Source organism: Lactuca virosa, chromosome 8, assembly GCF_052849685.1.
Source record: "Lactuca virosa cultivar CGN04683 chromosome 8, Lactuca_virosa_CGN04683_v6, whole genome shotgun sequence".
Lineage (NCBI taxonomy): Eukaryota > Viridiplantae > Streptophyta > Magnoliopsida > Asterales > Asteraceae > Lactuca > Lactuca virosa.
This window is the reverse complement of record NC_136433.1, coordinates 173192996-173265084: the sequence shown is the minus strand read 5'-3', so window position 1 is coordinate 173265084 and position 72089 is coordinate 173192996. Positions and strand designations below refer to the sequence as shown.

Sequence of the window (72089 nt, the reverse complement as noted above, 5' to 3'; positions counted from 1 at the left end):
CACGTGTTGGGAATCAAAGAACACGGATCTAGTATTTGGCATGCAATGACTATTAAAACATACAAGTATTCATAAACGAAGCAAGAAATCAAAACTCAAGCTGGCTACAATGCACTCATTATTGAACATACTGACATTCCAAACGCTGAGAAGGATAAGCTAATGTGTAACTTAAAGGCAATGAGAATCATTCCATTTGCTCTTCATCTTGACACATTTCGTCTTGTTAGTTCATTAGTTACTGCAAAAAGAATCTGGGATAAACTGAAGGAGTTATATTCCGGTGATGACGACTTGGAACATTCTCTACAAACAACACTTTTGTCAGAGTTTGGATCTTTTGCGCAAAAACCGGATGAGAATCTAGATCAGACTGTCAATCGCTTTAATCATTTGTTGAGCAGAATGCTTAAATACAACCTTAAGCGACAAGTAATTGAAGAAAATGTAACATCCATGAACGGTCTCAGATCTGAATGGAAATCAATTATTTCTACTGTTAAGGAAAATGAGCAATTCAAAAACTACTCACTAGCAAAACTTGTGGGAATTCTGAAATCTCATGAAGATGAAGTCACTAAGGAAGCGAAGCTAGTTACTGATGTTGGTGTCTAAAGGTAATAAGCAAAAGATATAGGTTGTTGAAGGTTCTGAATCTAACATTTCGGATGATGATCTCTCAAAAGAAGAAAAAGTGTTGATGGTGTCAAACCCCAAAAAATTCTTTAAAAATAATTTTTCTCGTTTCCGAAAGAAGTACAAGCAAGTTAATTCCAGTTCCGAAAAGCCAAAAGAGAAAAGCTACAAGAATTCTCAGAATGACAAAGAGAAGAAAGAGAAGAAATTGCTAGGTGACTTTGGATATGATTGTAACTATTATCATGGAAAGAATCACTTCGCAAAAGAGTTCATGCGACGTAAACAGAATGAGAGGAAGGAGCAGGAAAAAGACGAAGCTTACTATACTCAGAAAATAGACGAACTCCGAAAGAAAAATGTATCAAATGCGAAACCTGTTTTGATGGTGCAAGAGGAAAGTGATAATGGTCAAGTTGAAGTATGGTCCACTGACTCAGAAGATGATGAAGTAAGGAAAGCAACTCATGACGGGTGCTTTATGGTGAATTCCAAGGAGCAAGTTTATGCATGTAAGTGTTTGATGCTTGGTAGTTCGGAAAGGACATGATATGCAATTGATGGAGGAAAAGCTTCAGATAGTTGTTTTGCTGCAAACACAATCAAGGAACAAATTGATGGATTTTAGTATACTACAACATCCTATGGTGCACATACAACCCTAAATGCTTTGGATCTATGTTTTCTCTAATTGTACATGAAATATTGTTTCCAAAGAATTAAGCCTACAAATAGCACACAAATGACATAATCAACATAGAATTGAGTTATAGAATTACCTCCTTGTTGTAGCTCGTAGAACTTCTTGAGTTTGGCCTTTAAGAACTTAGTGCCCCAAGTGTTGCACCTCAAATGGAATCACAACATACCTAGAACAAATGAGACTTTTGAGAGAGTATATCTTGCACCAAAATCGGCTCATGGAACTCCAAGGATCTAGTGTGCCATTTTGGATGCTAAGGGACTTCTTATATAGTGTGGCATGATTAGGGTTACACCATATAAACCCTAATGGGCATGACTTTCCATATTCCTTAGGCTCCATGGGTTTAAACCTCCATGGATCATCCATGGATTGTCACATGGGTTTAGCCTAACCTAAGTAATCATGGATCATTGGCCCACACCATAAGAATGAATGATTTACCAAATCAACCCCTTATATTTAATTAGTCTCTTTTGATCACAAAATTAATTCCAAACTAATTCTTGATCAATACTAATTAAATAATATGATTTCATATTAATATATTGCAACCCAAATGGACCATGCTACTCTCGGGTCAAGTACATACCAATTATATTTATGACCTTAGACACCTAATCCAATAGTCTCCCACTTGGATAAGTCTGATAACTATTATTGCAAGTATGACTCCACAACCCGACTAGCAATCGTAGCTCTTAAAATCCGTTGTCGAATTCTGACCTAGTCAATGACACGTCCATTAGATAAGGGATCATATATTCCTCCATTCTAGATATCATATGGACTGAGACATGGATTTCAATCATTCTCTCTGTCCATCTGTTGTTTCCCGATTTCCGATTTATGACGACTGACTAATTGAACAAATCAAATCAATCCAGGCTTGGCCAAGCACTTAAGGTTGTCATCACTAAATCATCGAGTGGCCCACAGATATCACTTTTATCCACATGGGGTAAAAGGAATGGATAAACTTCGACCCAAATACTTGCTTGTACTTACTCATCAAATTACACACAACGATATGTTTTATAACACCAAGTTACTAGTGCGTTTACATATGTCAATGTGCAACCGACTTGTAACTACAACTCACATGTCTTCGTTTCAAGAATATAAGATATTATCGTCTCATGATCACTCGTGATAAAATACATGAAGTGATTCAAATGAGGGTGGGTTGAATCCAATACTCGAATCTTATTCCAGGAGTACTCATGAACACTGCAGCAAACTTGTGCTATGCCTAGACGCCTTTAGACAAATCTACAGACCCATTCATGACAGTCTTGCCTCAATACCTACTTCCAAAGTATGATCGACTGTGGATGGTTTTGAATAACCTAGTTATTCGGGAAGTCAAAACATGCAAAGTGAAACACAAGATTATTCGAATCCAATATGGTCTCAGAACTTAATATAAATAAAACACCTTTTATTTAATCACCATATTTATTACACATTATTCATTGTATAATGTTTCGATTTATCAACTCAATACTTGAATTAAAACAATAGTTGTCCCATGCTCCAAGCATGCACACTATGCTTTCTATGGTCTTTACTTTGTGAAATAGATCAATTGAAAACATTTCAATGATGCTCATTTCACAATCCAAATCTTTATTGCAAGTGTAAGAATTCCAAATTCTTGCCACTATTAGAATGTGTTAGTATCTAAACTATCATGCAATGATTCTTTTGTAATGTCTAGGTACCAAAAGTCACAGAGACTTGACCAAACATATTAAAAAATATTCCTTTGGAGATTGTTACAAGACAATTCCATGGAAATGAAGTCTCAGATTCAAAGTACATTCCTTTGAACATCCTTCTTGCATAAAAGTCTCTAACTTTCTCATCTATTCTTCAACTCCCAATATAGAAACATTCCATATTTTCCATACGACAACTCATTATTAAAAGACTACTGTCTATTCATAATAATGTCAATATGGTCCACCCATTACAATACTTCCAACTGTCCTTAAGTGACCAATCCTTGGTGAACCTTATATTGTCCTTAACAGTTGTTTAACCACTTTAGTCATATCCGGTTCTATTCCTTTTTCCCTCTTAATGCCCTAGGCATTTGGAAAATTAGAACACGAGAATATTATAGCATATGCAATTGATCCTATACCCGAAGCATATGGGATACGATTCATAATGTCTAACATAAAGACATGATACTTGATCAGCCTTTTGCTATAATATTTCTATTTGCCATGTTCTCATAATTTTTATTATGAATAGGGATGTCGTAATCATAATCAAATTTTGAGAACACAATTAACATTTCCATATATAGAATTTCCTTATGTTGAACCATTCCAACATAACATTCATATATATATATATATATATATATATATATATATATATATATATATATATATATATATATATGCCTAAATTTGATTAAAAACTCAATCTAAGCTTTTTAGATTTTGAAATGAAGTATAAATTCATCTCCCTTAATTATAGAAAAACAACTTTTCAAACCCACAACTTTACGAATTGATACTTTTGTTTTCTATAATTAACATTGCTAACTTGCAACACCTACCATAATAATTATGCTCCCACTAGCACAATATTTATTATCTTACTAACATAACACTTATGCTCCCACTAGCTTTAACATGTACCCAGAAATCAGTTGGACTTCTAGAAATCAATACTTATTGACTTTCATTACCAAAGTCAAGATTTTTGATATGAGATGCTTCGATAAGACTTTATCTAGGCTTCTCAAAATCATACACCTTTTCTTAGATAGCTCACATGTGTGTCTTGACAATTTTAGAACATAAAACAATAAGTCTCAAATGTTTAGACCCTTTGCCATTTCTCACAATTCAAATTATGAAGAGGGATGACGTAATCATAATTGAATTGGAGAATGAAAATATCATAATTCTATCTCCTTAAAATCTACTTAGTGCAAGCATTTCCTCACAATCATTTTCATGAATTGAAGAGAAACCTTATGACACTTAGATTTTATGGTGTATGTGTTCCTATCCATGTGAATTTTTCATAACCATAATCACAAGACAAGGTTAGTGAAAAATCCAAACTCATATGGACTGAACTTGTTCAATCTTAATTTCTTCCCACCTGGCAGCACAAGGGCCTGCCATCGCTTCCAAGTTGTTATGCAAACAACTGAGAACTCAAAGAACTCACATGCATATTCAACCAACTGGAATGGCACAGACACAAGAATATGTCAACACGATAGGTTACAAACCTCAAGTCATGCGTTAGTGTTTAACAATAGGTTTATTCTTGATCGGTTCTTGAAACTTGTCAAGATCTTTAAGACTCCCACTGACCTCTTGACATATAAGATTCTCTTGTCATGAACCATTCCTTGACAAACAAATATTCAAGAGTTAGTGTGGATTCTAATCAAGACTAACGCTTCACACCATTGGCCTTAGTCGGTCTTTGTTTTATCCAAAACATCACAACTTACCAATTTCAAATGTACAAGAGTAGAAAACATTTTACTCTACATTTGATAAGTGTTATAAACCTTTTTTAAGATTATGTCACTCAAGGCTCAATCTTGGAGTATGACTCTAAGACTCGATTTGGAACGAAGTATGATTCACCTTTTTTATTTAACTATTCCAACAATTCACGATTCCTCTTCTTAGCCATAGAAATGCACTAACTGACCTTACAGGATCAATTGTGATATGGTTTTCATAATCATTAAGATGATCATACAACATGATACTCAAGTACTCTCCCATCCTTTAAGATTGGAGAAACTTTTATCTTTCTGCCTAATTTGATTCTTCTTATTCGTCCTGCCATTCATTGAAACTTTTCCAATGTTCAGAATTATACTTAAACTTGTAAGCATAACCATATTTACTAAACGTTAGTAAGTCATGACGAATAGTCTTATCATTCTTTGTGGTGGACCTGACCAGCGCACACCCAGTATACCCGATCCCCTAGTCCTTCACTTGACTCACATATACATGTGAACAAGGAATTAGTCTTAATTTCCCAAAGATGATGGTTCTCATTCATCACACACCACAAGTTGCATGAATCCAAGTTTCTATCCAACTGAAACTTAGGTGATGAGAATCTTTCCTTATTTGGTAAATTATGACACTACCACAAACGAAAGAATCAAATCCATATCGAACATTGTTGGAATATACATAAACATCAATTTTCACAAAAGCCATTGTAAGGAGATATAAAATAAAACAAAATCAAAATTTTATTTATTTATAAAACGCGGAAAACATTTCCTTACAATGCAGTTACAAATGAAAACTATGTTTCTAAATATTTCTAAGCAATCTATCATAACTCTTAAGCAGCAGCTCAAGAATCTGATCATCGACCCATGCGATCAAAATCCATTTCTTCGCTATCAGACTCAGCTTACTCTTCTTTTAAGCTTCCTTTGATTCTACAAAACATCAAAATGTAATTGCATTACATCATGTATTAAGAATCTCCAAATAGGAACTTAATAGAGTTAGATAGTGGATTTTACCTGAAGTAGAGTCATACACTCTGACTTTACCATCCTCGTGGTCCTTCAGGTAGATACGGCAGCTTCGCAACCAATGCCCCTTCTCTTGGCAATAGAAACATATGGACTCTTTGGAATGGTACACGGGACTATCTCAGACTTAGCCTTTCTCTTTACCATTTGGTCAAATGACTTGACCATGGCCGATCCCTTTCCACTGGGAAGAGAAAGCTTTTCTAAACTTCCAATGTTACCATTGTCAATGTCCATGGAAGTTTGGGAAGTAGATCTTCCAATCAAATTTGCTTTTACCAGTGCGCCAAATCATTGTTGATTCAGCAGCAACAAGCAAATAGGTAAGATCAATAAGGGTCATCTCGTGGTCTGTCACATAGTAGTCCTTAATGAACTCACTATATGACTCGGGAAGTGATTGAAGAACCCAGTCAACAGCCAACTTCCTTGATACTTCGACACCCAACTCTCCCAGCTTGTCAATATGTAACTTCATCTCCAAGACGTGAGCACATACAGACTTTCCTTCCTGCCAATAGGGCTTTGAGTGAACTTGAACTTGTGGGTTAGAGTGAATAATTGGAGGAGGTATAGGAAGTGAAGTTCCACTACAGCACGAAGAAGGGATTAATCTTTCACCTTGATCGCCTTGTGGAAAATCATCTTTATAAAGAAAGTTTTTTTTTAAGATTCGGGAAGACCATAGTTGTCTAAACTAGACATCTATAATGGGAGAAATTCAAGTTTAGTTGATTTTAGTCCTTAATATAACACCCAACATGAAATATTAAGGCTAGGACCCAACACAATATTTTGCAATTCGGAAGAGGGATGCTGTAATCCAAATTGCAAAATATTTGAAGGTAGGTAAATGACGACTTACCAATTTCCACCATGAAAAACGAAATTGATTATTAAGTTTTAAATGGATTGAAATTCCTAGATCCTTTGAGATTCATTCAACTATTCAATGGCATGTTTAACTCTCAATTATGCCCTTCAAGTTTGTGACTGGGATGCCGAGGATCACAAACAAGGTGTGAATAACCATGCAAATTAGCTTGGTACACCCAATGTTACAACCACCTAATCAATGTGTCGGTTAACCACACACGTTCCATTGATCTATGATTAACATCAAACTACCCTTTGCCACGCACTATCAGTCCCAGGTTAGTGTGTCAGTTAACCACACATGCTCCACTAACGACTTAACAAGGTGCAAAGTGCAATTTCATGTAGTAGCACCATTTTCACATTTTTCTTAAAGTAACTAAGATTGGGAATTTAATAAAAGTTTAGTTACTTTATAATTATCATTACACTTACAATGAGAATTAATGTCCTATCCTACCCATTCGGCTAACGACCCTCCACCAGTCAAGGAAGCGGTGGGTGAGAGTGGACAATCATTAAACTGCCATTTTATAGGCAGTAACCTTATACCCCCTTATAGACCAGCTTCGTGAATGAGGCCTACTAACGGTAAGACTGACTTTACTCTTATACATACATATATATATATATATATATATATATATATATATATATATATATATATATATATATATATTAAACCTATAATATTATAATAGTATAAGAGTTGAATTTTAAACTTTTAAAATTCTAGGGTTTGGAACTAAATGTTTCAAAGTAAGACTTTGAATTTACAAATTCCAAAACTTGAGGGCAAGTTTTGAACTATCAAAAACTTTTGGAATCCATAACATATGTGTTTAATATAGGTTTTATGAAAAGAATCTTGACATTCCATAACTTGATGACAAGTTATGGAGTTCATAGAAACATTTATGTAAAAGACTCTTCAAGTTCCATAACTTGAGGACAAGTTATGGAAGACTTAAAACCATTTTATGATGACATTTAAAAATGAGACTTTTCACTGTCCATAACTTGAGGACAAGTTATGGATTTCATCAAAAACATTTAGATCAGAAATTGTAACTAAAAAATCAAAAAATTTGTCTATGATCTAATTAAACTCATAAATTAAGATAAGTCATATCAAACAAGTTTCAAGAAATTAGCCTAATCGTATAAACTAATACAAATCATGAAACTTTGAAAATTATCTTTTATTTAGATGAGGATAATCATTACCATAGCAATAAAATCAAAATTTATGAGCAAAAACATTTTGTGGTAATGATCCTAATCCAAAACAGGCCAAAAAAACAAAAAAAAATTCACTGAACAGTCACCACCTTGTGGTAATTTTTACCACCTCGTGGTGATCAGGCAGATTCCAAAAAACCGATTTTTCTTGCTTTAAAAAACAATAAGCATCAAGTATAATAGAAAACAACCATAGGCTCTGATACCACTGATGGGTTTTAGTATACTACAACATCCTATGGTGCACATACAACTCTAAATGCTTTGGATCTATGTTTTCTCTAATTATACATGCAATATTTTTTCCAAAGCATTAAGCCTACCACTAGCATGCAAATGACATAATCAACATAGAATTGAGTTATTGAATTACCTCTTTATTGTAGCTTGTAGAACTTCTTGAGTTTGGCCTTTAGGAACTTAGTTCCCCAAGTGTTGCACCTAAAATGGAATCACACCACACCTAGAACAAAGGAGACTTTTGAGAGAGTATTTCTTGCACCAAAATCGGCTCATGGAACTCCAAGGATCTAGTGTGCCATTTTGGATTCTAAGGGACTTCTTATATAGTGTGTCATGATTAGGGTTACACCATGTAAACCCTAATGGGCATGACTTTCCATATTCCTTAGGCTCCATGGGTTTAAACCTCCATGGATCATCCATGGATTGTCACATGGGTTTAGCCCAACCTAAGGAATCATGGATCATTGGCCTACACCATAAGAATGAATGATTTACCAAATCAACCCCTTATATTTAATATTCTCTTTTGATCACAAAATTAATTCCAAACTAATTCTTGATCATTACTAATTAAATAATATGATTTCATATTAATATATTAGAACTTATAATATATTAATAAATCATAAATAACCTCTTCTCAAAAGTCCATCCTATCAAATTGTCCTGGTGATATGCAACCCAAATGGACCATGCTACTCTCGGGTCAAGTACATACCAATTATAGTTATGGGCTTAGACACCTAATCCAACACAAATAAGCGAATGCGAGAAGGTTGTCGACAAGGTACACTCTATTCTTAAATCTCTTAATATTCCTACATCACGTTATGATTCTGAATTGAATGATTTACGTTATACGATTTCTGATTTTAGTGATAGCTTAAAAAGGACTCATATTAGTAATTCTAATCTGAATGATATTCTTAACAGGGTAACATTTAAGAATGAGGAGAGAAAAATAAGAATAGAAGCCTTGGAGGTTGAGCTTAATAGATCTAGAGATGATATTATTTTGCTTAAGAGAGATAGTAGAGTACTTTTGAAACAGCGAAATATTTTTTGTTTAATTTCTAAATGTTTATATTTCAATATTACTCAGCTTCATTTGGATTGTGAAATAGGTAAGGGTTTGCATAAGATGATTTTGCATTTTCTTGAATTGAAAGAAAATTAAATTGATGTTGAATGTTATAAATATGAATCGATTGTGAAAGATCTTGATGAACCAAAGAAAAATTTAGTTTCTGAAAATTCAGTTGAATTTGTTAATATTGTTGAAAACAAAGGTTCAAAAGTTTTGAAAGAATAAGCAACAGTTTTCCAAAAGTTCAAACAACACCAAATCAAGTTTTTTTTTTGTAAAGAAAGGACTGAACAAAAATGACACTTCTGAATTAACGTCCATGGCTTCTCTTGATAATGCAAAAGGGTATGATGATTTTTTCTGGTCAAAGCCAATTGACAATGTTGATGAAACGAAAGGTCTCTTAGAAATAACCTCCTGGAAATCAAAAGGAAAATATGTTTCAGAACCATTGAATCATATGAACTTTCATTATGATTGTGTTGGACCAAGTGATACAAAATATGTTTCAAGTGAAACCTCATTTAAAAGGAACAAAACACCGATTAGAAGAGAAAAACCGAAAGCAAACATTCGGAAATCAGCTGAGGAATTAATTGCTAAGAAAAGACAAATGAATGCAAGATACAAAAAGAATTTGATTAAAAGAAAACAATTTTGGAAGAAAGTTCGAATGAATTCAAATCAAAGTTCTGTCAATTCATCAAGTTCTTTTAATCAAAATACTGTTTCATCTCAAATTTCGAAAACGAAATCAAGTTATTCACCAAAGTCACGGTTTTCAAACCAATTGCTAAAATGAAAAATCTTAATGTTGAAAACAAGGTTATCTCAGATCCAGAAATTACTCTCAAATAATACGAAGCCAAGTTGAAAAATGAAGAAAAAGAGTTTTCAAAAAAGATGGCTCCAAAATTCAAAGAGTATATTCTTCGTAAATCTAATTTTGTTGAACTTAATCTTTGTGATAACAAAATTAAGGTTTTTAAAATAGAACAAGGGATGAACAGTACATTTGAAAAGAAAATCATTTTGGGTTGACAAAACTATGATTTTTCTTGTTCAAATGAAATTCTCACAAGGACCCAAATCAGCTTGGGTTCCTAAACTTGCTTAAATTTTGCAGGTTATGTGTGACGAACAATATGATTCAGAATGGTACATTGATAGCGGTTGTTCTCGTCACATGACAGGAAGGAAAGAGGAGTTAATAGAATTTCGGACTTTAAGAGATGGAGGAAAAGTGAAGTATGGAAACAATGCCACTGGAGAAATAAAGGGATATGGCATGATAACAAATGGAGAATTCATGATTCAGAAGGTAGCTTATGTTGAAGGCTTGCAACACAATCTAATTAGCCTTTCTCAATTGGTTGTAGGTATAGGTCTAAAAGTGTCTTTTGATTAAGAAGGCTCAAAAATCATAGAAAAGAAATCTAAAGTTTTTCTTCTGAAGTCAAGAAGAAAAGGAGAAATGTATCCTCTGAATTTAAATCCAATCCAAGGAAAACCATCTATATTCCTACTTACGAAAGCATCTTCAGATGATAGTTGGTTGTGGCACAGAAGGCTTTCTCACCTAAACTTCAAGGATATCAACAAGCTCGTGATTGGTGATCTTGTTTGCGAACTTTCTCTTCTAAAATTTCAAAAGAAACACTTATGTGCTGCTTGTGAGCTCGGAAAACAAAGTAGAAAGAGTCATTCATCGATCATAAATACCAAAATCATTGAGCCAATGGAATTATTGCATATTGATCTCTGTGGTCCTTCAGCTATCGAAAGCATTGGTGGTAACAAATATATTTTTGTTATTGTTGAAGAATTTTCTAGATTTACTTGAGTATTCTTTCTTAAGCAGAAATCTGAAGCAACTCAGAAGCTCATTGATTTCATCAAGCAAGTTGAGCTACAACTACGAAAGCCAGTTCGAAAAATACGAAGTGATAACGGTTAAAAATTCAAAAATCATGCTTCTGAAGAATTCTTGGCAAACAAAGGGATTGTTCACAATTTCTCTTCACCTTACACTCCACAACAAAATGGTGTCCTTGAAAGACACAATCGCTCTCTCTGTGAAGCTGCAAGAACAATGCTCTCATTTGTGAATCTTCCTTTGTATTATTTGGCTGATGCCATTGTTACTGCTTGTTTTACTCAGAACCGCTCTTACATTAACAAATTATTTTTGATTACTCCATATGAAATTATGAATAATAGAAAGCCTAATGTTAAATTATTTCATGTGTTTGGATTCAAGTGCTTTCTGTTCAATTCAAAAGAACATCGGAACAAATTTGATGAAAAAGTCAATGAATGAATCTTTTTGTGATATTCATTAACCTCAAAGGCATATCATGTTCTAAAAAAAGATCAAAGAAAATTGAAGAAACCTACTATGTCAAGTTTGATGACAATTACATGAAGAAATACCAAAAGGGTGATTGTCAAACTGAATATATCATCCCATCAAAAAATTCTACGACTACTCCTCTTATGAATCTATATGAGGATTTTCTAAATTTGTTTGATGAACCTGAAAGGGCAATTTCCTCATAATCAAACGCCAAGGACAATCATGAGGATGAATTAATCAAGGTTGTTGATGAAGTTGTTGACGATATAGAGATTCCTCCCGAGCAACCAATTCTAAATGTACCTCAGCCAGAACCTTTTGATGCTCCAATCCAGGGGGAGAATTCCACTCCAAACTTCAATACCGATTTTCCACTCCACGGGGAGAACTCAAATCCAAATGACGGGTCACATGCAAATTTTCAGGGGGAGAATAATGAAAATAATGACTTGGATGCACAATCAAAATTTGAAGAAATTTTCGCTGAAATTGATCCAACCTATGATCAGAATTATCCACAAATGACAAAATGGACCAAAGATCATCCTCTTTCTCAAGTGATCAGATATTCTTCTTCGGGAGTTCTTACTCGTGCTCAACAAAAAGCGAAGCAAACTACATTATTTTCTAAATTGGATATTTGCATGTTTAATTCTTTTATTTCAAAAATTGAACCTAAAACTGTTAAAATTGCTATTGATCATGCAGATTGGGTTCAAGCGATGCAAGAAAAACTTAATGAATTTGAACGAAACAAAGTATGGAGATTGGTTCCTACTCCAGCAGATGCATCCGTGGTTGGTATGAAATGGGTGTTCAGAAACAAGGTGGAGAAAGAAGGAAATTTCATTTGTAATAATGCACGTCTGGTCGTTAAAGGTTATTGTCAAGAAGAAGGCATTGATTACGAAGAGACATTCGCACATGTGGCTAGACTTAAATCAGTTCGTATATTTCTCGCCTATGTTGCTCATAAAAACTTTGAAGTGTATCAAATGGATGTAAAGTGTGCATTTCTGAATGGAAACCTTGAAGAAACAGTATACGTTGAACATCCTCCAGGTTTTGTGAATGAAAAATATCCGAATCATCGTTATATTTTGGATAAAGCAGTGTATGGTCTCAAACAAGCTCCGAGGGCATGGTATGAAACTCTGAATCGTTTTCTTAAGCAATCTAAATTCAAACAAGGTTTCGTTGATCCTACCTTATTTCGTAAAAAGCATGGTAACCATTTAATGATAGTTCAGATTTACGTTGATGACATTATTTTCGGTTCAATTAATCCCAGCTTGACTGTTGAAATCCGAAAATTAATGAAAACTAAACTTTAAATGAATTCTATTGGTAAAATTAATTTTTTTTCTTGGCTTAAATATAAGACAGAGTTCAGAAGGAATATTCATCAATCAAGAAGCCTCAACGAAGACGTTATTAGCCAAATTCGGAATGGTGGGTGATTCAAAAGTCAAGGTCCTTATGGCGTTCGGAACGAAACTAACTCCTTCTCTTGATAAACCAACAGCAAATATCACCTTGTTTCTTCAGATGATCGGATCTCTGTTATATCTAACATCCAATCGTCTTGACATAATGTTTGTTGTGTGTTATTGTGCCAGGTTTCAAGCAAATCCTCGAGAACCTCATATGTTTGCAGTTAAGAACATATTCTGGTATCTGAAGCAAACTACTTCTCTTGGTTTGTGGCATCCATCTAATTCAAGATTCTTTGTGCAAGCACACTCCGATGTTGACTTAGGAGGATGTGTTCTTGATCGAAAAAGCACATCAGGTGGATGTCAATTTCTGGATGGCAAGCTTGTTAGTTGGCACTATAAGAAAGAAACATGTGTGTCCTGATCTACAGCTGAAGCAAAATACATAGCAGCAACATCATGTACATCTCAATTGGTATGGATTCAGAACCAGCTAAGAGACTATGGAATCAATATGAAATGAATTCCTCTATACTGGGATTCCGAAAGTGCCATAAGAATATGCCCCAATCCAGTGCAACATTCCAAAACAAAGCATACAGCACTTAGATACAATTTTATTAAGGATCACGTTGAAGATGGGAATGTGGAAGTTCACTTTGTTCGCTCCTCAGATCAATTAGCTGATATATTCATGAAGGCATTACCAGAAGTATCATTTAATATAATTCTACAAGGGTTGGGAATGATTGAAGCTGACTCAGTTCCGAAATCCACTTCATAATTGTCAGGGTTACTATTCACATTTTGAATGGTTCCGAGCTTCGGAATGGTTCGGAATTCATTGTTCACTTTCGACTTGTTCCGATCTTCGGAATGGTTCTGAAGTTACTGTTCACTAGGATTCCAGAACCTTTTCTCTTTATAAGTCTTTTGCTCTTTTCTTTACTATTGTACATTTCTTTATTTTTGTTCTTTTCAGAAAATCAAAATTCCAAAAATATTTTATTTGTTTATGTATTTTCTTTTCAAAAATTCGAAAATATCAAAAATATTTTCTTCTTTTTAATGTTCTGAAAAATCAATAAAATCAAAAATATTTTCGTAAAATTCTGAAATTAATTTCTGAATTTTAGTCTGCAACAAGGAGTTGACGGTTAAAATTCTTTCTACCATATCTTATCTCTACTTCCACGTAGTCCCTTGACTATTGGAACAAAATCAGTTTTGGTATAGGGCTACACAAACTCTAGTTAATGATCGCAAAATCATTGTCAACATGATTTTCGTGAAACTCCTAACCATTCTACTCCCAAACTATTATTCTGCATCATAACCCTTAAGACTCTCAGGTTCTACCACTGAGGTTTAGGTTACAAGACATTTTGTTTATGATCTCGAAATCATTATCACCATGATTTTGAATGAAACTGAAAACTCTGAATACCCTTTCTGAAATGACGGTGAACAATCTATTGTTCTAGATATTTAACCAATGTATCGACGGATAAAATCTCTTGGTTTGTACCTTAAAAATGTTCGAAATCTCATTTTTCCTTTTGAGTGATCTTAATGAATTGTTCTAGACCTAAGACTTTTCTTCCCAATAAGATCCAGGTTTTTTTTTTAGATTTCCATTATATCCAGTTACTTTAAAATGAATATTCAAAGCTTACTTGTTTTTATGGCTACACTGGTCAAACAAGTACTTCTTTCAAATCTTCGGACTTATGTTAAGTTTCGGAATTTGTTTGAAGTTGAAACCACCCTTTAAGCGGTATAAAAGAAGCCTTTTATAGTTTCATAACAAACTGATGATCGTAATTCAATGGGATAACACACAAGCACTTCGAAGTCTTTCTTGACTCGGAAGGAAGAGATAGTTGCCCGGGATCCACTAGCTTTTCATATCAAAAATTTTTGATATCATAGAATCCCACATATTTATTTTTCTTTATTTCTTTTTCTTTGGCACACTCTTTCACTAAAATACTTGTGATTTTACAAAGTCTTGTTACTGTTTCGATTGATTACTTTAATTTAGAAGATCGACTCTTGGTTGTAATTCCGATGGATACTGTTCTCGTTTCTGCAAGCTGGAGGGTGGATTAAAGATTCCGAAAGTGGCGATTCCGAAATTCCCTTGTCCCCATAAATGCTAATTCAATCATGGCGTAACTTTTGGTTTTCCCTAACATCAGTGTGTCTGTTACAACGGCCCTGATACATGATTGATGAGCTGGAACATAATTGTTGACTAATTTTTCGGCACTACAGGAACGTGAAACGCGCGGTTTCTCTCTTCACTCATCACATTTCATACAAAAGGTTTTCAAACGGTTCATTTTGCTTCACGGCAAACACAACTTTCAGATTTTCAAAGCCAAAACTGCTCTCACTCTCTATTGTTCATCATCTCTTTCAAACCATCAATGGCCGGTTCATCAAAGAATGTTTCCTTCGCCGATAGTCTGCATCAGTCATCATGCTCACTATTAAGCCCAACGAGAACATGATCATCGACTTAGGTGCTTCTCATTACAATGCCCTAATCAGGCTCATGATTGAATGTCTTAAGTTCTTGTCACTGATGAAGGTGCTCACAATGGATGAAGAAGTTCCACCGGTTCATATTTCTAAAGCTTTATCTACTGCTCTCTACAACCAAGCTGAAGATGTTATCAACTTTGAGGTTGTCAACGACAAAACATCAATTTCAAAGCCCCACTTCTGCAAACTTCTAGGGCTCATTACACCAGAGGTCTGTGACGACCCTGAATCGATTCCTGCAACCTATATGATCAAAATGTTCTACGAGATGGGGTACACCGACGACATCTCCTTGCTCTCCAAGTTCAGAAAGTCTTTCTTTCCGCCGATGTGGAATGGGTTGTTTACCCTTTTGTTCAAAAGCTTATCAGAAATGGTTACGGGATATGACAGTGCCAATGAGCATTTCTATACTTTAATCTATGGCCTCTACCATGGAATCAACTTGGACTATGGGTCTGTAATCTAGTATCAATTTATCCAAAGCACTACTTCATCTACACGACACACAGAAATTTATTGTGCTCGTTTCTGGTCAATAGTTGTGAACCAAGCCCTAACTCACTTCAAGGTTCCACTGATGAATGACTCTCTCATGGATGAAATTCCGATCCTTCAAATGACTACATTTGTTATGTCAGATCCAAGAAACTTCAAGTTTTTTGGTTCTATTCCTAATGCTATGGTGGAAAAGGTGCCGCTGGACAACGCCATTATTAGGGCTTATCGGAAATTTCCCTCTTCTGGTGCTCGTCCCATTCCAGCGGATTTGCAAAAGATAATAGATGAGGGTGATAAACCAAAGAGGGGAGGAAAAAGGAAAGCAAAGGTTGCTACTTCAGAAAAGATCAAAGTTCCTAAGAGGGCAAAGAAACCAGTTCAAAAACTGAGATCTCTTTCTCCGATAATTTAAGAAGAATCCGAATAGAGAATGGTAACTGAAGTTCAGGAGGACAACACTCTCAGAAATAAAGAGAAAGATACAGCTACAACTTTCGAACCTGTCCCTACTGAAAATATTTCGAAGGTATCTTCTCCTCCAACCTCGTCCATTTTGAAAAAAAAAAATTATAACATTATGCAGAATCCATTTCTGACTCTCACCACATCTCCTCCCCCACCTCCATTCATTCCACCAAGATCACAAATAACAACCTCATCAATCATCTCCATAATTTCGATAACATCCATCCATCCTCTACCACCAACGATTTCTGTTAAAACATCACTTCCTCAAGTCTCAATACCATTTTCCTCACCCATCTTTATAGACTCAACAGTTCTGACAACATCAATAGTTTCTACTCCACCAGAACTTCCGATAATCAAATCCGTTTCGGAGGAGATTCAGACTTCAGCCATCCATGGCAATACACCTGATGTGGGGCCAAATGCTACCATTGGTGTGACTTCCGAACAACCTTCAACTTCAGTTCCTCCAGTTGATGATGATAATGAGATATTATTTTGCGATGATCAAGAACCAATGGCAGAGTTTGTCTTTCATCCATTATCTGTAAATCTTTCCAGTGATGATGATGAAGCCCCTATGATGAAAGGCCAATTCAAGCAGTTGAATGAGAAGCTTGATTCAATCTTGGAGTATTCCCATGCCTTCTCTTCTACAAAATGAGAAAATCTTCTCACCATCCATCGAGCAACTGTAGAAATGCTCACATCTTCAAATGTCAAAGTCATTGAAGAATCATCAAAAGCAGCTCAAGCTTCCGAAAAGAGGATAACATAAGCTTCTGAAAAGGTCCAGCAGTTACAAAATGAAGTTAAGGAATTTATGGCTAACTTCAGGATATCTTCTGATAAAAATACAGCTGACATGAACAAAGTCAACAAAGGCTTCCGATCTTCCTTGAATGTTGAAAAAAAAGCTCTCTCAACCCTCCGTGCAGACATTAAGCTTGACAATGTTGAGCTTAATTTATCAATTTCTGAAAAGCTTAACAAGTTACAAAATGGATTGGCTGCTGAAAACAAGATTATGGATGCATTGGCCAAACAGGCGCAGAAAACGAAGGTTCTTACTGAAAAGTTGAAGAATGCTTCAACCAATATTGCCAAACTTGAAGAAGAGCGATCTTTGGTGAAAGAATGCACTTCTGAAATCAATCAGCTCTTGTTGTGTCTCATTGAAACTCCCATTCCTTGTTCACTGTCTCTGTTAGACAGAACCTCTCTAAAAACCCTCAACTTGTATTCGCAATGCTGAATCAACTACAGGGTGTTTCGGGAAGCGGGGATTCTGCAAAACAAGGGGGGACGAGGAAGAAACTTTAAAGAATGAGACTGATCGGAAGGATAATGAAGCTTCCAGATCAGTTTAAGATAAAGGTAAATGTATTTCTGAAGAAGAATATGATGAAGATGCGAATATGATTGAATAGGAAAGAGCGGAAAGAGAGAAAAGAGACAAAGAGCTTGACGAACTCAATGTTCTTCGGAAGAAACTTGAGGCAGAAGAAGTTGAAGCCAAGAATGCGAAACTAATTCTTGAAACTTAGAAATCCTTGTTTGATGCCTGGTCTCTTGAGCACATACAGAAAGAAGCCATTGGTGATCCGAATCTCTACTGGCTAGAGCCAACAATCTTGTTCGACATAAATAATGATGTGGAGTGTCAATTTTATTTTCCAATCACTCCAATGGTATTTCTCTTCAGGTGGTTTGAAAAGATCGAGAAATCCGTGATCTCTGATAATGTAGTAAACTGAAAGCTCTTTTCGTTTTACTTGAAACATGCGAAACTACAATATGAGACATGGAGCTTAAAGAGAATTATGGCATTGAAGGTTGGATTGTCGGTTCATACTTAAAACTTCTTGAATATTCAGTTCAAAGGATTCCGAGGTGCCAATCACATTCTTCATGAGCTCACTTTGGCTGATTTGCCATTCATGAACCCTTATGATTGGTTATCTCTGTTTTATATCGTGACGAAAGATGTCAAGAAATATGAGCCAATTTTTGAACACTTGAAGCGAACGATCAAGTGTTACATCTTTGAAATTGCAAAAAAGGGATGTTGAGATCGCTTCTGTTCTGAAGAAGAGGCCAATTATGAAGCCAGAAGAACAACCAGAAGACATCCAACATTTTGAAGGTAGGGATCATTCGGAAGAAGCATTGGAGCATTGTTTACAAAAGGAATGAAGGTGAAGTGATCTAGAACTGCATGTTCTTCTTAAGGGATAAACACTTGTATTCCACAACTGCTTTAAAACGATCTTATCCTCGGTTGAAGCTAACAAAGCCAATTCTACTGCCGACGTGAAATGTGTTTCGGATATGGTTCGTTGGTACTTATCTTTCCGGACATCTCTTCTGAAGATCATGCCAAAGATTTTTTACGCGCAAAGACAATGATGAAGTCCTCTTTCCGTTTTGACACAAAGGGGGAGACTGTTAAGTCTAAGTTAGTGTTGTGTCAAATGTTCAGTTTCGGATTTATGTTTAGATTCTGATTCCGAAATGGGTATGCCCATGTTTGGAATTGTTGTATGATTTAGTCTATAAATAGTGTGCATGTATCTTCTAGGGTTAACAACTTTTGAAGCAAGTGCATAATAGTTTTGCCTCTGTGAACTATTCTATTACTGTGATTAATACATTCGACACCATTTCAATCATTGTCGTTTCTTGTCTTTAATTCATCTCATAAATATAGAATCTATCGATCATTTATTGTTCCTAACATACATACAAGCCTACAGTCTGCCTGGACCGCCTCACAAGGCCTACATGGTACCTGGACCGCTCTACCGAGCCTATAATCTATAGCCCACCTCACAAGGCCTATAGTATTTTGGCCCGCTCTCGAGCCTACATCATAAGGCTGGACCGCTCCTTTAGGCCTACAGTGTCAATTGGACCGCCCGAGTATCTTAGCCTTTAGCACCAAGCAGGACCGCCTCAACCCAACAAAACAATAATATGTCGACATATACAACGATAACCAAAAGCCAGCAAGTACATGTAATCATACAGATCTACCAATCTAACATATAAACAGAGAATACAGGTAATCATACAGATTTAACAGACTAACATATAATCAATATAGCATCATCCCATATACCAGGATGTATAATCTAGTGGTCCGACATTGGTTCCTTCGACCCACGAGTATAGTGAGGAAAACTCACCTCAATGTCCGAAAGATGGCTGAACTGAACGTTGCTCCAAATACAGACTCTAAAGGTCACCTATACCACAAACAGGGACCAAGTTTCAATCTAATACTCAAATCACTCTATTTGACCTAAAGTCAAACTTGTTCAATGGCCAATGGTCAAAATCCTCACTCAAAAGTCACACAGCTAGCCATCACGTCGTGACCATATTGTGGTCACGTCCTGACCTAATAAGACAAGATAATCGGGATATTCCAATCTCCCATTGTGAGCCACAAATCTCACATCGTGAGAAGCGTTATGAATCACTTGACGCATTAAGCCCTTAATTCTTTTAGATAAGCAACCAAAACTTCCAGAATGTCTTATCTACATAAAAAAATCATAAAGATCGTGGCTTTTTGACATGCATGTCCGATACATGTCTCAAACACAAACTAGGGCACAAAAAGGAAGAAATTGAATAAGAAGCTCATACAAGAATCTCAAAACTCAACCATACTTCAGATCTAACACTTATTTCATCAAAGGGACACCGGAGATACATAAAGTTGACAACTTTATGGATCCCAAATACTAAATCATCTTATATATTAATGATAATGTATAAAAACCTAGATCTAAGCTTATTAAGTCATATAACATTGAACTTAGAAAACTCACAAAGGTCCAGAAGGTGTGAAGATGAATGATGGTGAGGCTTGAATGTTAAGATGGAGTACTAGATGCCCTTCCTCTTCTCCTTCTTTGCTAGAAATCACCACAAATGAGCTCAAATCAATTATGGGGCTGCTAGGGTTTCAAAGGGGAGTATTAGGAAGTGATGGAGGTTGAGGGTGAGCTAAACCTAGCCCTCACTTCCTTTAAATACGGAATAAATCCCCAAAAATTAGGGTTTCCCCGCAGCCAGGTCTCACGTCGTGAGCCATAAGGGCTCACGTCGTGAGAAGCGAAAACATGCATGTTTCTTCCAACTAGGGTCACGTCATGACACCCTAGTGCTCACGTCGTGACCAGGGTTTAAACATTAAAATTAAATCAGAATCTCCAAAATGGTGCTTACCTGGAACTGGGTATTACAAGAGCGATGGAGTGGATAAGGGAAAATAGTATTTTTAAAGCCATTTGGATCGTATGGTTAAAAAAATTAAGGACTAAATGTGAAGGTTACCCCAAATCACAAGGATTATTTGTATAATTTACTCTAAAATAATTTATGTAAGTAGTTTAGTCATGGAGGAAAAGTATAAAAAGTAGTAGTTTTTGGATTTTTTAATAAATGATAATAAAAAATTAAAGCGGCTAAAATCAGAAAAATAAACAAGTTCAGTAACCAATGATAGTTTAAACAAAGTATAATGACTAAAATAAAACACATAGAAAAGTTCAATGACTGATTATGACCCTGACAACGTTATTGGATATTATACACCGGTTATCACCGGTTAAAGTGACTAAAATAAACAAAAATAAATAAGTTCAATGATAGCTAAAACAAAATATACTGACCAAAATAAAACATCTAAAAAGGTTAAATGATTAAAAATAACCTAAACCCTAACTATAAATTGTATATATATCACAAAACATGTTGAATAATAGTGATAATAATAAAAAGATAATACTAATAATAAATATAAATAATAAAAATGATACTATTATGCATGAGAGGTGTGACATGACCATATATGAAATGTAGAAACTTGACAAGACAAAGAAGAAAAAGGAAGCAAATAATTTGTGATTGAATATTTGTGATTATTACATTATCAACTACCAACTAGCAAAAGCCATATAAATAAATAACATAAATTGGAAAATTACATAAAGACCCTTTAAGAAACCATCTATTACAATTATATATCCATAGGAAAGCAAAAACTTTTGGGAGTTGACCAAGTTGCAGTCACAAGTGAGGAGTCATTGACCTTAGTTTGACCATAGAGATGATGATGATCAAGAAAGCATGTACGAAAACAACTTGTAAACCATGGCAACTATGACTACAAATATGATCTGATCAGTTATGGAGATTGAGTCATGTTTGTCAACCACATCATTTAGGCATGAAGGTGAACACTTGAGTTCAATGGAGAATGCTCCTTTCTCATCTTGAATATCTGGTTCTATGTTTATCTCCCCAAATGCAGATCTGAACTCTCCATAGCTCCATTCCTAAATTTACTCATTCATTCATCATCAAATTCAGACATTGTTAGCTCGATGCTGATTGATTCTTTTATACTTAATGGACATAATGAGGATAATAACTTAATAAATCTATGGGTTAAGAATTTAATCTGGACAATTATAGATAGTTGTTTCTTTTTTACCTAATCTGGACATAATGACATAATGTCTTTTGCACAAAAATGAAACTAAATTATTAATAGTGTGAAATTTGTTTTTAAAGGCAAAATGATTATTTTATCTCTAAAAAGGACACATACCTTGTGTGTATAACATTGTATCTGGATATAGATCAGATCATTATCCATTTAGCTACTTTATTCATTACTCATTTAGCTACTTTATTCATACACGACTTAATGGGGGGAAACAGAAACAACCCCTTATTTGGTAAGTTATATATCGATGTTGTTATTAAATGTGATGTAGAATGATTTCATGGAAATACGAATTTCCCCACTAAGGGCCCATTTGATTGTTGTGTTGTCTGAGAAAGTTTACTAAGTGGGAAAGAAATCATGTTGTTTGATTGTATATCTGACTTGACTAGCTGTGCTGAATGATGAAACATGACCATATAGCCAGAAAGATATGGTTTTGGGCTTTCTGGCAAAGACATGTCTTACCGGGAAAGATCAATTTTTTTGTGCAAATCAAACAGTCTTTCTGACCCATTCAGTCAGAAAGATATGTTTGGACTTGGAAATATGTCTGTCAAACGGGATCTAAGTCCTTTCTCTCTTCTTCTTTTTTTTTCTTTTTTCTTTTTTTCTTTTTTTAATATTTGCTTTATTTATTTTCTTTTTCTCTAAGTATTTCGTAAACATTATTTATCTAGACAAACATTGTATCCAAACTAGTTATAAATATAGAGCCATTGATATTCTCTTCCAAATGTAGAGTCAGTCGGACATGTTTATGTTTAGCTGAGGCGGGACACTGGAAATGGCGATCGGACAATGTGCAACATGAAATATTTTGTTTTTATGCATAAAGCTTAAACGAAAAAATTACCTCCATTTGTTCACCGACAGTGATGACAATTGTGTTAGGGATGGTACGGAATGACACCGGTCCTTCCTCAGATATGAGACGGAATTCGCCTTGCTCAGTTGGGATATGAATGCTCAGAGCAAATGTGGCATTATCCCGTCTATTTCCATCCAATGAGCGTGGAGTTTGAGATGAACGTGGTGTGTGTGGTTGAAGAGACGAGTTATTATGCTTGAATAACACCATTCGAGTTTCATTTTCCTTTATTTTCTTTCGTGGTTGCTTTCCACCATTCGTCCCTATAGCTTGAGCCATATCTTTCGCAATTGCTTCCAGCTTATTCGCAACATTATCCATCTTTGATCTACAAATATATACAACAAGAGTCACAAATCAACTTATTTACACATTAATCCTAAAGTTATGTACAATATTTAAGCAATAGATCTTTGCAAGAGTCACAAATTTCAATATGGATTTGACTTTTTGTGGGCATTAGGATCTTATGTGTACCTGATTTACATCCACACGAATGTGTACCTAATTTACATCCACACGAATGTTCTTGATGCAAGAATAACATTTTTGCATAATTACAAGCTATATGTCGCTAAATACTACATTGTTGATAATCTTTCTAAATGCGCAAGGTCTTTTTATCGCTAAAGAATAAATAATGAAGTAAATTACAAAGCCTTATCATTTGTTGATAGATCATAAACATGTTTGGATCATCCCCAAATAACCTACATTTGTTTTGAAACATTCTACAGATAAAATGTCAATGATCTGTAATAAATCAAATGCACAATTCACATATTTATGGAATTGATCTATGGAAAAAAAATCGATTTGTTAATAAAACGGAAACGAAAAACGAAAAATGAAGAAGCTGATGAGGATACGAAGAACAAACCTGAATTTCAGAAAATTCTCATCATTCTTAACGTCACGCCGTCGTTCAGCCACCGCCATGGCAGATCGAGACCAAGCAAACTCCTCCCGATCTCCATCACGGCTCCACCTCTCCGCAAGCAATCCAAAGATGAAATCCGCCTCCGTGAACGACGCATTCAGCTCCTCAGGCGATATCCCATGGCCACTGACACGAAACATCCCAAACTTAGCGGCGGACTCCATCATCTGCTGGATCGAATTCTTATCCTTAGCTTTGATCAGCTTGTATTCAACCTCTGCAATAGGCGGTCGATTGGAGTCATCAGTCGTATCAAATTCGGGAATGTTCTTCAATTTGTCGACGTAATTGTTGAAAGAAGGGTCGTTGCGAGTAGGCCTGGAATTGGGCATCGGAGATGGAGGTTGCGCCGGTCCCCCTGTGGAGAGGCGACTCCTAATCCGAGCGATTGCCATTATTGGGAGATTGTTATGGGAAATTCTGAGATCAAATGGGAGAGAAATGAGAAGAAGATGTGAAATATAGTTATTGCATGGACCGTTTTGTGCGATGTCGGGGTGGTTGGCACGTCTCCATGCATAGATTACTTGTACCTTCGTATGCATGGCGTATTTGTACTTTATAAACGAACATCTGGACCGGGTTTACCGGATGTTCCTACGTTTTTTTATTTAGAAATATATATATTTAGAGTAAATGCTAGATCGCATTAAGAAAAGGTTAATCCTATACATTGTCTATAAAATAGATATATCGACAGATAATTTGATTTATTAAAATGCATTTTATAAAATAGTTAACAAAATATTACAGAAAAGCCCTTAAGTTTGTCAAAAATTGAAGATTTTACTTTAACATCATATTTATGTGCATAGACGCCTTAAACGTGCAATTTCTTTACACATTGAGAAGGCAAAAACGTCTATGCACATCAATTTCACGTATTTGATTGGAGTTGCAAAGCTTGGATATTTAGAAGTAATCTTCACGCAAATTGGGGTTTAAGAGGAAACAAAGTGATACAATTGTGGTAAGGGGCGGAGTCAAAAAAAAATTTTAGGGTGTTCCTTCTAAAATAATATATATATATATATATATATATATATATATATATATATATATATATATATATATATATATATATATATATATATATATATATATATATATATATGTGGTATTTTGAAGACCCTATCTAAAAAGTGAAAATTGGCCCTTAAATATAATTTTTTTTATATACAAGAAAAATAAATTGAAAAAGAACAACTAAAAACTAAATTAAATTAGCTAAAAATTGAATTGTGCAAATTTATAAAATTTAAGGTGTAAAATATGCAAAATTTGAAAACTAAATTACTAAAAGAATTTAACTTCTAAATATGAGGGGGCCAACATGTAACTTTAGAAATGAATTCCTTAAAAAAAACGTGATGAAATGGAATTTGCAGTGGTTTGGGAAAGAGGTAAGGCAGCATAATTTCTTAAATAACTTCTTAAAAAAAAAAAATTGAGGGGGGGCCTGGGCCTACCCTGGTCCTAGGGTGGCTCCGCCCTTGATTGTGGTATAGTTTCAAGATTCAGAGCAAAAGTTGGGTAATTGAAAGTGTTGGGTGAAGATATACATGCACAATGTACGTTCTTTTGTGATGTAATTTTCGAATTTTTTTTTTTCGATGGCAACAATTATTTTCATAGATTTTATGTTTGTTTCAAAAAGCATCGAGTGATGGATGGAAGATAGGTTGTAGAAGAATGATCGATTTTATGTTTTCTCAATAGATTGGGTTGTTGTTGATGTGGAAAGGAAATCTCCAGAAAAGTCATAAAATTTTACTATAATTTACGAAAAAGTCTCAAACTAAATTTTGTTTACGAAAAAGCATGAATTACCGGTAAAAATAGCGATTTGACCCCTTTTTCCCGGTTTACCGGTTTCATTACCTACCTGTTGCATTAAAGTCCCATTATTTTATCCTAATTTACGAATAAGTCCTAAACTAAAATTTAGTGATGATCTGGCCATTTTCTCTATGTAACATACATTTTACTGGTTTCATTGCTAACCCGGACGCCTAGTCATTAAATTAGATGATGAGATGGATATGTTGAGTTATATAATGCTATGTTTAGCATTAAACTTGATATCCTGATGTATTGTATATTCTTTTGGAACATAAAATGCATCCAACAAAGACTGCAATAATTACATAAACTAGCAACAACTGCGTTATTTTTTACGTTATTAAGAAATATCATATTGTCTATCCATCTCATGAGACATCAACTCATTTTCTGCCCTTTTTTCCTGGAAACACACATTTTATTGGTTTCATTGTTGACCTAGATACATAGTCATAAATGAGCCGATGAGATGGATATCAAATTTTACAGTAAATGTAGCATTATATAACCCATCGTATCCATCTTATCAGCTAATTTAATGACTAGGTGTCTAAGTCAGCAATGAAACCGATAAAATGTATGTTACATGAAGAAAAGGGTCAAATCATCACAAAATTTTAGTTTGGGACTTATTCGCAAATTAGGGTAAAATAATGGGACTTTAGTGAAACTGGTAAGTAATGAAACCGGTAAACCGGAAAAAAAGGGTCAAATCGCCATTTTTACGGGTAATTCATGCTTTTTCGTAAACAAATTTTAATTTTGGACTTTTTCGTAAATTAGGGTAAAATTTTAGGACTTTTCTGGAGATTTCCCATGTGGAAAAATGCCCAACTAAACCTTGTTCTTCTCGAGAGTAGATCCTTGAGTTTTTTTCCCCTTCTTTTAGCATAAGTATCATTTATTTAGAAATGGTATTAGTTGTGTACTCCCCTAACTGGCATCCAACTGAGCTTAAACAATCCACATCAACAAAGCTCTCAAGTTAAATGGGGTTATGAATAAGGCAATTATAAAGGTTACTATCACATGTGATGTGAAACTTATGATAGAGGCATGTAGTGAAGATGACATCTATTCCTCTCATTTTTGGAGTAAGTTATTGGCAGGATCCTTAATAGACTCAAATAGATGTGAGTGTATGGTTGTACAAAAACAATATTGACATGATGGTCAATAAGTATGTTATCTTATTTGAATTTTCAAAACGAGAAACCAATATTGAACTTATATGAGAATGATATGATCCATGCATCATGTTCGATAATATCAACAAAATGAGATAAGATGATAACATATATACCATTAAATATTTTAATGAATTTTTGTAGAAACAAATATCCGTGTATAGTTAAAAGAGATGAGCTTTGCTAGACATTTATCATATATTTGATTAATTTTGTTCCTTGTATAAGTGGGAGTCTGTTGGATACGATGTACAAGATTTAAAGGATTTACTACAATAATAATTATATATGAGCACATACAAAGAACATTAAAAGATGTGACATAAGTAATATACTTGTAGGTGATAAATTTATTATTTACACACCAAAATAGATACATAAATAATTTGTTATTTATTATTTACTAAATAACACAAATGAATAAAAGAGTTAATTTAGTAGTTAAATAAATGAGTTTATTTTATAAATCCAGCTTATTAATTAGAAGTAATTAATTAAGTTTGTTATGTGTGTTAGCTGTTCTAAAAGAATTTAATTAACTAGCAATAGTTTGTATTACAAACATTTGTGTGGATACGTACAGAGGTGATCTGATTGATCACTATCTATTACATCAAAGTTTTGATGAACATTCTAAGCTTCCTATGGTATATTCTTGGTTGATTAAATTTGACCAAATCCGGTTTTGGAAATAAAAAAATGTTGATCTGTTAGATCTTTGACCCCTCAATACAAAAAATAAATCCTATAAAGAAAATTCTTCTATGAGTGTTTTTCATCCACATTTCGATTTTTGGGTTGGATGACATTATATCTCTAATGATTTTGATATTTGCTGTGAAATTTCACATTTTCTAGTGGTCAGAGTTTTTGGATTTCGTATTGAATAGTTTAATATTGATTTCGTTTTAAATCACGACATGGGTATAAAAAACACAAAAAACAATATTTATTTTGTTCATTTTATAATTATGACAAATAACAATAGTTGCATATAAAGAAACAAAAAATGGTATGAAAAGCACAAAAAATTGATCTAGAACCTAGGTGTAAAAATGAAGTTTAACAATCATTTTAGAAAACTATATAACCATCAACATCACTAACGACCAATGATAAAAGGTGTAAGTAACACAATATTATTTAAGAACGTTAACATATGAACGCTATTATGTTTTAGAAAACGATTATTTTGTTTTAAAAAAAATATATATGTGAAGTATGACGAACGGTATTAAATCATCAACACCATATACCCTCATTAATCGGTTTCATAACCACCATGTGATAAAAAAAAATGTAACATTTCAAACAAACAAAAAAAACTTATCAATCATCACATCCTTACAACAGCATTGTAAAAAAATATCCAACTAAAAATAATTTATAATTTACAAGTCAATTCCAAAAAAAAAAAAAAAAAAAAAAAAAAAAAAAAAAAAAACAATCATCTTTCCAAGTATACCAAAATTCTTGTAAGATCACTATTGGCAACACAATACAATGTCACATTCAACTAAAAAGGGTAAACACTACCCCTAAACATCCCCAAACCGGTCCCACATCCAACACGGATAAAGATAAATCACATTGCCCCCAAAACAAAAGCAAGAATTGTAAAGTCACATCTAGCCTTTAACCTAAGACTTCCCTTATAGATTCTCACCTCCTTTTAACATATGGGCACACATACACAACACATTTTATGTTACCTACAAAAATTTGAGATGTTCACCAGAAAAAAAAAATATAACATTCTATGCATATATATATTACATGCACAACAACGAACCACCAAAAAAAAACAAAAATCCAGCTGTCAAAAACCGAAACATCTTCCGGATATATATCGGTTAGGAAAGAGGCGGGAAATCTTCTTCGTCTTTTAGATGATACGAGGATTGTACATTAAACCTAAAATGATTTCAAATAAAAATATAAAAACGCGTGAAAGATTTAGATTTAGATTTAGATGAAATCAAACGTTTTTATGTAACTTTTTTTTTTGTTTAAGAAATGATGATACATTTCCTATATACCTATCCATACCAGAAACGGGTCTGGGTCTCGGGGATCCGTTTCGGTTCGGGTTTTGGTGTCGCCTTCTGTGTGACAAAGGCTCTCTTGGTTGTTGCATAGGGCGGCTAACCGATTCGGTTGGGGTGGTGAAATCGGTGGGCCCCACGTTTGTGTTTGTTGCATTTGATGTTGAAGTGTGGTATCCATGTCGAGATCGATTATTATTCTGAAAGATTTAAATAGTTTAAAATAAGGGAAATCACAGATAAAGTCTCAATATTTTGGGTCAGTTTATGGTTTAATCCAAACTTTTATTTTTTGAACAAAAAAATCCGGATTATTTTATATTTTGCCCAAATTAACGAAACAGACCTTATTTTTTTTTCAACATAAAATGACAGATTATCATATAGAATTAGATAATTGAGACTTTTCTGTTCAAAAAATAAAAGTCGGGATTAAACTATAAGCTGACCCAAAATATTGGGACTTTATCTGAGATTTCCCTTAAGATAAATGTTAAATGCAAGAAATAGCAATGTACTAATGTAGTTTTATTGATTTGTTTATTATCGTTATAATGGTTGAGGCACTTTTTTTTTTAATCTTTGATTCTCTTCTACGTGCAAAAAGACATAAATGCCCTCAACCCTCCTCATTTTAAATATCTAAATATCCCTAGAAAGCTTGTCTTGTCCCATGTAACAAAAGCATGACTTATTTATGCAAATGAAGTTACTCTTTTTACCAATTTATAAAAAAAATATTTACCGTATCGGGAAAGTACGAAATCGCCCCTCTTCGGTCATTTGGAACAAAAGGCGGTGGTGGTGGTGGTGGGTGGTGGTGGAACCGTGGATGGCGGACAACACCATTCATGCCGCCATGTTCCGATGCAATCATACTCAATAAAATAGGCGGCGGCGGTGGTGGTGGCTGTGGCCCCATCATGGGCGGCAGTGGACCCAAAACATAAGTATTCCACCACCGGACATGATCTAAACACACCAAATGAGACATCAAATCTCCTGTGAGATCCAACGGCTCAGATTGACCTAAATTTACACCACCTTCAATCACTTCCGATTCATTTTCATCAACAATTTCGTCTTTTTCCGTCTTATGATTAACCAACTTTGAGTAATTAAATAAAAGATGTGGGGCATAAAACGGTATAACAACTTCTCCTTCATTCGCAAGGGCAGAAACGTCTTTTTCCTCGTTGGAAATCGGGTTCCCTGGAGACCCGTTTTCATCGTTAGAGGTTCTTGTTGTTTGAGTTGTGGGAAATGACTTTTCTGCCCTTGGAATATGATCGGGAAGATCGGGTCTTTGACCACTTCCATGCATGTTTAATGTATTTGAGAAGAAAGAAAGAAGCTCATTGGAGAGTTTATCTTCAGGAGCCACGAGGATTTGTTCGAGTTTTCGTGCCCCATAATTAAATGCACTTCGGATACGAAAAAAATTTCCTGAAAAAATAAATAGTTGGTTTTTCAAAGATATAGAAAAATGGAATTTGATTGATTTGTTTTAAAAGACGTAAATGCCCTTTAGAGCCTCATCATCAAAAATAAGCATACCTTGGCTAACACTACGCCCGAGGTTATTATGGTCATTTAACGGGTCAACAATATTAAGATGCTTTTTGAAAAATAAATCACCAGGTCTCATGGGAACTGAAAACTTCTCAGAACAATGCCTAAGAAAACCGACTTCAAGCAATAGATCATTGCTATTTGGTGGTCTCTCAACTGCAAATTCAAAAAAAAAAAAAAAAAAAAAAATCAAAAATCAAAAATAACAAACACAATATTAAAAAGATTAACATGGAAAAAAGAACAATGTACTTTCATTTTTTGTTGGGTTAATCTCATAAAAGACCTTATATTTTGTGTTTTTCTCCGGATTAAACCTCAAATTTATTTTTTGCATGAAAAAAATCTTGTAGTTTTTCATTTTTTCCGAAAAAGCCCTCAACTTTGTATTTTTTTTTCCGAATAAAACCCTCAACCTTCTAAATGCTTCCAAATAAACTCTCAACTTTTTTTGTTTTTCTCGAAAAAGCCCTCATATTTTACAATTTTTGTGGAAAAAAAATGACCAAAAGGGTCGGATCAAAAAAAAAAAAATGAAAAAACACAAGGTCTTTTTCGGGCAAAAAATAAATTTGAGGTTTAATCCGGAAAAAACACAAAATATAAGGTCTTTTATGAGATTAACCCTAATTTGTTTATTGTAAATTCCACCCAATTATAGCAATGTCATCCAAATAAAAAGAAAATTTTGATTTAAAACTACAATGCTATAATCGGGTAGAATTGTCAAAGTACAATGCCTTAATAAAAAAGGGTGAAAGTAAGATGCTATAAAACATACAAAAATGAAAGTATGTTGCTATTTCTTCCATTTATCACAAAAAGTAAACACTGACAATGGTAATATTTAAACTCACCTACGATTCTTGGCAACTCTGATAATCTAATGGGGCCCATTAAACTGATACCATATTTATCCCAATCAAACGTACTGAAATACTCCAAGAATTTATATAAAACCTGTTGTATTTAAGCAACATGATAATTGAATTTCAAGGGCGATTCTGGTATTTTGAATACTTTGAAAGGGAATTTTATTTGAAAACTTACGGAGAGGGGCCCGTCTAATGATGTATGAAAGACATGAAAGATATAAAGAACTAAAGTCTCTAATCCGTATGTTGATATTAAACCAACATGTGCACCAAGTGTTCGACTCTCGAAATAGCACCATGCTTTTATTAAAATTATGCTTCTTTTGAAAAGATGGTCTTTCTTGATTACGCGATCCACCTGCACAATCAAAATAATGCTTAACAGACAGTGACAGTAACAGTAACACTGACAGACAGGTGACAGTGACAGTGACAGTGACAGTGACAGTGACAGTGACAGTGACAGTGACAGTGACAGTGACAGTGACGATTGTCTTTTTGTCTAAAACCGAAAGAAAAGAAAAATAAACAATTAGGTTTCCATCGTGTTTTTCTTTTGTTTTTGTTTTTGTTTTTTGTTTTTTGATTCGATGAAATTGGTTTTTAGTTGCATAAAACAATAAAAAGTGACAAAAAGAATAAATGAACTTGGTGGAGCCAAAATACATGAAAGCATGAAGTTGAATTTTGCAATATATGATAGGATAAAAGATTCTAAAAAATTAGGGTTAGTTACATAAAAGACCCTATATATTGGGTTCTTTTTTGGATTAAAACTCGATTTTATTTTATTTTCTAAAAAAGGCCTTACATCTTTCCATTTTTTTTTTATTTGGCTTACATTTTTTCATTTTTTTGGATTAAACATTAACTTTATTTTTTTTTCTAAAATATCCCTTACATCTTTGTGTAAAAACGGAAGATTGCTGGTAAACCTGCTAAAAGGGCCAAATAAAAAAATGGAAAATGTAAGGACTTTTTTAGGAAAAAAAATAATAAAGTTGAGGTTTAATCCGGAAAAAAACCGAATATATAACGTGTTTTATGTAACTAACGCAAAAAATTATATTTAGCAACATAACTAATTGGAGTTCAATGGAAACTAATAATTAGCTTAAATAAGTAATCAAGTAAGAAACTTATAGATGTTATATAGTAGCACTGTATTAATATACTGTTTAATTTAGTTTTATAACAGAAAATTGAACCACAAATTTCAGTTTTTTACACAAATACCCAAACTGTCGGTTTTTCCAATTTTATTTTGATTTTTTGTAGATCAAGAAAAATTGAAATTTGTTCCCACCCAAAAAAGTGAGACAGAGATTCTCTCTCTTGTCTTTGCAAAAGACGAAAATGCCCTTTACATCCTCATCAACCAAAATAGCATTAGAAAGCTTGTCAGATTCTAACTTTGTCTCTTGTAAGAAACACATCCTAAAGGAACTTCTTGACACAATTTTATCATTTTTGTAAGAGAATAGAGAAAATAAAAAAATAAATTAAATGGCATAGTGTAGAGTTCATAAAAGTGTCACATACCTGTTCAAGAAAACATAAAGTGCAAAGTCCACCGATTTGGTTGACTGAAATGTCAACCACAAGATTTTGCACCATGCATTTCACCAACTTAACCTACCATGAAAAAAACATTTTTTTCCAAAAGAATAAATTGATCAATAGATAATCAAATCTTTTATTTCAAATTTCAAATTTTTATAAAGTTTTTGTCACAAAGTTAACAGACGTCCTTGTTATACTGCATTTGGCATGCATTAGACTTGAACTGTAATTTTTGTCCCATTGACATCAGTCTGAAAATGTACTATAAATAATAACATAATGGCATTAAAAAATATTTAAAAAAAAATACCTCGGCCCCAATAAGTTGAACATCTTTAACAACAAACTCTGCTGAATTGTTTTTCCCTTCTCTATCAAGTAATGATGCAATTTCATTTATGAGATCATGTGTGTTTACACCAACTGCACTTAGATCAATATCTCCATCTGGAAGATAGGTTTTCAAAGGAACTGATCCATAAGCAAACACCTGAAGAAAGTTTATAAAAAACACTTGAATAAGATCATAGATTGATAAATACTTGATTACTTTCATTTTTTTGTTATTAACAGATTGCACTTAAAAAAAAGATTCCCAATTATAGCATTGCACTTTCAAAAAAAAAAAAAATCTTTGTTCTGAAAAATATAATCAATTATAGAGGTGAGAATTGCTTTGTATTTGGATGACATATAATTGGCAGATTTTTCAAGGTGCAATGCTGTAAATTGTAACAGAAAGAAAGGAAAGTAGAATGTTATAATAAACAAATAAATAAAAGTATGTTTTTTTTTGTATTTAACCCTAAGATGCGCAACAAAATCGATAGAAACAAATCAAGGATCTTGCTATGCTACATGATTGGAAAGTTACTAGGGTTACTGAAATGTTGGTAAATTATGCTTAAACCATATTCATTTTCAAGAATACCAACAAAAATAGCAAAAATAGGAGAACAATTATGTTTGGATTAAAATGTTACTTAAAAAGGTGTAACCTTTAGCAAATTGTTGGAAATGGTTTACGTGTTCAATTGGGTGACGATTTTGTTAGTTTTTATAATATCCAAATCAAGATAGAAACTAGTCAAATTACTACAAAAAACAGACATACAAAAGCTCAAATAGAAACTAACTTATTAAACTCTCAATTTTACAAAAAAGCAACCATTTTTTAGTGTATCCAAACGCGATATGATAGAATGACATGGATCAATAACGAATACTAATCATATACTTATGGAAACTTCATCATATACTTAATATGAAGTATGAAACCCTAGGGATCTTGCAAAATCTTGCTTATTAACCATAACTTTTTGTTCATCCTTTACTTTTTAAGTAATTTAACTGCAGATGTTAAAAGTATGCCTAAAACATGGTATGTCTTCCTGCTAGAACAAGCAAGTGGGGACATTGCCACCATGAGAGACAATTTTACTTTTACATGCCTTTCAGAAAGGATAAATCATCTTGAATTCATGATTCATTGATTCTAGACCTAAATCAATATAAAAGGCTACAAGTCTACAACTTTATAACCCTCAACCCCTTCCATTACTATAAATTATCATAAGAGTAACTAATGAAACAGATTTCCAATAACTTTCCCATATAGTGGCTATGGTAATAACAATTTTTATCAGTGCATATGCTAACAAGCTTACGAAAATGATAGTGATGATTAATTGTAATGGTATTTATAAAAAATAAAAACTTGAAAAGCAACAGATTGAAGACATGGATGGTGTCAAAATCACCTCACAATCAAGATTCTCCTTGAGCAATCGCTGCAAATAATTGATTACTGCATCTCTTTTCCCTTCAGCAACAATAGTTGGCTGAAACTTGGAAATTATCCCCTCCGCAGCTTTCTCAGCTTGGTTCCACCGATGAATCCCGATGAACCAAGGGTTTGATTGAGGCGCTGGTTCCCATGGCTCCTCGGCGATCAAACCCGAAGGAACCACCAGGTCTTGTTGGACTCCCATTGATAAACTAGAACAAAAAAATATACAAAACCCAGATTTTGTTTGAGAAATTTCCTATAAATCCATCTGGGTTTCTCCAAATTGGTGAAATTCGATGAACCGAACAGAGGAGATTTGGAGTAATTTGGATTGGGCGATGACCTTTTTTAATCAAAATTTTGTGGGGATTTTGGGAATCTTCGATCCTTCGACTGCTGAGTAAGCTTTAGCGTTCAAGTACTCAAAAATTGAAGCGTTCGTCGACTGATTCAAGAGGATTTTTGACAATCTTAGCTGCTGCGGCTGGTCGAACTGCCAATTGATTTTTTCTCCTGTCAAACCGTCGCTTGAATTATAAATTTTTTTTTTGTTAGGGCTAAATATTGATTTAACTACTTTTCCTAAAATGGATAACCTAATAAATGATTAATTTGAAAATATTTATTAAATTGGCCTTTTATAAATAAGATATTCAACAAAAATAATTATATTTTTCTGGAATTGTCATTTTGTTCATAATATTAGCATTCCGGACTAGTTGTAATTGTTCCAACATAAAAATATTTCAGAATCTAAAAATACAAGAAAAATACAACAATCAGGTAAATTCTAAAATGACATTGTATATTTCATACCGAATAAAAGCATTCCAGAATGTTTCGGAGTAACATTTTGGATTCGAGAAAAAAGGTCTAGATCATGAGTTCTTAGTTTTTGGCTATTTGTTTACTTCTTTATGCCTTTTGAATTTGTTTAGAGTTCCAAATTTACATTTGTATTATTACGAGTTAGTTCATATAATAAGTATGTTAGAATATAGGTTTGTAGTTGTGAACAATAGGAGCAAATAGACAGTTATATGTATTATATTGCTCCAGATTAAACATGTTTTCATTAGTCTTTTATTGTTCCAAATCAAACATAGTTATGCTGATTATTAACGATAATGATGTCAGATATTTTGTAATTATTCTAACTACTAACTAGCATACCTCTTAACCAATTATAATTTTTGTTGATCATTATGTGGAATGTGGTATGAATCATTTCACAACAGAAAACTATTTTTATGGCAATGGGTCGCATGGTGTCATGAATAACCAAGTATATAATTTATTGCCTATGACGTTGACTCATCAGGTGTATGTAGAAGGGTGTGATGTTATGTATAAATGTAAGGAAGTTACTCATGATGGTCATGTTTATGATGCTGATGAATCAGGATACAATCTGTAACACCCCGATTTTCAGGTATTTTCAAATTCATCCCTTGGTTTTTATTTGTGTCATTTTAGTCCTTGTGTTGGAAGGAAGTAGCCACAAGAAGCCCTAATGGCAAGATTGTAATTTTGGGGCAGGAGGAGTACGCTAAGCGTACATGTGGTACACTAAGCGTATTAGGGCGCGCCCTAGTACGCTGGGCGTACACATATATACGTTGGGCATACTCATGTCCGAAAGAAACCCTAAGTTTTAGCGTTTGAGGGGTATTTAAGCATCCTTATGGCTCATTTATCCCCACCTTTTCAGCCTCCAAAGCCTTAGAGTCGTCTCTTGCAAAACCCTAGTCCCTCAAGTGTGTGTTTGAGTTAAAAAATCTGTTTTGGTGTGCTTAAGGAAGAAGGTGTTGCATCAAGGAGCATAGTAGTGGAAGCAAGCTTGTGGATCTTGGATCATTACCTTCTTGAGAAGCTCTAGAAGGTAAAAAGTATTTGCATTGATGCTTTGTTTGCTTGGATCTCATTTTGGTAACCTTATGTTGTTCTTCTTGTCTCAAAAGTCACATTTCATGCATGTTTGGTTTTAAGACGTTTTGAGTTGTCCTTCCAGACCTTATGAATGGTCCTAAACCATAAAAATGAAGTCCCTTTAGCTAGGTTGGCTCCATGCATCTTGTAGAAGGTCTTAATGGATTAAGACCTTGTGTTAAGGACTTTATGGATGTGTAAAGTCATAAAGTTGGAAACTTTATGACCCTAGTATGCCTCTGGACCTTGGATCTGAAGTGTGACCTTAAGTGCTGAAGCCATTAAGCACTTAATGAAGAAATTGGGGTTGCAAGGGTACGCCCCGCGTACCCGGTCAGCCACCCCGATGGTGGTATTCTGCGTAGTCTCGTGTACGTTGAGCGTACCTCCAGAGTATGCCCCGCGTATTCGCATGGGTCAGCCCATGTTAAGTTAACTCGGTTGGGTTGACTCGTCTGGGTTGACTCGGTGGGTTTATTGATTTTGACCAAATTTGAGTTTGAGGGTATTTTGGGTATTTTGGGATTTTGATGAAATTGGTCACTTGGTGGATGTAGGCATTGAGCAGAGAGCTGAGATTCGGAGCCGGGCCTTATCAGTTTTGTTTAGCTTGTGATGTGAGTTTTCCTCACTATACTTTCGGGTCGAAGGCACTAAGGTCGTACCATTGGTTTGATAATCTGATATTGTTGATATACTGAGTATGGAATAGATATACATGCTAGTTTTGATATGCTAGTCTGGTAGATCTGTAGGACTACCTGTAATACTGTCTGTTTATCTGTATATGATATTATCTCTTATATGTCGACATATTGTGTGGGCTGGGTTGAGGTTGTACTACTTCGTGCTATAGCCAGTAAACCATGGAGCAAACCAGATATGAGATGAGGGCCAGGGAGGGCATGCCAGACTCATACTGAGGGCTCATGAGGATTCCATATACGAGCTGAGGACCGGGAAGGGCATGTCAGACTCGTACTGAGGGCTTAGTGGTATTCAGTCCGATGACTGATCAGGCCGGGGAGCAAGCCAGACATAAGCTGTGGGCCCCATGGGCAAGCCAAACTTATGATGTGGGCTCAGGGAGCAAGCCAGACATAAGCTGTGGGCCAAGGGCAATACAGACTTATGCTGTGGGCTCAGGGGGTAATCCAGTCTGTTAGTTGTGGACCCATTGCATGTTGTTATTGTATATGTGCTATTTATTTGTGTATTGGTATTTTGGGGGAACTCACTAAGCTTCAGGCTTACAGTTTTGGATTATGTTTCAGGTACCTCAGAGGATCGCGGGGAAGGCGAAGGCGTGATCGTGCACCTCCTCGAGTTTTGTTTTTTTTTATTAAACCTGTTTTGAAAACTATTTGTAAAGAATGATGATTTATGGGTTGTTTTAAAAGTTTAAAATTTTCATGAATTTTATGGATGTTACACAATCATTTATAATTGATGTGTGGTTGATGATGCAAACATACTTGTACATGGCAAACTAGTAAAAGAGTTCAATTTTTTATCAAGTTATAATGATATTGAATATGATGTTAAAGAAACTGAGCCTCGATGACCCCATAACATTAATTCTCCATTTTATTTTTTCTAATTCTAAACAAACTCAAAGTACATATTAGGGATTGTATCGAATATATGGATTTCATCGAAATAGGGTATGTCTGTGGTTGTATACTTCATGTTTACATTGATCATCTTTATGTGAATATACACGATTGGCTTAATGATGAGAAAGTCGAAGTACTTAGTCCCGAAGACAATCATTCATGAAGATTTGAAAGGTGATATGGATGTTGACATTCACTTAGATGATTTTCACAGTGATATGGGCCTTGACATTGAACTTGATGATTGCATTCCTATGAACAAGACCAATAATGATGTGTTTTTGAGAAAGCTCATCCTCAAGGTGAATCCAAACACAGACAGTCCACCTCATGATGAGCCATATGTTCATATGGATGACAATGAGGCAATAGTTGATGAGCAAACTATTGGATTAGGTGTCTAAGCTCATAACTATAATTGGTATGTACTTGAATTGATAGCAACACAGTCCTTTTGGGTTGCCCTCAATCGTAGCAACTGGACAAGGAAATTATGAAAAAAGAGATATTGATTTATTATAAGATTAATAAATTAATGTGAATGATTTATTAATATGTTAAAAGGTTAATATGTTAATTAGAAATCATAATGTTTAATTAATTGTTAGCCATAAATTAATTAGAATTGATTTTGGGGTTAATTGTATTAATTATAAAGTGCCGGGACTAGTTTGCAATTATCAAATAGTTGAGTGGAAGGTTCCAGAACCTCCTTGGAAGGGGGTGGACGAAATCTATAGGGGAAACCCTAATGATTTCATCCAAGGGGCTTGGATAAGGCCTTTGGATAAGCTTAGGCCCTAAGCAAAGGAACATTAGGGTTTTCCTTAAACCCTAGATACCTCAGCTATATAAGGAGCCTCCTGGCTCCCAAAATTGGCACTCCTTCTCTTGAAGAAACCCTAGGCCGAAATTGCATACCCTAACCTCTCTCCTCACAAGTTTCCTTCTTGCTAGCTCTTGGGTGTGATTCCATTAGAGGCATTACAATTGTGGTGCTAAGCTTCCAAGAAGATCAAGATCAAAGGATTACCAATTGTTTGCTATAACAATTGAAAGGTATGTAACTCTAAAACCCTAGTTGGTTAATTTCGAAAATAGCCTCTCTCCTTAGGGTTCTTGTTTTGCAAATCAAAGTTATATGTTCAATAGTTAAAACATAGATCCAAAGTAGGTTGCATGTGAACTTAGGAATTGGTTTTCTAGTTTATTTGTTTCACCTAAAACCTATTAGTGGTATCAGAGCCATTGGTTTTGTTTTAAATTGAATAGCTATAATAGTTGAATTTCAAATGAGGGTTTATAGCTATTAAACCCTAAATGGCCATGGTTTCTTTTTTAGGGTTTTTGGTTCAAAGGGTTTTTCGAAAAACCCTAGCCTCCATGAACCCTAATCGAAATTAGGGTTAGGGTTTTGAAAAACCTAGTCTACTCCTTTAAATTTCGAAATTTGCTTATGATATTAGGGTTTTATTTTATTTTGGATAATTATTGCCTAATTGGATAATTATTGCCTAATTGGATAATTGAGAAAAATAAGGAAATTATCCTATACCCTAATTTTCGAAATCTAGAGGGATATGGATTAGGATTAAATTAATTGTTTAATTTGATTAGATAATCCTTACAAGATTTAATAAATTAATTAAGAGTTAATTAATAGATAATTATTAAATCTAGTTTTTTGGTTTATTTTAAATTTAAAAAATTAATGGTTTAATTTTCGAAAAAAATTTATATAAACCCTAAGGTTTTAAAAAGTTTAAAACACACCTTATAGATATTATAATTAAAAGTTAAATATTATATATGTATAAGAATTGGTCAGTCAAATCGCTAGTATGTCTCATTCACGAAGCTAGTCTATAATGGGGGTATAGGGAAACTGCCTATAAAATGGTAGTTGAATGGGTGTCCACTCTCACCCACCGCTTCCTTGATTAGTGGATGGTCGATAGCAGAACGGATTTGATAGGACAACTAAATCTCATTAAAAGTATAATGTTATTAATGAAGTACTAGAACATTATTTTACAAAAATCCCAACTCTAATTACTTTAGGAAAAATATGAAAAGTATGCTAACCCATGAAATTGCACATTGTGCTTTATTGGTCGTTACTGGAGCGTGTGTGGTTAACCAGCACACTAATAGGCACTAATAAAGAGTAGTAGTGAGTATCTCATAATTATCATTTTGATGGAGCGTGTGTGTTTTACCAGCACATCAATAGAAAATGATAAAGACAATGAGGTTATCAAGCAAATTTGCATGGTTATTCACATCTTGTTTGTGATCCTCGGTATCCCAGTCACAAATAGAAGAGCATAATCCGAGATTAAAACATGGCATTGAATAGTTTCAATGTATCTCAAAATGAATTAGGAATTTCACTCCTTTGTTTCGTCTGATGGTGGAATTGGTGAATCGTCATTCATCTACCTTTGTGAAATTTACACTTGGATCTCGGCATCCCATTTCTGAGTTGTGAATCTTCATAGTTGGATCCTAACCTTGATATTATATCTTTGGGTTATTATATTGAGGTATCTTGAAATCTAACTAAAACTACCTTTCTATTTCAGATGTCTACTCTTGGAAACAATTATGCTTCATCATCCTCCAACCACAACTTCTCTTTGCTCAACATTTGCTCCAAAGTCGTTATGGATGGCTCAAACTATAACGATTGGATGCGCAACATCAAAATGGCGCTTCGTTTTGAGGACAAAGAGTATGTCCTTGAAAAGGAGCTCAAAGAAATTGATGAATCCAAAGCCACTCCCGAAGAATATGTTGCCTACAAGAAGCACTATGATGATGCTACCAAAGTGGCATGCATCATGGTTGCAACCATGTCCCCAGAATTGCAGAGGTACTATGAGGACTACTGGCCTTTTGAGATGAACAAGGACCTTATGGAAAAGTACCATAAGCGAGCTCGTCAAGAAAAGTTCAAGGTAGTCAAATCACTCATGGCTTGAAGGATGAAGGATGGGGAGTCGGTTGTTAGTCATGTGAAAAGAATGTAACGCTACATCGAGTGTTTGGTCAAGCTCAACATACACTTTGATGAGGAATTGGCCATTGATATGGTCTTGAACTCATTACCCGATTGTTATGGTCAGTTTATCCTAACTTACCATTTGAACAACACCGAGCAAACATTGGCCCAATTGCACAACTTGTTGCAGACAGTAGAGGCAGGAATGAAGGGTAAAAGTATAGCCTCCACTCTTGCTAGTGCCCTTGTCTTGGCTATTGGACAGGGAAAGGGGGAAAAGAGGAAAGGTCCTCCTAAGCAAAGCTGGAAGGGCAAGCCCCAAGCTGGGTCATCTAGTAGTGGCCCAAAGGCCAAGCCCAATGCTGTCATTCCCCATGTTTCCGACCCAAAAGATGTCGATTGCTTTTACTGCAATGACAAAGGGCACTGGAAACGAAGCTGCCCAAAATATCTGCAAGATATCAAAGATGGCAAAGTGAAGCCATCTTCAGCAGGTATTTACACTATTTCTTATAATAACTCATTATCTTCTCGTTCATGGGTCCTTGATATAGGATGTGGTTTTCACATTTGTTCTTATTTACAGGGACTAAAAGAAAGTGAGGAGGTGGAGCGAGGAAGGATAAACTTGGTCATGGGAAACAAGAAGTCTTCACCAGTGACCAAGATCGGAGTTTATCAACTTTTGCTTAATAATGATGTTAGATTAGATTTATTGAATTGTTGCTATTCGTCTGAGATGACGAGAAATATTATTTCATTTCATGCATTGTTCAGACAAGGTTTTAAATATTCTTTTAATGATTTGAATGGTTCAATTTCTGTTTATAAGAATGGTGTTTTTGTGTTTGAAGCTTTACATTGTGATGGTGTGTATGAAACAGTGACTTGTGTTGATAGCTTAGGAAATAGTGTGTTTAATATTGACTTGTCTAATAGTGTAGACAAGGCATGCTTGTGACATTGTCGTCTTGGACACATTAACAAGAAACGCATAGCCCAACTCCAAAAGGATGGAGTGTTGGAATCATTTGACCTAAAATTAGCTGATATGTGTGAATCTTGTCTTTTGGGAAAGATGACAAAATCACCATTCACATGATCTTGTGAAAGAGGTGAAGGTTTGTTGGACCTCATACATACTGACGTGTGTGGACCCTTCAGATCAACCACAAGGGATGCTAATCGATTCTATATGACTTTCACTGATGATTATAGCAGATATGGCTATATCTACTTGATCAAACATAAGTCAGAAACCTTTGAAAAGTTCAAAGAGTTTAAAAATGAAGTCGAGAATCAATTGGGCAGGAAGATAAAGATACTTAGATCCGATAGAGGTGGAGAGTATCTTAGTATCGAGTTTAACGACTATCTAAAAGAATGTGGGATAGTCTCACAATTAACTCCTCCTAGGACACCACAATTAAATGGTGTGGCTGAGAGGCGTAATCGGACCTTGTTAGACATGCTTCGTTCTATGATGAGTAGTGCTTCGCTTCCTATTCACTTCTGGGGGTATGCCTTAGAGACAGTCACCCACATCCTCAATCTTGTCCCTACAACGAAGGTTCTCAAAACACCTCACGAAATGTGGACGGGGAAAGTTCCCTCGTTAGCACATATTAAAGTCTGGGGTTGTGAAGCTTTCGTAAGACGAGAGACGCACGACAAGCTAGCAGCTAGAAGTAAGAAATGTGTTTTTATTGGTTACCCAAAACAGTCTTTTGGATATTTGTTCTAAAGACCTAGTGAAAACGTGGTCTTTGTGGCACGAAGAGGAGTCTTTCTAGAAAGAGAGCCCATATTCAAATAGGACAGTGGGAGCACTATTGACCTTGAAAAAATTCAAGAGTTAGCCAATGAAGGAACCTTATATGACACTAGCACTCAACCAGAGGAAACAGTTCATGTTGAACCAGTTGATAACTCATTACCTCTTCGAAAATCCACTAGGGTAAGTGTGCCACCTGAGTTGTATGGTTTTCATATTACTTCAGATGGTGACACATTCATCAGTGATAGGACACTGGTAAATTTAGATGAAACAGTTACTTACAAGGAAGTAGTGGCAGGCCCAGAGGCTTCCAAGTGGAAAGAGGCAATGGACAGTGAGATTAAGTCCATGTATGACAACCAAGTTTGGAATTTGGTTGATAGTGCACCAGGTCGTAGGACAGTTGGGTGCAAATGGATCTTCAAGAAAAAGATAGACATGGATGGAAATGTGCACACATTCAAGGCTCGATTGGTTGCAAAAGGTTTCACTCAAACCCCAGGGGTTGACTATGATGAGACCTTCTCGCCAGTAGCTAATATTAAATATATTAGGATATTGCTCGCCATAGATGCCTTTAATGACTATGAAATCTGGCAGATGGATGTCAAGACTGCTTTCCTTAACGGGAAGTTGGCTGAGGATTTTTACATGAATCAGCCAGAGGGTCTTGTTGATGCAAAGTTTCCCAATAGAGTGTGCAAGCTTGAGAAATCCATTTATGGATTGAAACAAGCATCTCGTAGCTGGAATCTTTGCTTCCATGAGAAAGTCAAAGAGTTTGGTTTCTCTAGGAGGGAAGATGAGTTCTGTGTATATATTAAGACTAGTGGGAGTATAGTGACTTTCCTGGTGTTATATGTCGATGACATATTACTCATCGGTAATGACGTTCCAACCTTGAAAGATGTTAAATCTTGGCTTGGAAAGTGTTTTGCCATGAAAGACCTTGGAGAAGCTGCCTATATTCTTGGGATTAGAATATTGAGAGATAGAAAGAAGAGACTAATTGGACTTAGTTAGAGCACATACCTGGACAAAGTACTAAAGAGGTTTAGTACGGAAAATTCCAAGAAGGGAGAGTTACCTGTCCAAAGCAACACCAAATTGAGTAAGACTCAATGCCCGAGTACAAATGAGGAAATAGCTGACATGAGTCGTGTACCTTATGCTTCCGCTGTCGGATCGATCATGTACGCTATGACATGTACTCGCCCTGATGTAGCCTTTCCTCTGAGCATGGTCAGTCGTTATCAGGGAAATCCGGGTAGAGCTCATTGGATAGCGGTTAAGAATATACTCAAGTATTTGCGAAGGACAAAGGACTGGGTGTAACATCCCGTTTAAGTGGAGTAATTAAATAATAAATCAGGAATCCCGGGAAGTAATTATTATGATTATTTTATACTATTTTAGCCCAAGATCGAATAATAATTAGTGGGTTGTTGGTTTCGAGGAGCCAAATGACAAGATTTGAATCTCCGGGGGTTAAAATGTAATTTTGGGATTTATTATGCAAAGGATTTTTGAAGACAAGGGTTGTTTGATAAATGTTGGGCTTAGATTGAAAAGATTTATGGGAGCAGGGGTTAAAAAGTAAATTATGGATCTAACATGAAAGGATTTTTAAAAGGAGGGATTTAAATGGTAAATTCTGGATTTGATTTGAAAGACATGGGATAAGGAGGGACTAAGAGTGTCATTATGGACTCAAGTTTGGATGTATCGGGTATATAGAGTTCCGAAATCCTAACCCTAGGGACCATTTACAGCTGTCACCCCTCACCCTTATGCCTCCCATGCCCTTCAGCCGTCGCCGTCGATGTTGGGATCGGAAACCACCGAGTCGAGTAACCCCTTGTCGTCGTTCTGTTACCGGATGAGAAGGGGGTCGCAATGTCAGCGTGGGTGTCGCTGTTGTCCTCCGCCGCCCCACGATTCTACCACCTTGTCCCCGAGCACCACCACCAACGCTACGTCGCCGGACGTCGTGCGTAGCCGGAGAGAAGCCATCGTGAGCAGTCGAAGGTAACTGCATCGGTTAGGGATCGGAGAACCGCTATTGTAATCGTCGCCGCCTCTTTAGCTGTGGAAACCGGAGAACCGCCGTCGGGGCGTCGGCTTTCATGTCATTGTTGTTGTTGCTCACAACTTGCTGTACGCCGGAGACCATAAGAGGAGTCTTGAGCCGTGTTGTGGTCGGGGGAGGGCCGATTGGATTTGCTGCTGCTGGGTTCCGTTGTGGCCATCCGCCGCCGCCACCGTTAGTCAAGGTTATGGCCTCCAAGGCCGCTGCTGCCATCACCACGCGCCACCAGGTGGGTGGTTGGGCTTATCGCGCAAAAAGAAGAGTGATGGGTGGGTCGTTGTCTTGGCAGGAGTCACAAGAGGACCACCACCACTGTGAGGTGGTGGCTGCCACCTCCGACCACCGTCTACCGCCTTATGGTAGTTGTTTGTGTAATTATTAGGTGTTTATTTTGGGCTAATGTGTGTGTATCATTGTAATATGTAATCGGAATAATAATAGAAAAACTTGAACCACCACCATGAGGTGGTGGTTGCCGCCTCCTGCCGCCACCGGCCGCCGTGTCGGGTGGCGGTGTGTTTTGATTGCGTTTGGACCTCGTTTGGATGTTTGGAAAAGGGGCTACTAAACCCTAATGGGCCAAAAGAAACCCTAGTGGGCCCAAAGAGACCCCAATGGACCTAATAAAACCCTAATGGGCCCAATAAGGCCCAAAGTGACCTAGAAGCTCAACCAATTGACTAATGGGCTAGTATTGGGTTGGAAAACCCTAAGGGCATAAAACCCTAATTGTGAGAATCATTTGGGACACATACGAGAAGTAATTATTAAACCTAAAATAATAATTAATAATCATTGGCAAACCAACTTAGCAATAATGGACTTAATGGATTAAGTCCTTAAGGGGTTAAGTAAGAAACACTTAACCCTAATCATCATTTCATGTGAAAGCCCTAATCTCACCCGGGCTTTGAATTGGGCCTTCCTATTGGGCTTTGGCGATTGGACTATTGATGGGCCATCCAAGAACAAGTTAATGGACCAAAGTAATTAGATGGGCTTTAGGATAAGGCCCATGTGAGGACTTGGGCCCAATTTGGAAAATTGGGCCATAGATGGGCCATGTGAATTGGATTGGAATAACTGAATGGGCCTTAAGGAAAGACCATGTAGGGGTCTAGGCCCAATTTGGAAAATTGGGCCATACGTTGGGATTTGACCCATTATTTTACTTTTGGGCTTTTGTAGTGTGAGTTGGACCTTGGGCTTGGAACCTAATTATTAATTGGGTATTGTTTGATGTTGACAGTTCGGGAATTTGTCAACCAATTGCTGGAGTTTTATCTGCGGGACTTCAGCAATGCCAGGTGAGTTATCCTCACTATACTAAGGGGTCTAAGGCACCAAGGCCGACCCATTAGATATGTTATCCTAGCAGTGGTTATGTTGCGTATGATTTAGTGTTGCATGCTAGTGGTTATGTTAGTTAGGTAGATCTGTAGGACTACCTGTGTTGTTATATGAATATATGCATGCTCAGTAGTTATGTTATATGTAAGGGAGAGGAAATTATACTTCATTTCAATTCTAAAAGCTTAGATTGAGATTTTAATCGTATTTAATCAAGGATATATATATGAATTTCATGTTGGAATGGCTCAACATAAGGAAATTCTATATATGGGTCCATTATTTGCGTTCTAAAATTCGATTATGATTACGGCATCCCTTTTCATAATCTGAATTTTGAGAACTTGGCAAATTGAAATGGAAATATTATAGCAAAAGACTGGTTTAGTCTTTATGTGAGACATCATGAATCGTGTCCCATATGCTTCGGATATAGGATCGATTACATGTGCTATATTCATCCTTTCTAAAATTTTCCAAATGCCTGGGGCATTATGAAGGGAAAAGGTCTAGAATTGGATATGACTAAAATGATTAAGCAATTGTCGAGGACAATCTAAGGTTTACCAAAGATTGGTTGCTCAAGGACAGTTGGAAGTATAATGTTAATTCTGGAAGGACCATATTGACATAATCTGTAAAGAGGCAACTCTTGTTCAGAAGTGATAGTCAAAATGGAATATGGAAATGTTTCAAAGTTAGAAATTATTCAATCTGTGTAAGATTAGGAAACTTAATGAAAGAAGGATGTTTCCAAGGAGCTGATCTCCTTTGGAATTCTCTGTAATGATTGTTTTCAAGTCTTTCTGACTTCATGCATAATCATTAAGAGGATCAATGCATATAAGTTTAGAATCTAACAGATTTCAGTAAATGGCATGAATTTGGAATTCTTGCATTTGCAGTAAGGATTTGGGACTGTGAAAAGAGGATCATTGGAGTGATGTTCAATTGATCTATTTTACAAAGTAAAGATCATAGACAAACATAGTATGCATACTTGGTGTATGGCATGACTAGTGTTTAGAAAACATAGTGTACATGCTTGGAGCATGGGACAACTATTGTTTTAAATTCAAGTATAAAGTTGATAAAACCGAAACAATGAATAATGAGTAATCAGTATGGTGATAAATAAAAGTGTTTATTTATATTCATAGGGTTTGATACCATATTTGATTCATTTATTCTTGTGTTTCACTTTGCATGTTTTGACTTCCAGAATAACTAAGTCGCTCTTCCTGAATGATTAAGTTATTCAAACCATCCACAGTCGGTCATATGTTGGAAGTAGATATGAATCAAGACTGTCATGGGTTGGTTTGTAGAGGTCCAAGTTGGTGGACAAAGTGGTGCTACAACACTCATGAGTGCTCATAAGTTCTGAGTATTGGATTCAACCCGCGCTCATTTGAATCACTTCATGAATTTTATCACGAGTGATCATGAGACGATAATATCTTATATTCTTCAAACCTAGAGATATGAGTTGTTACTATGAGTTGGTTATACATTGATTGCACGAAAACGCATTGGTAACTCGATGTTATAAAACGTGCCTTTGTGTATGATTCAACAAGTAGTAGAACAAGCCATATGAGTCGAAGTTTATCCATTCCTTTTACCTTCGGGATAAAAGCGATATCTGTGGGCCCCTCGATGATTTAAAGATGATACATGTGAGTGCTTGGCCAAGCCAGGACTGATTTGATTTGTTCAATCAGTCAGTCATCATGAATCGGAAATCGGGAAACAACAAATGGACAGAGAGAATGATTGATAATCCATGTCTCAGTCCATATGATATCTAGAATAGAGGAATATATGATCCCTAATCTAATGGACAAGTCATTGACAAAGGTCAGAGTTCATCGACAAGGTCAGAGTTCGACAGAAGCTTTTGAGAGCTACGATTGCTGATCGGTTCCTGAAGTCATACGCAATAATAGTTTTAGACTTATCCAAGTGGGAGACTGTTGGATTAATGTCTAATTCCATAACTATAATTGGTAAGACTTGACCCGACCCGGCATGGTCCATTTGGGTTGCATGGCATCATGCATTTGGATAGACTATAATGAGAGAAATAACACTTAAGGTTGGTTAATATATTATAAGTTCTAATATATTAATAAGGTTATTTAATTAGTATTGATCAAGATTTAATTTGGAATTAATTAAGTGATCAAAAGGAGACTAATTAAATATATGGGTTGATTGTGTAAATCATTCATTCTTATATATGTGGGCTTGTGATCCAAGATTCCTTATGTTGGACTAAGTCCATGGGGTGACCCATGGATACTCCATGGAGGTTAAAATCCATGGAGCATAAGGAATGGGTAAAGTTATGAGTTACATGGTGTAACCCTAATAGCCACCATATAAAAGAATCCCATGGCTCAAGAAATCGTGCACTAATGTGTGAATGTGAGGGCTAGACGATTTCAAGGAGTGTTCAAGTTTCTCTCAAGTTATTCCAAGTGTATTTGGTGTTGTGTGAACCATTTGAGGTGTCACACTTGGGGCACTAGGCACTCAAGCATCATGAAGACATTCTACATCAAAGAGGTATGTATTCTATCTTGTTATATTTATTATTTTGTATGCTAGATTAGGATAATACCTTGGATGTTCATAATTGTATGTATAATAGAGAAAACATAGATCCAAGGTATTTAGGGTTGCATGTACACTTAGGAGTGTTAGAATGCTCATAACCCGACAGATATGTTATATGAGATGGGTTGAGGTGATACTGCACCGTGTGGTGACCAACAAACCCGGGAGCATTCCAGATACGGGCTAAGGGAGACTCGTACTGTGGACTCGATGGCAATCCAGATGTGAGCTGTGGGCCGGAAGGCAATCCAGACTCACACTGTGGGCCCAGTGGATATCTAGTAGGTGGAGCATTCCAGATATGAGCTGAGGGAGACTCGTACTGTGGGCTCGATGGCAATCCAGATGTGAGCTGTGGGCCTGGTAGGCAATCCAGACTCACACTGAGGGCTCAGGGGTAATCCAGTCTGTAAAGCTGTGGACCCATTATATGCTGTTCAGTTTGTTATGTTATGATATTCCTGATATTGTTATGTAGACTGTATGTGTATCGGTATTTTGGGGGTAACTCACTAAGCTTTCGGGCTTATAGTTTCAGTTTATTGTTTCAGGTGCATCAGGGGATCGTGGCAGGGCAAAGGCGTGATCATACAGCTCCTCACTTTTTATGACTATGTTTCTGGGATACTCTGATATTAAACTATTTTGGAAACATTTTGTAATGACTAAGGGGTTTTGAATTGTTTAAAAAGTTTTAAATTGGCTTGAATTTGACGGGTCCTGGGTCCTTGTACTTGGTGGGAAAGATACTTTGAGAATAGATTGTTAGAGTGATGCCAGCTTTCAAACGGATAGAGATAACTTCCAGTCTCAATCAGGCTGGGTATTTCTACTAAATGGAGGAGTAGTTACTTGGAAAAGTTCCAAGCAAGATACAGTGGCTGATTCTACTTGTGAATCAGAGTATATAGCAACAAGCGAAGCATCCAAAGAAGCATCTTGGTTAAGGAACTTGATCGGGGATCTCGGAGTTGTTCCAACCATCCAGGAACGTATGGAACTGCTTTTGCGATAATGAAGGAGCGGTTGCCTTAACAAAGGAACCCAGAGATCATGGTAAAACTAGACATATCGACATAAAGTACCATTTCATAAGACATAGAGTAGAAGAAGACCATCTTATTGTAAAAAGGGTATCATCTGAGGATAACCCGACAGACCCCCTTACAAAGGGTCTGAGTAGGGTTAAGCACATTCAGCATGCTCGAAGCATTGGATTGGGGGATGATATTAGTTTTAGTAGTTAGATTAGTTTTCTGAAACTTGTAACAAAGTAAATGTAATTGACTTTTGGTGATTAAATAATAAAGTATTATTTATGAGTTTGTTTACTGCCTTTTTTCAATTGTTTATTATTGTGTTTCATATTTTTCATGTTTTACTTCCCGAATAATATGATTATTCAAACTCCACAGTCGCTCGTACTTTTGGAAGTAAGTAGTGAATTAAGACTGTCATGAATTGGATTGCAGATTGTCTAAGGATAGACATAGCAATAGAATTGCTGCAATGATTCATGAGTGCTCAGAAATTGAGATTTGAGTATTGGATAAACCCTCGCTCAGAGTATTACTTCATGGAATTCATCACGAGTAATATTGAGACGATAATATCTTATAATCTTGAAACGGAGATATATGAGTTGTAATTTGTAAGTCGGTTATACATTGGTGATACGAAAACGCATCAGTAACTTGGTGTTATAAAACGTATTGTCATGTATAATTTGATGAGTAAAAGATACAAGCATATGAGTCAACGTTCATTCGTTCCTTTTGCCCTAACGGGAAGAACGATATATGTGGGCCCCTCGATGATTTGGTGTTGACTTATGTGCTGGACCCAGCCAGGACTAAATTGATGTGTTCAATTAGAAGTCCTATATCACCACAAATCAGAAATCGGGAAACATACATTCTGGACAAAGAGATTGATTACATTCCATGTCTTATGTCTAGGGATATCTTGCAGAATGAAGGATTATATGATCACTTATCTTAGGACACATAACTGACTGGATCAGAGTGCGGTAACAGCTTTTGGAAGCTACAATTTGCTGGTCAAATTTAGAAGTCTTACTAGCAATTATAGTTACAGACTTATCCAAGTGTGAGACTGTTGGATTAGGTGCCTAAGCCCATAACTATAATTGGTATGTACTTGAATTGATAGCAGCACAATCCTTTTGGGTTGCCCTCAATCCTAGCAACTGGACAAGGAAATTATGAAAAGAGAGATATTGATTTATTATAAGATTAATAAATTAATGTAAATGATTTATTAATATGTTAAAAGGTTAATATATTAATTGGAAATCATAATGTTTAATTAATAGTTAGAGATAAATTAATTAGAATTGATTTTGGGGTTCATTGTATTAATTATAAATTGCAGGGACTAGTTTGCAATTATCAAATAGTTGAGTGGAAGGTTCCAGAACCTCCTTGGAAGGGGGTGGACGAAATCTATAGGGGAAACCCTAATGATTTCGTCCAAGGGGCTTGGATAAGGCCTTTGGATAAGCTTAGGCCCTAAGCAAAGGAACATTAGGGTTTTCCTTAAACCCTAGATACCTCAGCTATATAAGGAGCCTCCTGGCTCCCAAAATTGGCACTCCTTCTCTTGAAGAAACCCTAGGCCGAAATTGCATACCCTAACCTCTCTCCTCACAAGTTTCCTTCTTGCTAGCTCTTGGGTGTGATTCCATTAGAGGCATTACAATTGTGGTGCTAAGCTTCCAAGAAGATCAAGATCAAAGGATTACCAATTGTTTGCTATAACAATTGAAAGGTATGTAACTCTAAAACCCTAGTTGGTTAATTTCGAAAATAGCCTCTCTCCTTAGGGTTCTTGTTTTGCTTATGATATTAGGGTTTTATTTTATTTTGGATAATTATTGCCTAATTGGATAATTATTGCCTAATTGGATAATTGAGAAAAATAAGGAAATTATCCTATACCCTAATTTTCGAAATCTAGAGGGATATGGATTAGGATTAAATTAATTGTTTAATTTGATTAGATAATCTTTACAAGATTTAATAAATTAATTAAGAGTTAATTAATAGATAATTATTAAATCTAGTTTTTTGGTTTATTTTAAATTTAAAAAATTAATGGTTTAATTTTCGAAAAAAATTTATATAAACCCTAAGGTTTTAAAAATTTTAAAACACACCTTATAGATATTATAATTAAAAGTTAAATATTATATATGTATAAGAATTGGTCAGTCAAATCGCTAGTATGTCTCATTCACGAAGCTAGTCTATAATGGGGGTATAGGGAAACTGCCTATAAAATGGTAGTTGAATGGGTGTCCACTCTCACCCACCGCTTCCTTGATTAGTGGATGGTCGATAGCAGAACGGATTTGATAGGACAACTAAATCTCATTAAAAGTATAATGTTATTAATGAAGTACTAGAACATTATTTTACAAAAATCCCAACTCTAATTACTTTAGGAAAAATGTGAAAAGTATGCTAACCCATGAAATTGCACATTGTGCTTTATTGGTCGTTAATGGAGCGTGTGTGGTTAACCAGCACACTAATAGGCACTAATAAAGAGTAGTAATGAGTATCTCATAATTATCATTTTGATGGAGCGTGTGTGGTTTACCAGCACATCAATAGAAAATGATAAAGACAATGAGGTTATCAAGCAAATTTGCATGGTTATTCACATCTTGTTTGTGATCCTCGGTATCCCAGTCACAAATAGAAGAGCATAATCCGAGATTAAAACATGCCATTGAATAGTTTCAATATATCTCAAAATGAATTAGGAATTTCACTCATTTGTTTCGTCTGATGGTGGAATTGGTGAATCGTCATTCATCTACCTTTGTGAAATTTACACTTGGATCTCGGCATCCCATTTCTGAGTTGTGAATCTTCATAGTTGGATCCTAACCTTGATATTATATCTTTGGGTTATTATATTGAGGTATCTTGAAATCTAACTAAAACTACCTTTCTATTTGAGATGTCTACTCTTGGAAACAATTATGCTTCATCATCCTCCAACCACAACTTCTCTTTGCTCAACATTTGCTCCAAAGTCGTTATGAATGGCTCAAACTATAACGATTGGATGCGCAACATCAAAATGGCGCTTCGTTTTGAGGACAAAGAGTATGTCCTTGAAAAGGAGCTCAAAGAAATATGCAATTCAGTTAATTGAAGGAACACTTGTGGAGCACTATGCAAGGCTTTGATCATATGGTGAGGAGATATGAAGATCAAATCCATGGTCAGCAGTTAAAATGGATGTCAATTGTATGTCATATAGTAAGACTTATTTGAGAAAGTTTTATATATGTTTTGAGGGCCTAAATCAAGGTTGGAAAGGGAGTTGTATAAGAGTAATAAACATGATTGTTGTTTCTTAGCAGACAACTTAATTGGTACAAATTCAGTTTAAGTAGTTTAGACCAATGAGTTTCTCCCTTGAAAAGACTGAGAAGTTAGAGTGAGGTGGTGGTGGTGGTGTAGGGAGGATGTTATTGTTCTTGTTCGACATCGACAAAACAAAAGTTTATGTATTTTGATTTCATCCTTCAATTAATTATTAACCTAAGTTAATTATTAATTAAGGCTACGATCCATATTTGGCTTCACGATGTGTAAAGGGATCAAAGTTATTTACGTAAGCAATGTACTTTGCCACTTTCAATCTCTTTGAAACTTCTAGATCCTTTGAGATTCATTGACAATCAATGGTATGTTAATCTCAGATTGTGCTCATCTCAATTCTATGACGCATATGTCGTGGATCATAGAATCGATGGTGAATGAACCATGCAAAATTGTGTGACCCTCGATAAAATTTATTCTCGCATTGACATGACGGTTGACCACACATGTTCCATCAACAAAGTAATTTTATGAGTGAAACATCATTTTAACTTCTTGCAATGATGTGTCGGTTAACCATACACTTCATCATCAAAATATAAGTAAAATGTGTGTTTTCATGGGTAGCACATGACTCACATTTTTAATATAAAATGAGAATTTTATTTTATTACTTTAGTCAATACTTTTAACTTGAACATTATCTAATCAAACCCTTTCAGTGACTTCAATCTTAAAATGAAAAGAGGCGGTGAGGGTGGTAAGCTATGATCTTTTAAAAAATGACCTCATTTGAAATCATGGAGACCTCCTTAAACCACTCTTATAGCATTAGAGCGGGAGAGCATAATCATGGTTCGACGATAATTAATGTTTTAGTTAAACATGTGAAGACACATGTTGTAAGTTTGTAATACATATAGTAATCATACCATATAAAAAACTTAACCCTTTTAATTTATATCTTTATCTTTTACATATTCTAATTTTATTCACTATTAAACAATACTTAAAAATAAATATTCGAATTTTAATTCTAATTTAGATAATATTCAAAATTTAATTAATTAAATATTCAGATTTAAATTCTTATTTAAATAATATTTAGAACTAATATTAGATTGAATATTCAAATTTAAATAGGTCAAATAATATTTAAATTAAGAGGTTTATCCTCAATATTAAAAAAAAAAACTGGAAATCGTCCTCAAAATTCGATTTTCGATTTTTTTACAAAGTAGCGCATATAATTAAAACCTAAAGGCTCTGATACCAATGTTGGGTTATGTTACATCTATACACAAATGATTAACACAATGTAATAAAACAAAACCATCCGTAAGTGTACATTGTTAGATTAGGTGTCTAAGCCCATAACTATAATTGGTATGTACTTGAATTGATAGCAGCACAGTCCTTTTGGTTGCCCTCAAACCTAGCAACTGGACAACGAAATTATGAAAGGAGAGATATTGATTTATTATAAGATTAATAAATTAATATAAATGATTTATTAATATGTTAAAAGATTAATATATTAATTAGAAATCATAAGGTTTAATTAATAGTTAGCCAGAAATTAATTAGAATTAATTTTGGGGTTAATTGTATTAATTATAAAGTGCAGGGACTAGTTTGCAATTATCAAATAGTTGAGTGGAAGGTTCCAGAACCCCCTTGGAAGGGGTGGACGAAATCTATAGGGGAAACCCTAAGGATTTCGTCCAAGGGGCTTGGATAAGGCCTATGGATTATCTTAGAACACACCTTTTATATATATATATATATATATATATATATATATATATATATATATATATATACATATATATATATATATATATATATATATATATATATATATATATATATATAAAAGGCCTATAGATTAGCTTAGAACACACCTTATATATAGCTTAGTCCTTTTCGAAATTTATATATAAACCCTAAAGTTTTAAAAAGTTTAAAACACACCTTATATATATATATATATATATATATATATATATATATATATATATATATTATAATTAAAAGTTAAATATTATATATGTATAAGAATATGGTCAGTCAAATCGCTAGTATGCCTCATTCACGAAGCTAGTCTATAAGGGGGGTATAAGGAAACTGCCTATAAAATGGTAGTTGAATGGGTGTCCACTCTCACCCACCGCTTCCTTGAATAGTGGAGGGTCGTTAACAGAACGGGTTTCATAGGACAACTACATCTCATTAAAAGTATAATGTTATTAAATAAAGTACTAGAACATTATTTTACAAAATCCCAACTCTAGTTACTTTAGGAAACATGTGAAAAGTATGCTAATCCATGAAATTGCACATTATGCTTTATTGGTCGTTAGTGGAGCGTGTGTGGATTACCAACACACTTATAGGCACTAATAAAGAGTAGTAATGGGTATCTCATAATTATCATTTTGGTGGAGCGTGTGTGGTTTACCGGCACATCAATAGTTAATGATAAAGACAATGAGGTTACCAATCACATTTGCATGGTTATTCACATCTTGTTTGTGATGCTCGGTATCCCAGTCACAAATAGAATAGCATAATCCGAGATTAAAACATACCATTGAATAGTTTCAATGTATCTCAAAAGGAATTAGGAATTTCACTTCGTTTATTTCGTCTAATGGTGGAATTGGTGAATCGTCATTCACCTACCTTTATGAAATTTACACTTGGATCTCGGCATCCCATTTCTAAGTTGTGAATCTTCATAGTTGGATCCTAACCTTGATATTATATCTTTGGGTTATTATATTGAGGTATCTTGAAATCTAACTAAAACTTTCTTTCTTTTCAGATGTCTACTCCTGGAAACACTTCTGCTTCATCATCCTCCAACCACAACTTCTCTTTGCTCAACATTTGCTCCAAAGTCGTTATGGATGGCTCAAACTATAACGATTGGATACGTAACATCAAGATGGCGCTTCGATTTGAGGACAAAGAATATGTCCTTGAAAAGGAGCTCAAAGAGCTTGATGAGTCTAAAGCTACTCCTGAAGAATATGCTGCCTACAAGAAACACTATGATGATGCTATCAAAGTGGCATGCATCATGGTCGCAACCATGTCCTCAGAACTGCAAATGTACTATGAGGACTACTGGCCCTTTGATATGAACAAGGACCTTATGGAAAAGTACCATAAGCGAGCTCGTCAAGAAAAGTTTGAAGTAGTCAAGTCACTCATGGCTTGCAAGATGAAAGAAGGGGAGTCGGTTGTATCTCATGTGCAAAGAATGCAACGCTACATAGAGCGTTTGGTCAAGCTCAACATTCACTTTGATGAGGAATTGGCCATTGACATGGTCTTGAACTCATTACCTGATTGTTATGGTCAGTTTATCCTAACTTACCATTTGAACAACACTGAGCAGACACTGGCCCAATTGCACAACTTGTTGCAGACAGCTGAAGCAGGGATGAAGGGTAAAAGTATAGCCTCCACTCCTGCAAGTGCCCCTGTCCTGGCTATTGGACAGGGAAAGGGGAAAAAGAGGAAAGGTCCTCCTAAGCAAAATTGGAAGAGCAAGGCTCAAGCTGGGTCATCTACAAATGGCCAAAAGGCTAAGCCCAATGCTACCATTCCCCATGTTTCTGATCCAAAGGATGCTGATTGATTTTATTGCAATGACAAAGGGCACTGGAAGAGAAGTTGCCCAAAATATCTGCAGGATATCAAAGATGGCAAAGTGAAGCCATCTTCAGCAGGTATTTACACTATTTCTTCTAATAACTCATTATCTTCTCGTTCATGGGTCCTTGATACAGGATGTGGTTTTCACATCTGTTTTGATTTGCAGGGGCTAAAAGAACGTAAAGAGATAGAGCGAGGAAGGATAAACTTGATCATGGGAAACAAGAAGTCTTCACCAGTGACCAAGATCGGAGTTTATCAACTTTTGCTTAGTAATGATGTTAGATTAGATTTATTGAATTGTTGCTATTCGTCTGAGATGACGAGAAACATTATTTCATTTCATGCATTGTTCAGACAAGGTTTTAAATATTCTTTTAATGATTTGAATGGTTCAATTTCTGTTTATAAGAATGGTGTTTTCGTGTTTGAAGCTTTACCTTGTGATGGTGTGTATGAAACAGTGACTTGTGTTGATAGCTTAGGAAATAGTGTGTTTAATATTGACTTGTCTAATAGTGTAGGCAAGGCATGCTTGTGGCATTTTCGTCTTGGACACATTAACAAGAAACGCATAGCCCAACTCCAAAAGGATGGAGTGTTGGAATCATTTGACCTAAAATCAGATGATATGTGTGAATCTCTTCTTTTGGGAAAGATGATGAAATCACCATTCACAGGGTCTTGTGAAAGAGGTCAAGGTCTGTTGGATCTCATACATACAGATGTGTGTGGGCCCTTCAGATCAACTACAAGGGATGCTAATCGATTCTATGTGACTTTCACTAATGATTATAGCAGATATGGCTATATCTATTTAATCAAACATAAGTCAGAAACCTTTGGAAAGTTCAAAGAGTTTAAGCATGAGGTCGAGAATCAATTGGGAAGGAAGATAAAGGTACTTAGATCCGATAGAGGCGGGGAGTATCTTAGTATCGAGTTCAACGACTATCTAAAAGAATGTGGGATAGTCTCAGAATTAACTCCTCCTAGGACACCACAGTTAAATGGTGTAGTTGAGAGCCGTAATCGAACCTTGTTAGACATGGTTCGTTCTATGATGAGTCGTGCTTCGCTTCCTATTCACTTCTGGGGGTATGCCTTAGAGACAACCGCCCACATCCTCAATCTTGTCCCTACAAAGAAGGTTGCCAAAACACCTCACGAAATGTGGATGGGGAAAGTTCCCTCGTTAGCACATATTAAAGTCTGGGGTTGTGAAGCTTTCGTAAGACGAGAGACTCACGACAAGCTCGCAGCTAGAAGTGAGAAATGTGTTTTCATTGGTTACCCAAAGCAGTCTTTTGGATATTTGTTCTACAGACCTAGTGAAAACATGGTCTTTGTAGCACGAAGAGGAGTCTTTCTAGAAAGAGAGTTCATATTCAAAGAGGACAGTGGGAGCACCATAGACCTTGAAGAAATTCAAGAGTTGGCCAATGAAGGAACCTTAGATGACACTAGCACTCAACCATAGGAAATAGTTCCTGTTGAACCAATTGATAACTCATTACCTCTTCGAAGATCCACTAGGGTGAGTGTGCCTTCTAAGTTGTATGGTTTTCATATTACTTCAGATGGTGACACATTCATCAGTGATATGACACTGGTAAATTTAGATGAACCAGTTACTTACAAGGAAGCAATGGCAGGCCCAGAGGCTTCCAAGTGGAAAGAGGCAATGGAAAGCGAGATTATGTCCATGTATGACAACCAAGTTTGGAATTTGGTTGATAGTGCACCAGGTCGTAAGACAGTTGGGTGCAAATGGATCTTCAAGAAGAAGACATACATGGATGGAAATGTGCACACATTCATGGCTCGACTGGTTACAAAAGGTTTCACTCAAACCCCAGGGTTGACTATGATGAGACCTTCTCGCCAGTAGCTAAGATTAAATCTATTAGGATATTGCTCGCCATAGCTGCCTTTCATGACTATGAAATATGGCAGATGGATGTCAAGACTGCTTTCCTTAACGGGAAGTTGGCTGAGGATGTTTACATGAATCAGCCAGAGGGTTTTGTTGATGCAAAGTTTCCCAATAGAGTGTGCAAGCTTGAGAAATCCATTTATGGATTGAAACAAGCATCTCGCAGCTGGAATCTTTGCTTCCATGAGAAAGTCAAAGAGTTTGGTTTCTCTAGAAGTGAAGATGAGTTTCGTGTGTATATCAAGGCTAATGGGAGTATAGTAACTTTTCTGGTGTAATATGTCGATGACATATTACTCATTGGTAACGACGTTCCAACCTTGAAAGATGTTAAGTCTTGGCTTGGAAAGTGTTTTGCCATGAAAGACCTTGGAGAAGCTGCCTATATTCTTGGGATTAGAATATTGAGAGATAGAAAGAAGATACTAATTGGACTTAGTCAGAGCACATACTTGGATAAGGTACTAAAGAGGTTTAGTATGGAAAATTCCAAGAAGGGAGAGCTAGCTATCCAAAGCAATACCAAATTGAGTAAGACTCAATGCCCGAGTACAAATGAGGAAATAGCTGACATGAGTCGCGTACCTTATGCTTCCGCTGTCGGATCGATCATGTACGCTATGACATGTACTCGCCCTGATGTGGCATTTGCTTTGAGCATGGTCAGTCGCTATCAGGGAAACCCGGGTAGAGTTCATTGGATAGCGGTTAAGAATATACTCAAGTATTTGCGAAGGACAAAGGACTGGGTCCTTGTGCTTGGTGGCAATGATACTTTGAGAGTAGATGGTTACAGTGATGCCATCTTTCAAACGGAAAGAGATAACTTCCGTTCTCAGTCTGGCTGGGTATTTTTACTGAATGGAGGAGCGGTTACTTGGAAAAGTTCCAAGCAAGATACGGTGGCTAATTCTACTCGTGAATCAGAGTACATAGCAGCGAGTGAAGCGTCGAAAGAAGCAGCTTGGTTGAGGATCTTCATCGGAGATCTCAGAGTTGTTCCAACCATCCAGGAGCCTATGGAGTTGTTCTGCGATAATGAGGGAGCGGTTGCCTTAACTAAGGAACCCAAAGATCATGGTAAAACCAGTCATATCGACAGAAAGTACCATTTCATCAGGCATAGAGTAGAAGAAGGCTATCTTGTAGTAAAGAGGGTGTCATTTGAAGATAACCCAACAGACCCCCTCACAAAGGGTCTGAGTAGGGCTATGCATATTCAGCATGCTCGGAGCATAGGACTGAAAGATGATATTAGTTTTAGTAGTTAGATTAGTCTAGTTCAGAAACTTGTTACGAAGTAAATGTAATTGACTTTTGGTGATTAAATAATAAAGTATTATTTATGAGTTTGTTTACTACCTTTTGTCAATTGTTTATTATCGTGTTTCATATTTTGCATGTTTTTACTTCCCGAATAATATGATTATTCAAACTCCACAGTCGCTCGTACTTTTGGAAGTAAGTAGTGAATTAAGACTATCGTGAATTGGATTGCAGATTGTCTAAGGATAGACATGGCAATAGAATTGCTGCAATGTTCATGAGTACTCAGAAATTGAAATTTGAGTATTGGATAAACCCTCGCTTAGAGTATCACTTCATGGAATTCATCACGAGTAATACTGAGACGATAATATCTTATAATCTTGAAACAAAGATATATGAGTTGTAATTTACAAAGTCGGTTATACATTGGTGATACGAAAACGCATCAGTAACTTGGTGTTATAAAACATATTGTCATGTATGATTTGATGAGTAAAAGATACAAGCATATGAGTCAACGTTTATTCGTTCCTTTTGCCCTAACCAGAAAAGCGATATCTGTGGGCCCCTTGATGATTTGGTGTTGACTTATGTGCTGGGCCAGCCAGGACTAAATTGATGTGTTCAATTAGAAGTCCTACATCATCACAAATCAGAAATCGGGAAACAGAGATTCTGGACAAAGAGATTGATTACATTCCATGTCTTATGTCTGGGGATATCTTGCAGAATGAAGGATTATATTATCACTTATCTAAGGACACGTAATTGACTGGGTCAGAGTTCAGCAGTAGCTTTTGGAAGCTACAATTTGCTGGTCAAATTTAGAAGTCATACTAGCAATCATAGTTACAGACTTATCCAAGTGGGAGACTGTTGGATTAGGTGTCTAAGCCCATAACTATAATTGGTATGTACTTGAATTGATAGCAGCACAGTCCTTTTGGGTTGTCCTCAAACCTAGCAACTGGACAAGGAAATTATGAAAGGAGAGATATTGATTTATTATAAGATTAATAAATTAATATAAATGATTTATTAATATGTTAAAAGATTAATATATTAATTAGAAATCATAAGGTTTAATTAATAGTTAGCTAGAAATTAATTAGAATTAATTTTGGGGTTAATTGTATTAATTATAAAGTGCAGGGACTAGTTTGCAATTATCAAATAGTTGAGTGGAAGGTTCCAGAACCCCCTTGGAAGGGGGTGGACGAAATCTATAGGGGAAACCCTAAGGATTTCGTCCAAGGGCTTGGATAAGGCCTTTGGATTAGCTTAGGCCCCAAGCAAAGGAGTATTAGGGTTTTCCCTAAACCCTAGATCCCTCAGCTATATAAGGAGCCTCCTAGCTCCTAAATTCGGCCACTCCTTCCCTTGTGAAACCCTAGGGCCGATTTTGCATACCCTACTCTCTCTCCTTCAAGTTTCCTTCTTGCTAGCTTTTAGGTGTGACTCCATTAGAGGCATTACATTTCTGGTGCTAGGCTTCCAAGAAGATCAAGTTCAAGAGGATTAACAATTGTTTGCTATTACAATTGAAAGGTATGTAATTCTAAAACCCTAGTTTGTTAATTTCATAAATAGCCTCTCTCCTCTAGGGTTCTTGTTTTGCAATTCAAAGTTATATGTTCAATAGTTAAAACATAGATCCAAAGTAGGTTGCATGTGAACTTAGGAATTGTTTTCTAGTTTATTTGTTTCACCCAAAACCTATCATACATGCACCCTAAGATCTAAGTTTTACCAGTTATGACAACCTACTTTTAAAATCGAATTAGAGAAGGATAAAAATACAAACCTCTTTATGCTTTGATTGAGACATTGAGAATGCCAGTGCTTGCAAAAGGATGAATGACACAAAGGAGAATCCTTTTGATGTAGTCAGACCCAAAACTTGAATAAGCGAATAAGGATTGCCAATTTGGAAGGATAATTTGAAAATCACTAACCATATTAGAGAGGTTATGATTTTCGAATTATGTTATGAGGTCAACCCAAAAGGAACCTTATAGTTTCAGTTTATTGTTTCAGGTACTCCAGATGATCGCAAAAAGGCGAAGGCGTGATCGTGCACATCATCCTATCTTTTTGGATATTGGGTCTTGGGAAAACTATGATTATAATCATATTCTTAAATAATGATTTTGTAAACACTTTATAATTAAAATGAGTTGTTTTTGAAAATTTTAAAAGTCAATGCCTCATGTCCTGAAATCATTGTAGTGAACCTCTATGGTTGGTCAATGTGGTTTTCAGAAATATTAAATTCAGTCCTTAACTTTTTCCGGTCTAATGAAAGGTTTTGGTCGTTTCAGTTTCTGTCGTGTTTACTCCTTCATACATATAAGAAAAACATTTATACCCTTTTTAATTTATAAGCTATAACATCATAAAAAGAAAAAAAATAATAATAACCCCTCCTTCCCCAACATTCATTCTTCCTCTCACGACCCAAAGTACCATCAGCGACATGCTTGGTACCAAACCACTGACATCATCTCACTACCTACCTCCTCCCTGCTGGTACCATACTGAGATGGTGCCTTTCTTCTTCAGATCCAATCCATATGTAGTTCTGATCAATCATAGAATCGACCACCCCCTCCCTAATTTTCTTCCTTCTTCCTTTCTTTGGTTGATGAAAATAAACAAGAAATTAAAACCCCACCACCTTTTTTTAATCGATCAGGTGGTGGTTTTCGGTGTTTCAGGCGGTGGTGTTGGTGGTTGTATATGGGTGGCTTAAATCAGATGGTTCGTAGAGAAGATGATGGTGGTGTATAGATTATGATGGTGATTTGCGGAGATGGTGGTAACCTAGAGAGCCGAAGAAACCCCTATGATATTAAACTGGATAGTAATAATAATAATAAAAGAATTTTCGGATAGCTTTTCTGTTAAAAGCTTTGAAGGGTATAAAAGAATGATAGCTTTATGGAAGGATAGAAATTAATGATAGCTTTCTCTCTCATGGGTAGAATAGAAAAAGGAAGGGTAGAATAGAAAAGTAGATTCTCTTTCTTGGGTACATTTTCATATTAATAAACAATTGTAGGGTATAATTGTTTAAAGCTTTCCTGGGTACAACTCTTTAAGCTTTTCCTATTTGTTTGTCAGAAAAGCATCGTGGGTCTTGTCTTTGTTTACTAGTTTATTAGTAGACTAGGCACTCATTTCCCAAGTTTTAAGGGATATGTATGCATCTCCCTTAGATTACTTTTATTATTATATTAGTTGTATTTGGCTATAAATAGTAGATGTGGTCAGTTTTTATTTCATACCAATGTAAGTGTCTGTTCTTCTTCAATAAAGACTTAAGCTTTAAAGCTTGTAACACTTTGTCTTATTTATTTCTTCTTCACCTTTGCATCTTTTCCGGCTCATACATTTGACCAATAATTTACCTTTAATATTTGTGACATCCCCATTTTCACGGCCAGAAAAGACCGATTTTGTTTATGCTTTATAAAAATCAAAGTACTTCTTTTAATAAAAATCTTGCGGAATTTGTTCCCAGAAAAACATGATATATTTTTATTCATTTTAAAACATTTGGGATGTCATCGTCAATACAGAAACATAAGCATAAACAGAACTTACATTCATTTACACTAGTGATCTACATCTCTTTTAAATCTCTTAGTGTAAAGTAACTTCATATCGACACCTGTGATACAAATAAACTGAGTGGGTCAGGTTGGGAAACCTGGTGAGTACATAGGGTTTTCAACCCACAATAATATAATTATTATGTTTAATCATCAAACAATTAACCCAATTACCCATCCCCATTATCTTATTTACTCTTAAGGATCTACCCTATGAATCAATTATTCCTTGTTCATTCATTCCTAAGGATCATCCTAAGGAATCGGTACGAAGTCCATCGTCACCACGGTTTAGGCACTAAGTCTGCATAGTCGCCAGGGTTTATACAACAGGCACTAAGTCCGCATAGTCGCCAGGGTTTTGGCACCAAGTCTGCATGATCGCCAAGGTTTAGGCACCAAGTCTGCATGATCGCCAGGGTTTAGAGTACACCGGGTGAACACATCGTTCACAACACCTACAGGTTGCGAGCCTGCTAGTGTTCCACTGGACTGTCTAGAATAGTCCGTGGTTGTCATCTATACTCTGCTAGATGACGGGGCCATCATTTGGGAAAGGCTTCTCACATCGTCCACCTCTCACACTCACTTCGTGGTCTATAACACCTCGCAACTCATCATCCAACTCATATTCCATCTACCCATGTTTTACTCAACATATTATGTAGATATAATTACATATACAGTTTAAATCATATAAAACTTGTATAAAATCGTTCATCCAGCATAGATAGCAAGTATACAGATAATATGCACACATAGCACGAAATTTATATAAAATACTTCATATCTATGTATAAGATGAAAGTAACTATGCACTCACTTGAAAAGGTGGTGATTCCGAACTCAGACAGCGCTTCGCTTCTTAAAAAAAAATAATTTCCTTCGACGAAACCTAGTATTATTACCACTAGAGTTTAGTCTATTATTCGCCGAGACTAATTAGTAGTCTAGCTATTATTACTATTATATAAGCGTTAAAAAATACTTATATAACCCATAATAATAGCCCAAGTACTTATTATAAGTTTCTAATAACGTTACTATAATTAAATAAAAGCTATATTAAAAATAGCGTAGGCGTAGCTCACTTACAGCGGGTTTTATAGAAAACCGGGTTTGCTTGGAGCAGCGTTCCCGAGCCGAAAAGCTCTTCTTCTCGGAGCCGTCGAGTATTTCGGGGCTTCTGCCTCGTGCTAGGGAGGTTCCCTAGGCTTTTCGGGGGGTTCGGGGCTAGAGAGAGGTTCTAGAGAGATAGTAAAGAGAAGAAAGAATGGGAAAGGTGTGAAGAAAATGAGGGTGGGAGAGGTTCTATTTATAGGGTGAAAAATGGCTGAACTTGGTGCCACATGTCACCATCTAGTGGCAAGACTTGGGGAGAAAGCAATGGCCAAGATTGTGCCACATCACCCATTTTCGCACAACACACTTCCGACTTCTAAAATCCGTAACTTTCACATACGACCTTCGTTTTTGACGTTCTTTATATCCACGCGTAGGTAAAGATAAGATATACAACTTTCACTTTGACTCCGTCGGCTAATTCTCGACCGATCTTAAATTTAACAGTACGAGGAGATTATACTGTTAAATGTCCACGTAAAATTCATAACTTCTACATACAGACTCTGTTTTCGTCTGTCTTTTTACCGTTGAGTTCCTATTAATGAGATCTTCAATTCTCATTTAGGTCGCGTAGGCCAAAAACCGCTCGATCTAAAATTCGAGTTTCGGGCTGTGCACTGCTAAGCCAAATCTTAGAAAATTCATAACTTCCTCATACGAAGTCAGATTTGGGCGTTCTTTTTTTGTATGTTCTCGGTTTAACGTATACTACAACTTTTGTTTAGATTTCTAAGGCTAAAAAGTCCTCCATCGTAAATTCACTATTTACGTCTCCCGGTGTCGTTCCGGTTTTGCCATAAAACTTCGACGGACCATGACTTCTTCGTTATAACTCGGATTTCAACGTTCTTCATATGTACGAAACCCTTGAGACGTATTCTACAACTTGGTTAAGATTATTTATTCTAAATAATCTTTTGTCAAAAAGTCGTTTTCGACCCCTATTATCTCTAAATTGACTAGCCCGGATCTACGGGCGTTACAACTATCTCCCCCTTAGGATGATTACGTCCCGGAATCATCAACGAAACAGGGCTCACATGATGACTCCATACGTTATCTCTTCATCCTAAGTAATAACCGTAACTTTGATGTTTCTTCAAACGAATATCTAACTCTAAGACTTCCTGATTGCAGGTGGTGCTCGATCTTGCACTTGCTCCCTATCTCACGTTAGACTCCAAATTATGACCTTCAAGTCACAATCTCGATCCTTACTGGAGACTGCTTCTTCTTCTTAACAAACCTAAGATAAGTTATTTTATTACTAAAATGGAACGATGTGTCATATTCCAATGACCTATCATCGTATGCTGCAATGCTTAGACTCAGGTCTCTTAGAGTCTTCCAGAACAGACTATACTTTCCTTCATGTTCTAATCTCATCTTAAAAGGTAGCATTTCTAGCTACAAGCAACTTTTTGCGATACCTCTACTGATCGCTTTTTATTTCAATCTTCCGTTTTAAGTCAGATGCTACATCGAACTTGATTCTCTGAACCACATAACATACTCAGCGTAGTTGGACTCAATTTGATATGACCACTAGGGTCGGAATAACAATCATCTTCTTAGTCATTACCGAAATGATGGTAACGACATACTTGAATAAAACGAAATCGATTACTAGCTCCTTGGTAACCTTGTGACTTTCCCTGATCCAAGTGTGAGTCCTGTGCTTCCGGTAGTATATGCATCTACTACCTTTCACACCTACTCATACTCGTCCCAAGTATTGTCTCGCAGTTTTTCCAAGTCACCATACAGAAATCACACAACAGTTTAACACACCAGATAACAAAACGATGGCTTTATTATTTCTTGAAACTATTACATAGGTGTTCGAGTTCACCCTATACTATGCCTCTAACAGGTTACATCATACGATACTATGGCTACTGCATAACTCAATCTTCATATATGAAGTCCTCATCCTTGATTCCTCGCGTTGTTTTCTGCTTCGTCGAGGATCATGTGGAATGCTCTTGGCCTTGGTGGCGTTTCTTGCCTTGCTGCCTCGTTTTTCTTCGGGCAGTCTTTAGAAACATGCCCTTCTTTGTTACATCTGTAGCACACCCTTTTGTTGGATGTACACTTGCTGGCGTAATGCCCTGTCTTTCCATATTTGTAGCAAGTCACCTCCTCGCTACATTTCCCGAAGTGTTTCTTTTTACACTTCTCGCACCACTTAGCTTCACCTCCTCCTCCTCCTTCTTCAGTCTTTGAGAATTTCCTTTCTTTGTTGGATTTTGAAGATCCTTCATACTTCCTTTTCTCGCCAACTTCAGCTTTCTCCAGACCCTTTTCCCTAATATGAGTCTCAACATTCCTGGCTGCCCAGATGGCGGCTTTCAAAGTGGTTGCTTGCTTGACCATTGGACCAAAGTCCGCTGGTAATCCATGGGCAAACTTGTTGACCTTGGAGAGCTCAGTTGGAACTAGGTAAGGAACAAGCTTCATCTTCTCCGTAAAACTTGCAGCATACTCAGTGACACTCATCCTTCCCTTCTTCAGATTTTGAAACTCATTATTGATCTCTAGGAGATCCTGCTCAAAGCAGTACTGCGTTTTCAGTTGCACCACGAAATCTTCCCAAGACATCTTGCTTGCTTCTCCCTTGGGCATCGTGTTAGCTAGTAGCTTCCACCAGCTCAGTACTCCAGACTTTAACAGAGGGATCGCGAGAGCGGTCTTCTGTTTGTTGCTACACTCGCAACTCTCAAACATTGTCTCCATCTCGGAGATCCAGTCCATAACTTCCACCGGTGTTGGGCTTCCAGAAAGACTTGGGGGTTTTGTTGCCATGAAATCCTTGTACTTGCATCCACGTCCGTCATTTCCTCCATCCTGATTGTTTCGTCTAACTATCGGTGGGTCGGCTCGACCAACCGTCCCACTGTAGTTCCCTCCTTCTGACTGCCCATCACTGAGCTCGGGCTGTTCAATAGGCACCGTAAGTTCCTCTCGATTTTGTTGAAGTAAACGCCTTGTTTCCTCCATTTGACGATCCAACATCATTTGGATCATCGCTTGTACTCCGGCCATGGTTATTGGCTCAGCAGCGGCTACCACAACTGGTATTTACTCAATCACTGGGGGTTGGTTTCTGTTCCCATTAGCATTCCCGGCTCCACTGCGGGTTCTTGCCATTTTGATCTATACACCAAATAAGGTGAATCTAGATCTTTATTTAGGATAGTCGTTTAAATCGTCCTTATCACTCCGAAACGTTTACATGTTAGTTCTAATATCGTAGTCGTACATTTAGAATGCTAAACACATAAGGTTTCCAGATCCGGTCGGCAACAGACCATAGATCCGAACAAATAACAACATATGAGGCATAAATCATTTAACACATAAAGCATATTAGGCATACTTTCCTAAATAATCTAGTGCTCACATCTCACAATCATCGCTTAGCATTCTAAGTTTAAGTCTAGAAATCCTACAAATTCCTAGTTCGCTTAAACTAATGCTCTGATACCAACAATGACATCCCCATTTTCACGGCTAGAAAAGACCGATTTTGTTTATGCTTTATAAAAATCAGAGTACTTCTTTTAATAAAAATCTTGCGGAATTTGTTCCCAGAAAAACATGATAAATACGTTATCAAAGCATTTCCGAAGAAATGTATTTTTATTTATTTTAAAACATTTGGGATGTCATCGTCAATACAGAAACATAAGCATAAACAGAACTTACATTCATTTACACTAGTGATCTACATCTCTTTTAAATATCTCAGTGTAAAGTAACTTCATATCGACACCTGTGATACAAATAAACTGAGTGGGTCAGGATGGAAAACCTGGTGAGTACATAGGGTTTTCAACCCACAATAATATAATTATTATGTTTAATCATCAAACAATTAACCCAATTACCCATCCCCATTATATTATTTACTCTTAAGGATCTACCCTAAGAATCAATTATTCCTCGTTCATTCATTCCTAAGGATCATCCTAAGGAATCGGTACGAAGTCCATCGTCACCACAGTTTAGGCACTAAGTCTGCATAGTCGCCAGGGTTTATACAACAGGCACTAAGTCCGCATAGTCGCCAGGGTTTTGGCACCAAGTCTGCATGATCGCCCAGGTTTAGGCACCAAGTCTACATGATCGCCAGGGTTTAGAGTACACCGGGTGAACACATCGTTCACAACACCTACAGGTTGCGAGCCTGCTAGTGTTTCACTGGACTGTCTAGAATAGTCCGTGGTTGTCATCCATACTCTGCTAGATGACGGGGCCATCATTTGGGAAAGGCTTCTCACATCGTCCACCTCTCACACTCACCTCGTGGTCTATAACACCTCTCAACTCATCATCCAACTCATATTCCATCTACCCATGTTTTACTCAACATATTATGTAGATATAATTACATATACAGTTTAAATCATATAAAACTTGTATAAAATCGTTCATCCAGCATAGATAGCAAGTATACAGATAATATGCACACATAACACGTAATTTATATAAAATACTTCATATCTATGTGTAAGATGAAAGTAACTATGCACTCACTTGAAAAGGTGGTGATTCCGAACTCAGACAGCGCTTCGCTTCTTAAAAAAAAATAATTTCCTTCGACGAAACCTAGTATTATTACCACTAGAGTTTAGTCTATTATTCGCCGAGACTAATTAATAGTCTAGCTATTATTACTATTATATAAGCGTTAAAAAATACTTATATAACCCATAATAATAGCCCAAGTACTTATTATAAGTTCCTAATAACGTTACTATAATTAAATAAAAGCTATATTAAAAATAGCGTAGGCGTAGCTCACTTACAGCGGGTTTTATAGAAAACCGGGTTTGCTTGGAGCAGCGTTCCTGAGCCGAAAAGCTCTTATTCTCGGGGCCGTCGAGCACTTCGGGGCTTCCGCCTCGTGCTAGGGAGGTTCCCTAGGCTTTTCGGGGGGTTCGGGGCTAGAGAGAGGTTCTAGAGAGAGAGTAAAGAGAAGAAAGAATGGGAAAGGTGTGAAGAAAATGAAGGTGGGAGAGGTTCTATTTATAGGGTGAAAAATGGCTGAACTTGGTGCCACATGTCACCATCTAGTGGCAAGACTTGGGGAGAAAGCAATGGCCAAGATTGTGCCACATCATCCATTTTCGCACAACACACTTCCGACTTCTAAAATCCGTAACTTTCACATACGACCTCCGTTTTTGACGTTCTTTATATCCACACATAGGTAAAAATAAGATCTACAACTTTCATTTTGACTCTATCGGCTAATTCTCGACCGATCTTAAATTTAACAGTACGAGGAGATTATACTGTTAAATGTCCGCGTAAAATTCATAACTTCTACATACGGACTCTGTTTTCGTCTGTCTTTTTATAATGAGATCTTCAATTATCATTTAGGTCGCGTAGGCCAAAAACCGCTTGATCTAAAATTCGAGTTTCGGGCTGTGCATTGCTAAGCCAAATCTTAGAAAATTCATAACTTCCTCATACGAAGTCAGATTTGGGCGTTCTTTTTTTGTATGTTCTCGGTTTAACGTATAATACAACTTTTGTTTAGATTTCTAAGGCTAAAAAGTCCTCCATCGTAAAATCACTATTTACGTCTCCCGGTGTCGTGCCGGTTTTGCCATAAAACTTCGACGGACCATGACTTCTTCGTTATAACTCGGATTTCAACGTGCTTCATATGTACGGAACCCTTGAGACGTATTCTACAACTTGGTTAAGATTATTTATTCTAAATAATCTTTTGTCAAAAAGTCGTTTTTGACCCCTATTATCTCTAAATTGACTAGCCCGGATCTACGGGCGTTACAATATTGCATACATTTAGATCATTATTTCCCAACAAGTGGTATCAGAGCAAGGTGACTGTATGCCAAAGTATATGCCAAGGTTATTGATGGCAGATAAAGCTGAAGGTGTTCAAAAATCTGAGAAGAATGGTAGTGTTACGTTACACTATCCAATGATTGATAAAGATGCGGGTGAATTTGCAAGCGCAAGGAGTTTGGGGTGCAATTCAAGATAAAGATGTAGAAGAACAGAAAGATCGAATGGATCTAGATGCTATCTATCAAGTAATTCCAGAAGACGTGCTACTTATGTTAGCTGAGAATAACACAACTAAAGAAGCATGGGAAACGCTTAAGGTGATGCACATGGGCGCCGATCGAGTAAAAGAGGCTAAAGTACAAACCTTGAGAAGTGATTCAAGGTTATCCGAATGAAGGATGGTGAATCGGTGGATGATTTTTTCAGGAGATTAAATACCATTGTGACCGGTATTCGATCTCTAGGCGAAAAAATTGAGGAAGTCGTGGTGGTGAAGAAATTTCTTCGAGCCATCCCATCATGATTTATGTAAATTGTGACATACGTCGAACAATTTGGAGACTTAAAAAACATGATTGTGGAAGAGATTGTGGGTCGTTTAAAAACTCATGAGGAGAGGCTTCGGAGTTATGTAGAACAAGGAGACGAACCTTCCTTGTTGCTTACTTATGACGAGTGGGCATCATGAAAACCCAACGAGGGGAGCTTGTCAAGCACCTCAAAGGATAGAGGTATTCATGGTGGTCGAGGCCAAGGAAGAGGTCGAGGATGAGGGCGTGGCCGAGGAGGTGGCCGTGAATCCAATGAAAAACGAAATGACCACAAGAAGGATAAAAGCAAAGTAAAATGTTTTAAATGTGAGAAGTGTGGTCATTATGCATCGAAGTGCCCGGAAAAGAACTACGGTGAGGAGGCGAACCTCACACAAGCCAATGAAGAAGCACCCATCTTGATGATGGATATCTCACAAGAATCTGTACCCAGAAAGGTGTCTCTAGAAGAGAAAATTTGTGTTAATCTTCTTGCATCGGGGGAGAGTCG

The 72089-nt window shown here is 36.0% G+C and overlaps 2 protein-coding genes across 4 annotated transcripts; both read right to left on the bottom strand.

The window, feature by feature from the left end:
• Positions 1 to 21548: 21548 nt before the first annotated feature.
• On the bottom strand, positions 21549 to 24444 carry LOC145129230 (gibberellin 2-beta-dioxygenase 8-like). Its single transcript, XM_079063941.1, has 3 exons — positions 23929 to 24444; positions 23034 to 23376; positions 21549 to 22004 (listed from the first exon to the last, which is right to left on the bottom strand). Exons 1-3 carry the CDS (start codon positions 24381 to 24383, stop codon positions 21786 to 21788), a joined length of 1017 nt encoding a protein of 338 aa, XP_078920067.1. The 5' UTR covers positions 24384 to 24444; the 3' UTR covers positions 21549 to 21785.
• A 4025-nt stretch (positions 24445 to 28469) lies between these two features.
• On the bottom strand, positions 28470 to 35406 carry LOC145132944 (uncharacterized). 3 transcript variants are annotated; one of them, XM_079067896.1, is made up of 10 exons: positions 35205 to 35406; positions 34833 to 35070; positions 33383 to 33562; positions 33052 to 33144; positions 31685 to 31867; positions 31492 to 31594; positions 30620 to 30790; positions 29808 to 30508; positions 29057 to 29262; positions 28470 to 28931 (listed from the first exon to the last, which is right to left on the bottom strand). In XM_079067896.1, exons 2-10 carry the CDS (start codon positions 35061 to 35063, stop codon positions 28871 to 28873), a joined length of 1929 nt encoding a protein of 642 aa, XP_078924022.1. In that variant the 5' UTR covers positions 35064 to 35070; positions 35205 to 35406; the 3' UTR covers positions 28470 to 28870. The 3 variants fall into 3 exon arrangements, with proteins under 3 accessions (XP_078924022.1, XP_078924021.1, XP_078924023.1); XM_079067895.1 differs by having other exon boundaries at positions 34833 to 35406; XM_079067897.1 differs by having other exon boundaries at positions 29067 to 29262; positions 34833 to 35406.
• Between the last annotated feature and the right edge of the window lie 36683 nt (positions 35407 to 72089).

Coding starts and splice junctions, on each gene's coding strand:
- LOC145129230 (XM_079063941.1), bottom strand. CDS start 24,383: ATGGCAATCGCTCGGATTAGGAGTCGCCTCTCCACAGGGGGACCGGCG. Junction 23,377..23,928: donor GAGAATTTTCTGAAATTCAG/GTTTGTTCTTCG, acceptor ATATATTTGTAG/ATCAAAGATGGATAATGTTG. Junction 22,005..23,033: donor CTGTCGGTGAACAAATGGAG/GTAATTTTTTCG, acceptor GAGTAAATTTAG/GAATGGAGCTATGGAGAGTT.
- LOC145132944 (XM_079067895.1), bottom strand. CDS start 35,063: ATGGGAGTCCAACAAGACCTGGTGGTTCCTTCGGGTTTGATCGCCGAG. Junction 33,563..34,832: donor AGGAGAATCTTGATTGTGAG/GTGATTTTGACA, acceptor AACTTTCTTCAG/GTGTTTGCTTATGGATCAGT. Junction 28,932..29,056: donor CCCGTTTCTGGTATGGATAG/GTATATAGGAAA, acceptor AAATCATTTTAG/GTTTAATGTACAATCCTCGT.